Source organism: Durio zibethinus, chromosome 24 (genome assembly GCF_047325235.1).
Source record: "Durio zibethinus cultivar Kanyao isolate XHJ-2024 chromosome 24, ASM4732523v1, whole genome shotgun sequence".
Classification (NCBI taxonomy): Eukaryota; Viridiplantae; Streptophyta; class Magnoliopsida; order Malvales; family Malvaceae; genus Durio; species Durio zibethinus.
This window is the reverse complement of record NC_143185.1, coordinates 18512269-18573216: the sequence shown is the minus strand read 5'-3', so window position 1 is coordinate 18573216 and position 60948 is coordinate 18512269. Positions and strand designations below refer to the sequence as shown.

Here is a 60948-nt window from a genome sequence, read left to right as displayed (position 1 = left end):
CTTCTCTGGCCTTACCTGAATGGAGCCATATATATAAGTACAAAGACAAATGGCCTATGTCTATAAGCTAACAAGCTCCAATTCTACCGGCCAATTTTCTTTGAAGAAGCGTATCCTTAAAGCATATTCTGCATCTAAATTTAAACTATGAACAAGAAAAAACCTTGGTGAATTTAATATTCTGCCTCACCGATCTTTTATAAGATGAAAGAACCTAGTATTATCAAACAACAATAGGAAAACAAAAGATGCAGGAGCCAAAGGTTGTTCTAGTCACCGGTTGTGCCAAAGGTGGCATTGGATATGAATATTGCAGGGCATTTGCTAAGCAGAATTGCCGCGTCGTTGCTTCTGATATCCCTCAACGCATGGATGACATGCTAGATTTCGGTTCCGATAAAATTGAAACGATGGAGCTCGATGTTTCATCAGACGAGAGCGTGTCATCAGCTGTGAACACTGTTATATCCAAGTATGGTCACATTGATGTGGTACTAAATAATGCTGGTATAGGAAGCACCGGCCCTTTGGCTGAGCTTTCACTGGATGCAATCAAGAAAGCTTGGGAAATCAACACATTGGGGCAGCTAAGAATGGTGCAACAAGTTGTGCCTCACATGGCTTCAAGGCGCAAGGGAATTATAGTCAATGTAGGGAGTGTTGTTGGAAGAGTGCCAACCCCATGGGCAGGGTCATATTGTTCTAGCAAGGCTGCTGTCCATGCCATGACCAACGCTTTGCGTGTTGAATTAAGGCCCTTTGGCATCAATGTGGTGCTTGTGGTGCCTGGTGCTGTGAGATCAAATTTCGGAAGCTCTAACCTCGAAAGGCTGGGAAATCATGATTGGAAACTTTATAATGAATTCAAGGATGCCATTGCTGAGCGAGCCAGGGCTTCCCAAGGTTCCAAGGCAACAGATGCCACGACGTTCGCACGACATGTCGTAAAGAAGGTTTTGAGTCCCAAACCACCAAAGCAGATAGTATTTGGTCACATGACTGGTTTGTTTGCTGTACTTTCATGTTCTCCACTTTGGGTTAGAGATCTGTTTTTCAGTACTCGTTTCAACCTAAACAAGAGAGTCTAAGGAATTACAAATGGTCGAATTATCAGCTACTCAAGTTAACAACTACTGAGCTGATTAGCAGATCATACCAAGAAGGAATTGATATGTTCGTGAGTTAACAGGTATTTATTGAATAATAGAGAAGTACCTGTAACTTTCTTTTTTGCATGTTGAAGTTATCAGAATTTGAACCCGATCACTGAAACTTAAAATCCAGAATAGGTCGGGTCACTGTTAGCGAAGTACCTGTAACTTGTTTCCTTTAAAAGGAAAGCAAAATCGGCTTATGCAGCAGCGAAGTTTCTTTGTTAGTCGATGCACTATTTCTAGAAAAACTTATTGGTCTCCAGTGCTTTTTTTTTGGGCGGATTTTCTCATCATTGCTAAAATAAAAAAAGATGGGAGGGAGTGTACCCCTCAAGCTCTTCTGTTACATCTTTCCCACTCAAAAACTCTTCCCCAATCCCCACTCTCTTTTCAAACAAAATCGTTCTCTAGAAATTCTCTCCAATGAATTTGGCTATAGTCATGCAAATTTTGCATGCAAAAATGTATACTTTATACCATGAAATTTATTCAGGCCAACATATATATGGTACTGACTGAAACCCTCTCTCAAAAAATTCCAATTTAATTCTTGAATTTTACCCTTTAAATCTTTACTAGGTTTTTTTAGCTTGAATTTCAATATGAAACATAGTCCTGATCGATGCCGCCTAACACTCTGTTTGGCTGCCTCGAATAATATTGTGATTTTCAAATTTTTAAAAATTGTTACTTTTTAATCTTTAGGGATAGGATCTTATAATAAATTATATAAAAAATTATTTAATATATTGTCAGCAAAATTTTTAATTTCAAATTAATAAAATGACATATGTCTCATTTTTTTAAATTAATTTTTTATTTATTTAAATATGCACTAAGAATATATATAACCTTCTAAACCCGATTTGTAAAATTAAAAATTTATACTACCAATATATTTGATAATTTCTCAAATTATAAATGCTCTTGAGAAATTATTTTTACCTACAAATGATTATTATAATTATTTAAAAAATTACATATATCATCTATATGTATTTAAGGAAAAATTTATTAATTTAAAAATTTTATAGAGATATTTAATTTAATTTTTTTTAATACTTATGCATTTTATTCTTTTATATATAAATAGATAGAAAAAAGATGATATACATATATAATATAACAAATTAACAATTAAATGTTTACATTTATTGTAAAAACTAATTGACAAATTGAAATGCTTAATAAAATTGATATAAAGTTGGACTAAGTCCAACAATCTCAAATTAAAAAGCACAAATTCTTAACATATGCTTGAATACGTAAGGCAAAATTTTCATTCGTGCCCAAAGGAGATCTTTATAACAAAGTCTCTTCTTGTCGAAGAAACCAAGACCATGTAATTAAAAAATAGAAAATAATTTGGAATGGGCCAGGCTTATCACACCCAACCCCCCTCTTATTTGATTGTACTAAATGATTCCCAAGCATTTGGACCCACCAGGGTCCCTACAATTAGGTAAGTTATTTCACTCAAACCAAACTTTTTTTTGCCTAGGGTTATCATTAGTAATTTATATATTTATATTACATAAAATATTAATAATTTATATATTTATATCATATTTTATATAAAAATTATATGTTATAATTTATGTCAATACAAAAACATAAAATATATATTTTTATTTTGTTAAATTTATTTAAGATTTTTGTTAAAACTTGTATTGTATTGTGTTTGAAATTATCAAGTTTATTTGATATTTTTTTTTCTTTCGTTTTTAAGGTCCACAAACAAAATACCAACCCTTTTATATGGCTGTTCGGATACATCTAACTTCTCCAATTATAAGAATCGAGCAAACTTTCTTTTACACTCCACATTGCAACACCCATTGTTTTTTGTATTTTAAAGCTTTCAAGGTGGCATAAATTGAAGTCTTAAATGGAACTACTGTTGGTGTTAGGCCTTTTTGCACATTTATTCTTTCATCTCTATTGAGAGAAAAAAGGGCTTTTGGTTTTTGTGTCTCAAATTGGTTAGCAAATCACTATCTAAAACAAACCAAAAGAAATGTTTTGTCCACAATAATCCCACCAAAGTCCAACTCAAAGAGGGTGTTGATTTTGAAAGCTTGCAATCAACCTGAACATGAGTTGTCCCACCAATGCTATGTTAAAAAGTTGGGATCCTGTTGTCGAGGGGCCCATTGTATCACACGGTTGGGCTTTCCGAGGGGATGAATGAAGTTGACACCAACAGCACAAACCATTATGGGGTGAAGATTTTTTTTTATGACATCATAGGGTATGCTAAGGTTTCGACGAAATTTAGTTTTTTTTTTTTCAAATGATTTTAAGGAAAAAAAAAAATTTTTTTTACATTAGTTTGAAATATTTAACATTTTTATTTAATATATTTTGAGAATTTGAACTCCAATTTTTTAATAAAAGAAAACATGCATAAACCGTTGACTCAAGACGCTTGAATGCGATGCCTTAAGAGGTGTAACTGCATGAACAGAAATTTATTCCACAATTGGGACGTTTTGGATAGCTTTGCACTCCAAAAGATGGCACATTTTAAGTGTGCTGTCATATGACCAACTATCATTGTTTGTGACCTCGAACATTCTCAAGAAAGATTTTAAATCATACCAATAACTTGTTGTCAGTTGTTTAAGATTTATTTTTTTTTTATAAAAAAAAATTTTAATTTGAATGTTATTGATAATTATTTATTAAGATTATTTTGAATATATAATTTATAATTATTTATCTTAAACTGTCATATATATATATATATAATATAATTTATTTTAATTTGAATAACTGAATAAATTTTTTTTTGAAATTTTTGTATCAAAGAAAAAAAAAGACAATTTTAAATCATTATAACATCCCTTTCCCACTGTACGTATTATACGCCATTTTTCATACTATTGTTTCTTTGGCAACTGCTATAAATAGAGGATTATAGGCATTGACAATTCATTTGGGATTTTTTTCTAGAAAACTGATAAACTTACAGCTCTCTAAACTCTTTTGGAACTTTCTCTACACTTTTTTGTTGATTCATTTCCTCCACCGGCTCTTCCACCTTTCTCCACCACCATCCACCACGTCACTTACTTTTAAGTCAGTGCTTCTCTCACACCATCTCTCATATATCTTGTTTTATTTTTCCGCGACGCTTCCTCGCTTATCCCAACTATAACCCTTTCTTCAGTAGCTTTCACGATTTATTTAGTTATTTTTTAAATTCTTAATTTATCTATGAATTATTTATTCTAATAGTTATTTAGCTGAAAAGAACATTATATGTATAAACTCTTTGGAACAAACAACTTACAATGGCGGAAATGCAAATGTTACAGTAGGATATCCATACCTGGCTGGAATCTGCTCACACCATTTTTTTTTAACCCATTGTGCTTATCTACCAACTAATGCATTGTCCTAGGCACAAAAAAGATAATGTCCATATATCATATTTTAAAACTATGTGCCCATTTTTCTGCTGATGAAGATCAATGAAAATGTTATGTCACATCCAAGTGTGCGGCTCTTCCTCTTTATTTCTGTCTCAAATATGTTTATTTGTCCTTGTAAATACCCACAAAGCTTGGATTGAAGGTGACAAGAGTCTGTTTTGCCTTGAACTTGAAGGGAGAAGATTTTTTCTTGTTGGGCTGTAGTTAAAAAGAGTTGAGGTGAGGAAGCCATGAGAAGAGAGGGCCTCAGAATTAAGGCTTTGAGGTCCCCATTTACACCACACAAAAGAAAAATTAATTGGCCATTGGGGATCTTTCATTTTCACTTGTTTAGGAAAAACCCCTTTTCAAAAGAATGCACAAATACAACCCCCAACCCTGTGTTGGTTTGTAGGTAGTCACTTGGGTCCCTTGCGGCTTGAACCATGGCTGCCAAACAAACCCCCCGGTTCAAGTCTTGGTTAGAGGACCATATCTGTTGGGGAAATTAGACCCAACTATAATGTAGGCCTTAAATCCATGAAACATGCATTCCTTCTAACTCAAAACTAGAAGTGAACTTGCCCTATGTTGCGAATCTATTTTTCAAAATTGAAATTTATAAAAAATTTTATATTTATTTTAAAATTTTGTATTATATTATGAAATTAGATACACGTTAATTTTAATATAAATAAATTTGTCAGTGGTGAGAATTCATTTAAAAAATAAAATAATTATTATAAATAGATGTTATCATGACAGCTATTTTAGTTATAAGACAAAAACTTCAATTATCCAAACAAGTGTAGATATAATTAAATCATAAAATCAACCACATAGGAATATTAATTTAATGTGTTTTAATCAAATCGTCTTACATCCACAAATAAGAAAAAATATCTATTAATTATAGATAATTCAAACTTATAATAATATCAATCAATACTTCTAATCAATATTCATAGATCCTTTCATTATCCTTTACTCCTATAAAGTATTTCTAACACAAACAAATACATAAATATGGACACTCATATCTATATGGTCCTTTTCATTCACCTCTATTCTACTTAAACATACACACCCATAAGAACTCTCTAAATCTTTTTCAATAATAAGAAGTATTTACCCAATAAAATTTTATAGTTCTTTTACATTTTTTTCTCATACTTAACCTTATAGAAACTTTCATAATTTATAAACATACAAGCTTACTATTAAGAATTCTTTTACACTTAAAATTTTTTTCCTTATAAGTCTTCTTATCTATCAAATAATATTTAGCCATTTATAAGTTTTCTTTTCTATTAAGCAATATTTAGCTATTCTCGTCTTGAATAAAATTTTGTCCTAATCTCTTATGAATCTGAGTAAGTATTCCCAACAATCTCTATTTTGACTTAAATTTCATTAATTCATCAGTGTTTATGCTAGATATGCTTAGCTCCACTCGCAATGAAAAAATTTAAATCTTTTTCTTTTGTGTTTTTACATTTAATACAAATTAATCTTTCAATACACGAACTTGAAACTCTTCTTGGCTTGCCTTTTCTTATGTCTCAAAGTCTCACTATAATACCAATTGTTTAGAAGCTCTTATGGGCTTGTCTTTTCTTATGTTTTGAAATTTCGCTCTAATAACAATTGTTAGGTTTACGATACCTTTAATTTTAGTTATTAAGCAAAAGCCTCAATCATCTAAGTAAACGAAAGTATAATCAAATCATAAAATCAAATATGAAAGAGATAATAATTTGATATGACTCGGCCTAATTAGCCTACTTTTATGGATGAAAAAAAATTATTAATTATAAAGAATTATAAATATACAATTATATCAATTAACATTTACAATCAATACCCATGGATCCTTTTATTCTTTTATAATTTTATGAATTATTCTCAATCAAAATAAACACATAATCATATGCACCTATACCTATGTAAACCTTCTCATTTTTCTTTAGTCCATTCAAATATATACATTCATAAAAATTATCTTAATCTCTTCTAGTCCATTCAAATATATATACTTATAAAAACTCTTTCAATCTTCTTTAGTCTTAATAAGATGTCTATTCAATAAAATATTACAAAATTCGTATATTTTTTTCTCATACTTAATTTTATAAATACTTATATTATTTATAAGTATACAAATTTACTTATTAAAAATCACTTTTCACTTAAAAACTTTCTCTTATAAATTTTATTATCCATCAATTAATATCTAGTTAATTTTATTTTAAATAAATCTCTATACAAATATTTTATAAAATTTGAGTCATTATTCTCAATAATAAGACATTAAAATCATTTCTAAAGATATCAATACATAATTTTCATGCTAAAATAGATTTCACTTGTGAAAAAAAAATGGATAGAGACAAGAGATTAATGATAAATAAGTGAAAGAGATTGAAGGAGGTAAGCGACGAAAAACAGAAGAGAAGCAGGGAAAACTAGTGTTTTGATTAACAAAAAATCAAGCACTTTGAGGCTATGATTTCACTTCTCAAGCAAGCGTTGATTTGGTTTGGTATCACCGATTAGGCATTACGCCCAAGCAATGCTTGAGTGTTTGCCAAAAAAAGCTTGGGGTTTGACAACGGAACTTGGCTTTCTTTTGTTGCAGGATCGATGATAAATAATTTAATGACAATCAATGTAGAGAAAAAAAAAAAGTGTAATGATGAAGAAAGAATGAACAATGAGTCACAGCTCAAATGGGTTTTCAGAGCACTGACAGAGCCGTACACCGTTTTCTCACTGATTCAATAGTGAATCAATCATGGGCACAAATTTTTTGGGCCCACGTTTAAGGGTTTTCGGAAGCTTAGTAAGAAAAGAATGTGTCACATTAGTCACCACACGAGCTAATTAGGTGATGTCAATTCATGTCGTATTCTAATTTTTTTTTCGAAGAAGATTGATTTACTTCAAATTTGGAGCTAGGAGAATTAAATGATTTTTAAAAAATTTTTATTTAATGTTTATTTTGAAAATTAATTATATAGTATTCTCTTATCCTATATATATATTGGATATATCAAAATATATAATTGTTTTATATTTTAAAATTATTTTTATGATTTTTTTACTTTTGATATTAAAAATAATGAAAAATTAATTTTATAAAAAAATTTAAAATTTAATATTAAATATATTAAAATCAATTTTTTTTAAATTTATAAAAATTAATATATGATAAATATTTTGAAACGAAAGGAGCAATTAACATGTAATATATCAATATGATTATTTTTTTAAAATTTTTTTTGAAAGCCTCTATAAAAGTGATAAATTGAAGTAAAATTGACTAAAATACTAAAATTATATTATTGTATTTGAATAAAAAATTCAAATGTTTTAAAAGAATGTAAAAACACATCTATAAACTTTTGAATCAAATATTCGAATATATGAACAAAAACTCTTTTGAGTTTAAATGATTTAATGCATTTTTTTTGTTTGAAATTTTTTTATGTTCGATAGTTACTTTAGGTCTTGATTAAATTAGAGTCGAGTCGGATCATATCCTATAAAATTCGAAATTAAAATTTTATTTAAAAAATTAAATTTTTTGTCACTCGAATCAACAAACATTAATATTTAACATACTTTAAACTTTGAAATATAACAACCATATTAATTTACTTACAATTTTTGTTATTGTAAATAGTTTGATTGATTTCAACAACAAAAATAATAATTTATTAAAAAATTATAATTTAAAAATAAAAAAATTATAAATATTAAAATTAAAATTTTATATCTACTAAATAAATCAGCTCATCTAAGTTAAAGATTAACGACCCATAAAATTAATTGGTGCTGATGAGCCAAGAATTGACCAAAAGGATCCCATCCATTTAATAAACGACATCACACCTAGAAACTTAGGAGTCAACAAACTTCAAATTGCCAAAGCAAGCATATATATTTTCATTTCTAATAGATGATAATTCAGCAATGCATCCGTATTTTCAATGAGGTATAATTAAACTTTAGTTTTTATTAGTTGAATTTAAATATTAATTTTAATAAAATTTATTTAATATAAATTTTTTATTAATTATAATAATAATAATTATTATTATTTTTAATGTTATTGAAACTAATCTCATCAATAATCGACTCTCTCCGTATAATTACTAAGCTGAAAAATGATTAAAAGATATGCAGATTTGGTAGCAGTTTGCCATGTGTCTGACAACGCATTAATGGTGGAATGTAAATCACTAAATTTTGCACCATTGATGAGTCACGGAAATGCTGGAGATATCTTTGGCAAGCGGCCTCATTCAGAATGAGTCATTCTCCTTTTCCTTCCCCACCGTTTTCTTGAACGTATCAATCAATCCCACAACGACAGCACTACAGCAATTGCCCACTGCCTGCTGCTGGTTCCCTAGAACTCAAAGCCCCCTCTGGCTCTAATCTCTTTCTCTCCCCGCAAATGTTAAATGACCAAATCAACCCTTCCCTCCCCATTCCCTTCAGCTCTTCCCCTCTCTATTCGTCTTGTCACCATCCTTAGGCCTCCGTTGTGCAGCTCTCAGCCCCATCCCTATCCCCTCTCTCTATCTCTCAGTTGGGCTTCAATTTTATCAAACACTTTCACTTTCACCATACCCCTCTTCAAGTCCACCCATTGCCCTCTCTCTGTCTCTCACTCGCTAACGTGCGCCTATAAAAGAACAGAAGATCAGGAATTCTATACAACAGAGCTTCTCTCTCTTTCCCCATCTCGTGTTGTTTTGTTTGTTGCTATCTTGTACCGTTACAATAGTGAAAAAACAAGGAGAAAAAAAAAAGATAACCTTGAAAGACCTGTCTTTTAACCCTTTAGTCTTTGCATTTCGTTGCCATCTGCTTACGTTTTCATCTACATAAACAGAAGTGAAACAGAAGAGAAGGCCAAAAAAGAAACCTCCTTTTTTCTTCTTTCTCCCACATAACCAAAACGTCCAACGATCAAAGAAAAAAAAGCTTCAGGCTCGAGCCAAGTTTTTCATTACACCAAAGACCTCTTTTTTTGCCTTCATGGGTCTGCTGATTCTCTTCCTGCTAACGTGCGCGGCACTTCCATTGGCTTCATCAGATCCATACGACGAGGCTTGTTTAACTCAATTAAGCCAATCCTTGAAAGACCCATTAAAGAACCTGCAAAACTGGACCCAATCCACCTTTGCAAACCCTTGTAGCGGTTTCACTTCTTATCTCCCTGGTGCCACTTGTAACAATGGTCGAATCTACAAACTTTCCCTTACAAATCTCAGTCTCAAAGGCTCTATCTCACCATTTCTCTCAAACTGTACCAATCTTCAGTCACTTGACTTATCTTCAAATTCCATCTCAGGTCCAATCCCACAAGATTTACAATATTTAGTCAACCTGGCAGTGTTGAATCTTTCATCAAATCGTCTTGAAGGAGAGATCCCTCCACAGCTTACGTTATGTGCTTATTTAAACGTCATTGATCTTCATGACAATTTATTTACGGGTCAGATTCCTCCAGAATTAGGCCTTCTAGCAAGGTTGTCAGCTTTTGATGTTTCATACAACAAGCTTTCAGGGCCAATACCAGCCTCTTTAGGGAACAGAAGTGGGAATTTGCCAAAGTTCAATGCTACTTCTTTTGAAGGAAATGAGGATCTTTATGGATACCCTCTACCACCTATGAAAAGCAAAGGGTTGTCAGTTTTGGCCATTGTTGGGATCGGATTGGGAAGTGGACTTGCTAGTTTAGTGCTTAGTTTTACTGGAGTTTGTATTTGGTTGAAGATTACAGAGCAAAAGATGGCTGCTGAAGAAGGGAAGATAAGTCAGCTTATGCCTGATTATTAAAAGCTTGAATCTTGATTTAACATGTTATCGAGGATTACTGAGCTAAATTGGAAAGATTGAAAATTCCAGGTATGTTTCAAATTTTTTTCTTTCTAAATTTTAGTGAGGTTTGGGCTAATCGTATTTAGAGAAGTTGTCTTTTACTGATTTTTTGGATAGAGTTTTTCTGGGTTTTTTTTTTGCTCAACTTTTTTGGGGTTGGGATTCTCTATCATATTTATGTTCAACAATCATCAACAATGTATAAAGCAATTCAAACATGAGCCTTTTCAGTGAAATAGTGCAGCTTCTTACTAATAATCTTCTCTTTCTTTCTTTTTTAATCGTTATCTTTTCATTCATGAATGTAAATGAATGATTTGCTGTTATTATTATTCGATCTTCTATGGCATAGAGTGCGGAGTCTAGGGGGATGAATGAAAGAACTGCGCAGTGGAATTTTGTCTGCTGGTGGCAATGGATATTTATTATATGGATGAAGAAAATAGTGGTGGGGACTCAGGGGACTGGGGTCTCTGTAAAATCCTGAAACTTGAAACTTGGTTGAATTTGTTAAAAATGCGCTTCACCTACTTTGGTTTCTTGTGCTTCGCTAATGTGAACTCATGGGAGACCAGCACCCTTGTTCACATGCCTATGCATATTGTCTTCTTCTTAAAAAAAAAAAAAAAAAGCTTTAATAAACTCTGTACTTTGGCTTTTAGGCTTTGGTCATGCCAACATTCCGGACGGTTCCCATCTTGTTTCTACTTAATTTTTGCTTATGGTTCAAGTCTCCTTTGATATGAGTAAAAAGAATGACTTGACTTTAATGAGGTGGCTTGCATTATTATAGTATGTGGGTTTTTGCTTGGTTTTATGAGTTCAAGGCACTTGGATTTCCATTCCAACTTCCTTTATTCATTTCTTTTTCATTTTTGGGTTGACAGTATAGAGTTCTAGCCTTCTAGTATTTGTTTAAGTTCTCAAAGTTAACTTTATTTTCTTTATTGGCAATAAACAAGTTTGTTATACCAAGTCGGTCACTGCTTGAAACTTTCATTATTTATTTATTTTTTTTAATATTTGAAGCTATGCATGATTTAGTATTCCAAAAAATAAGGGAAAAAACATTCACAAAGCATTCTTAACCAAATCGAATTAGACAAATATACAGTGACTATAATCAAAATTTTTTGTCTTTTTAAGGTTCAGTCAATAAAGCCAATTAGGCCCACAAATTGTCTTCAAGTTCTAAACTTGTTTTTTTTTTTGGGCTTTGAAAGGAATGGATGGCTGTGATTGCATAAATTTCAAAGTGACACCGAAAGCAGTTGATGGTCAAATTTGCTTTCATTCCTCCCATCAACGGGTCTTCCGGGAATGGCATGCATGTCATCATGGGCTGGACCCCATATTTTTTTTTGTTTATGTTGTTGGTTGAAAAGAGAAAAATAAAAAAGGTTGAAATTGTTTCTGATTGATGATTCACCTGATTCTGATCTGATCCATTGCTTCTTTATTTTGATTTTTAGTCGCAGGGGTTTGGGGTTTGGTTTAAATGCCATTCACGCATTTAATAGTTTTATATGCTTTTTTTAAATTGATCCACGCCAAAATCTTTTAATTTCCTCGTAAATGAGAGAAGCAAATTTGTTTAAAGGTCAAACTATTCATTGAAACTTAAAAATTTATTTAAGTTTTGAGATAATTTAAATAAAAAATTAAAATTTATTAAACGGATTTAAACATAATTTTTAAATTTATTAAAATTTGAGTAAGTTTTAGACAAAAAAATTTAAAATTGAATCAAATTTGATCTGATCTAAATTTAAATATAATATAAAAATTAAAAATAAAAAAAAATATATTTTATTAATTTTAATTTTAATTTTATATAATTTTAATTTTAATTTATATATGAATTGAATATAATTTTATTAAATTTATTTAATCATATTTTTAATTTTTTATTATATAAGATAAGTTAATGAATGAATTTAAAATTTATTTTTTTATTTGAATCAAATTTTAAAAAATTTTAAATTTCAAAATTTTAAATCAAATCATGATCAAATATATAAATTATTAATATTAAAAATTAATCCGGTCCAATCCATTAATACCTCGATAGAGAAGGTTACAAATACAATGAAGGCAAACAAAAAGTTTGGGACCATGTCATCAAGTTTTGACAATTTAGATTGGGTATTTGGGTTGTGTCCATTAATTTTTATCTGTTATTAGTGGATCTTACCCTATTGGGCTGAGATTTAGGAATTTAATTTTTAGCCAATTTCCTCTAAATGTTGCATTCTAAATTTCTTCTAGGCAACCCAAAACGAAAACAGGTTCCGACTGACGCAGGTGGATCCTAGTTCCTGAATCCAATCCATCTCTCCCTATGTTTTGATGTAAAATATTATTTTTTAAGATTCCTCAAATGTACCGTTGTCGAAGGATCTTTTGGAAATGGTTAGGAGTTAGGACTTTCGAATTGAAGTCTTTTAATTTTTTGTTAATCCATCATCTACTAATTAAGTTTATAAATTTTTTTATGGCTGTGTGAAATGTTTAAACAAACATATATATTTTCATCTTACGACTAGTTTAAAATATTATTTTAAATTTAATATAATTGATTTATTCAATCACTTAAAAAAAAAATATTCAACAATATGATGAATCCACTTTTTAAACTAAAAGGCATTCATGGACACTGCAAAAATTAACAAAAATTAAAAAGTATAAAATTTTATGAAATTTTTTTTTTTTGAATATCTTCATAAATTTTTTTGAATATTTTTTTCGTTGATAAAACTAATAAATTTACATCAATATCTATATATTAATTATAAATAAAATTTGAATTTTTTATTATTTAATAAATTTGAAATTTAAATTTTAGTATATGTAATTCATTAAATTGTTCCTAAACTAAGTATAATTTATGGAATTGAAGAGAATTCACCTAAAAAAAGAATCAACTTATTGAAAAAAAAAAATAGAAAAGGCAAATGACATCCATGTCTTCTTAGGCTAACAGCCAAAATCATGGTCGAGTCGTGGTCATCCTCCCATAAGATAAAATTACGTAGTCTAATCTTATTTCCTATTTCAGGTAATTACAAATACAAGAACTAAAACCAGCAATAGAAGCTAGCATGATGCCATACCAAACAAACCTGCCTGAGTCAGACTACCTTTTTCATGTCCTCCAGCTTAGCTCTTCGGCTTTTAGCTTGTCTTTTCTTTCTCATATATAATTCTTGAATTTTGAGTCTTGACATCAATACCACAACTTTTGTCTTCGTGAAAAAACAAGAACAGAGTGATCGGGTTTAACTGTTTAACGAACAGGAAGTAGAAACTGTAAAATTTAAGATTCAAAATGAGACCTATTCTTTAAACCTTATTTCGTCTGCTTCAATGCCATTACTTAGCTTAACTTGAATAACCATCAGCCTTCCATATAAAGAGGCTCTGGTCCTGGTCCACATCTTCTACATCATCTCTCAAATCCATCACATATTAGAGTTTTTCATCAAAAACTAGGCTAAAAAGACCCATCCAAACTACCATCATTTGCCGCTTTTGCAAAAACCAAGAAGATTTTATTCTCTTCTAGTTCATTCCAGTTCCGGTTTCACCGTTTAAAGAAAATGGTGATGGTTTTTGATAATTATATTGTTGGGATCACATCTTTGGTTTCTCTTTTTGGCTTTGTTTTTCTTTTCATTTTGTGGCGTAATAGCAATAGCAAGAAGAAAATCGAGAAAGGTTCTAGGGAATTTAAGATCGAAACAGACGCTGTTAACAGCACCGACGTAGGAGAATGCTCGCCGGAAAATGGTTCCGAATATGACATCATCATTGTCGGTGCCGGTGTTGCTGGTGCTGCTCTTGCTCATGCTCTTGGCAAGGTAAATTCCTGTTTTCTTTTAATTATTTTTCTTATGTACTACTATAAGTTACTGTGTTCTTTTTAATTTGTGACGTAATTAAACAAATCAGTTTGGAGTTTGACGTTGATTACGTAATTGCCATGAAAATGATATCTTGTTAAGTACAAGATACGGACTTGAACTTTATTGCCATTGTGCTTTCGACGTGTTTGCAGATTACTTGATTTCTGAAGCATTAGAATCATAGAAGGGCTTAGACTGGTGTTCGTTTGCAATGATCCTTTCCGAGTTATTTACTGTTAATTCAACTACAATGTTATTATTTCTATTTTCAGGATGGAAGGCGTGTTCATGTGATAGAAAGAGACTTGACAGAACCAGACAGAATTGTTGGGGAACTGCTGCAGCCAGGAGGATACCTTAAATTAGTTGAATTGGGCCTTCAGGGTATGCACGAAAATTAGTGTGCATCTTATTAAAAATGTGAACAAACTTTTGGTTGTTATTAATAGCCAGTTGGTTTTGAGTTGGATCTGATCTCCTGAATCTTTTTACCTGTAAAATGCAATTAAACCCTTTTGATTACAGATTGCGTGGAGGAAATTGATGCCCAGCGAGTGCTTGGGTATGCTCTCTTCAAGGATGGGAGAAATACTAGATTGTCATATCCCTTGGAGAAATTTCAGGCAGATGTTGCTGGAAGGAGCTTCCATAACGGACGTTTTATCCAGAGGATGAGAGAAAAAGCTGCTACTCTTCCCAAGTAATCTTTTTTGCTTCCTGGATTCATGATGCATACTTATTAGTTACAAACTTCCTGCTGCATTGTTAATTTTGCAATTTTTCATGCACAAATTTTCATTTTATATTCGGTAAATGGTTACAAACTTGCAAACAATTAATCTCCTTCCACACTTGCAAACAATTTTCAGTGTACGGCTAGAGCAAGGAACAGTAACATCTCTGCTAGAAGAAAATGGGACAATTAGAGGGGTGCAAAACAAAACTAAGGATGGTCAAGAACTAAAAGCGTATGCTCCTCTTACTATTGTATGTGATGGTTGCTTTTCAAACCTACGCCGCTCTCTTTGCAACCCGAAGGTGAAGTTACCATCTTATAATTGTTATATTAATACTCTCTTCTTATCTGACAATCAGTATAAACAATAATGGTCAACCAAACACATATCTTTTGTGCTAAATGCAATCCTTTAATTTTGCATGTGCTTCTGTTTCTTATGATGTTCTTCCAGGAAAGTAAATGTAGCGTTTTAATTTTTCAACAGGTGGATGTGCCCTCTTGTTTTGTGGGTTTGGTCTTAGAGAATTGCAAACTCGCATTTTCAAATCATGGGCATGTTATCCTAGCAGATCCTTCACCCATCTTGTTTTATCCAATCAGTAGCACAGAGGTTCGCTGCTTGGTCGATGTACCAGGGCAGAAAGTACCTTCCATTGCTAATGGGGAAATGGCAAATTATTTGAAGACCGTGGTGGCACCACAGGTATCTGTTAATGTTGGTGCATGATTGTTGATTGTCAACTTATGATGAAAAAATCTGTTTCTTTGTAGCTGCACAATAAAATTTAACTTTCATCCTTGTTCATATTCAAGCATCACTCAGTCACTTGCCTTGCCTGCTGCACACAATACCTTGGTTTAATCATGGAGTGTCTGTTTCAGGTTCCAACTGTGCTTCATGATGCCTTCATAGCTGCTGTTGACAAAGGTAATATTAGAACCATGCCAAATAGAAGTATGCCAGCTGATCCTCATCCGACTCCTGGAGCACTTCTCATGGGTGATGCTTTCAACATGCGCCATCCTTTAACTGGTGGAGGAATGACTGTGGCATTGTCTGGTATTGTCGTACTTCGGGATCTTCTTAGGCCTTTGCATGACCTTCATGATGCAGCTTCCCTGACCAAGTATCTTGAATCCTTTTACACATTACGCAAGGTCAGTTGGCTTCTTATGCTATGATCCTGACCAAGTATCTAACACGGTAGTGTTTCTTGTGTGGTTTCTATGTAACCAAGTAAAATATGAGTCTAAGATAGTTGCATTGCATCTTTGGTTTAATTACAACTATCACCATAGAGAATTTTTCAACTGCTTGAACATCCTAGTGGCTAGAATTTTATTATCGTCTTCAAAAAATCTGAAATGATTATCTGGTGATGTTCATGTTATAAAGGACGAAAATTCTAGATTTTAGGTTCCACCAAGGACATTAAACCCCTTTACTTTCCAACCTGAAAGGGCTTCGAAGTTAAATATACAACGAATCAGGGATGTTATTTTCGAAGATTTTCTGTTTGCTCATGATATGATGTTTATTGCAGCCTGTGGCATCTCTACAATAAATACTCTGGCTGGTGCCGTTTATAAGGTGTTTTCTGCTTCCCATGATCAAGCAAGGAAGGAAATGCGCCAGGCCTGTTTTGACTATTTAAGCCTTGGGGGTATTTTTTCAACTGGACCAGTGGCTTTACTTTCTGGTCTAAACCCTCGCCCATTAAGTTTAGTTCTTCATTTCTTTTCCGTGGCAATATATGGAGTTGGTCACCTGCTCCTACCATTTCCTTCACTTCAACGCATGTGGATTGGAGCTAGGTTAATAAAGGTATGCATTTTACACCCTTTATGCTGTTGATGGCACTTCTCTTTTTTTTTTTTTTTTGCTTTCTAAGTTTTACTCCCTTTTGTTACATATTTTCCTTCCTTGTGTTCTCTATTTATATGAACCGAATAATCTCAATGTAGAATTTTTTAGACATGCTACACAAACTTTGAGCCCATTATTTTTGTTCCTGCAACTGATTTGCATATATCATTATTGCTGGTAACACTTGTCAGTTGGCAAGACAGCATCATACCTTACAAAGAAGCTAGAATATCACAAAAATTCCAGCTTTTAACAACTAAAATTGGTTAATACATTTGTTTCTTTGTAATAACTTTGTGCTTCTGTTCCAAAAGAGAACACGAAAAGAAAAAACAGAAATGTCCATCTTTAACACAAGACATGTAATGTTTTTCAAATCCTAATTGAATTCGAGCTCCATTAGTATACTGTAGAAAAACATGAAATCTGTATACAGTATACTGGATTTTGCCACTTTGTGCTGAACACTTTTCCCCCTTTCTGCAGGGTGCATCAGGTATTATTTTCCCCATAATCAAGGCAGAGGGAGTGAGGCAAATGTTCTTCCCTGCAACAGTTCCTGCACTGTATAGAGCACCTCCCGTTTATTAATATGTCCCATCATGATAGCTTCAGCTTTGTAGCACCCAAGGTGAAAAGCTTGCATTACCTCCTCTTTGCTTATAGAGTGATGACTAATGAGTGCATGTTATGTTACATGTACATTGAGGACATTTTACAACTGTGGTAGATTAGAGACAACTAGGAACTGTTCTTTCATTGTATGAACAAAGTTTTCCCAAATCGACATACTCTAATGGAAAAAATTCTTTATTGGTGTAACATTGTGAAAAAAAAGATTCAGCAAGTTGACTAAACAGATTTCAACAATCAGAAGATTGAGGGAAGAAATATTACTTCGTTGAACAAAACACAATGGAAGCTGGAAGAAGGCCTTCATTGATAAACCTGCATGCAATAAAATGGTTGTCTAGATTATTTTCCAGCAAAACTAACAACAAAACTTGACTATTTAAACTTACTGGATTGAAATGAAAATGACTTACATGTTTAACTGACTTTACCAATGAGTATGATAGCCATGAGTTTGATCTAGCGCTTTAATTGAAGGGAAATCAACGAATCTAGTGAATTTGCATTTTTCACGGCCAACTCTATATTGTGGGTTTTTGGAAACTTCTCAAATCCAATAGCAAATCGTAATTGTCATTTATGGCCTTTCAATGATAGTGGCCAAATAACTAATCTTCAGCATGGCATCTTCAAATCTTGCCTTCGAATCCTTTGTCAATTTGAAAATGATCTCCGTGATTCTGGCCCCCAGATCCATTCATCATGACCAGCTTGTCCAAAACTAGTACAACAGATGAGTTAGTAATGAGATGTACATTTTTAGTTTACACTTCCTAACCAACCGTAACGCTTCTTTTCCCTATCCACCCTATGTTGTGATTCATACCCAGGAGGAATCTATACACTGATCCAACTTGAGCCAGGTTGCTTCATCACCCCAACATTTTTCATGGATTCCCTAACTTTAGCTGCTTCTTCCCATTGACCAGCAGCAACATAAGTACTTGAAAAAAGCACATAAAGTGAAGGATTATTTGGCTATGTTTCTAGGAGAAGCCTAGCAATAATTATTGCAAGCCTTAGATTACTATGAGCTGCACAAGCACTGAACAAGGTCCACAAGATATTAGAATGGGCTTCAATATGCCGACTGTCTATTACTCTTTCAGCTTCATCGAGATACCCTGCCCGACCAAGAAGGTCAACCATGCAAGAAATGTGGTCTTCTCCAGGCGCCAAACCTTACTCATTTACCATGGAATTGAATATCCAAATGGCAACATCAACTAAACCAGCATGGCTGCAAGCAGAAAAAAGAGCAGTGAATGTTGCCCGATCAAGTTTGACTCTACCTGCATCTTTGAAGGATTTAGAGCAGAGGAAGAACAAAAAAATAGAAGAAACTAATCTGTCACTTGAAATAAATTGGCTCTGCAGATCATGAGCTTCATTTCATTAATATATAGGCTTTAACATACAAAAGTTTGTTTAACTACTACAAGAGTTGTTTGCCTAACAGTATGGATCACCATGCACAGATCCATCATGTTACCTAAACTGATCAGATGGCAGAACCTATTACAAAAGTGCCAGTAGAAATGCCATACCTAGTTGCTTCGACCACTAACACACTAACACTCCTCCTTGGCATTTCTGCTGGAAACACCAAGACTTTTCCTCAATGTTTCAAACCTTGCCTTTGGTAAGGCTTTGGTCAGAATATCTGCAATTTGATCTTCTGACTTGCAATGCACCAGTTTCACTTCATTCTCAGCTTCAACTTCTCTAATAAAGTGATACTTGATCTTAATATGCTTAGTTCTTCCATGAAACACAGGGTTCTTAACCATTGCAACTGCTGACTGATTATCACAAAAAATTTCTGTTGTATCATCTTGCTTTTGACTCAAATCTATCAGAATTTTTTTTAGCCAAATTGCTTGATTAACAGCAGCTGCAGCAGCTATATACTCTGCTTCTGCTGTTGATTGAGCCACAGTTCCTTGTTTCTTTGAATTCCAGCTAAACACATTTAATCCAATGAAAAACACATAGCCTGAAGTGCTTTTCATGTCTTCATGAGAGCCAACCCAGTCACTGTCTATGAATCCAACCAATCTTGAACTTTCATTCTTCTTGAACCAAATTCCAAGTTCACTAGTTCCTTTGACATATCTCAACACTCTTTTTGCAGCCTTAAAATGTAACTCACTAGGATTTTGTATGAACCTAGAGAGTAAATTTGCAGCATACATGATGTCTGGCCTTGTTGCTGTCAAATACAATAAACAACCAACCAAGCTTCTATAAATAGAACCATCAATTTTGTTAGCTCCATCTTCCTTAATAAGTTTCTCATTTTGAGCCAAAGGAGTGTTGGCTGGTTTGCAATTTTCCATCCCAAACTTATTCAAGATTTCATTTGCATATTTTCTTTGACAAATGAAGATTCCTTACTGGTCTTGATGAATCTTCATTCCAAGAAAGTAAGACATTTCTCCCATATCTGTCATCTTAAAAATTTCCTGCATTTGGAGCTTAAAATTTTTCACAAGAGTAGATTTGCTACCTGTCACCAAAAGATCATCAACATACAAAGAAACAATCAACAGATCATTATTGTTAAAAACTTTAATGTACAATGTTACTTCACTGAGGCTTTTTTTGAATCCTAACTTCAGTAAATGATCATCAATTTTGGAATTCCACACTCTTGGAGCTTGTTTTAATCCATACAAAGCCTTCTTGAGTAGATAGACTTTGCCTTCATGTCTCTTGGCAACAAAACCATCAGGTTGTTCAATGTAAATCTCCTCCTCAAGATAACCATTCAAGAAGGCAGATTTGACATCAAGTTGGTATAATTTTCCAACTTTACTGAGTTGCTAAGGCTAATAGCAGCCTTATGGTGTCCAACCTTGCAACTGGAGCAAATGTCTCTGAAAAATCAACACCAAGCTACTGGGAATAGCCTTTAGCTACCAATCTAGCTTTAAGTTTGTTGATGGAACCATCAGCATTCAACTTTGTTCTGAAAATCCATTTAACACCAATGATGTTTTTGTTGTCTGTCAACCAGCATCCATGTTTGATTTTTTTCAATCATTTGAATCTCCTCCTTCATGGCATTCCTTAAGTTTGAAAATTTGACAACTTCTTCAAAGCTTGCAGGTTCAAGAATGGCAACATTTTATCTTTGATAAATATCTGTGAGTGGTCTGATTCCTTTCACTGGTTCATGATCAATGATTTCATTTTCAAACATATAATCTTCTTGATCTTGAAAGCTTATCATGTCTGCAGCAGTTTGCTTAACTGATTCTCCCTTTAACTTTTCTCAATTCCAGGCAGCTTGCTCATTAAATCTCACATTTCTACTTACAATCATCTTGTCTGTAAGTGGATTGTAAGTCCTATAGCCTTTGGTGATGTTGCTATAGCCCAGAAAAATACATATTTTTACTTTTTGATCAAGCTTGTCCCTTTTGATATCAGGAACAAACACATAACGGATGCTACCAAAAACTCTGAGATGGTGCACTGATGGTTTGCTTCCATACCAGGCTTCGAAATGAGTGTTTCCCTTCAAAGCTTTTGTGGGTAGCCTGTTGAACAAGTAGACAGAGGTATTGACTGCCTCTGCCCAAAATTTTTTTGAAAGATTCTTCTCAAACAGCATGCATCTTGCCATCTCCATGATTGTTCTATTCTTCCTTTCACTGACTTCATTTTGTTGTGGAGTGTAAGTTGCTGTCAGTTGGTGTTCAATTCCTGTAATTTCACAAAACTCATTAAATCTGTCAGATGTGTATTCAGTACCATTATCTGACCTTATGATCTTGATTTTGCAGCCACTTTGATTCTCAATCCAAGCTTTGAACTTTCAAAATACATTTGCAACTTCAGACTTTTGTTTCATGAAATAAATCCAACACATTCTAGTAAAATCATCTATAAAAGCAATGAAATATCTACTGCCATTCAAGGACAAGGTTCTCATAGGACCACAAACATTAGTATGAACAAGTTGTAGTTTTTTAGTTGCCCTCCATGATTTGTTAATTGCAAATGGCAACTTACTTTATTTTCCTAGCTGATAGATTTCACATATTCCAGCACTGACTTCAACAGTAGGCATGTTTAATACAAGATCATTTTTATGCATGAAATTCAATGCATTGTAGTTTAAATGTCTCATCTTTTTATGCCATAAAGAAGATTTATCATGTGAAGTAGCATATGCAGATGAGTTTGCTTCATGCCAATTCAAGGAAAAACATTTTCCTTTCATATTAACAGTAAAGAGTTCATGGCCAGTGGGATTATGAATTATGCATGCCTTGTCTTTGAAAACTAAAGAGTAGTTATTTTCTAGCAACTGTCCTACACTTAACATATTTTGATCTATTTTAGGCACAAATAACACATCTGAAATGAGTTTAGTACCTGTTGGTGTCTCAACTGTCACTACTCATTTTTCTTTGACTTCTATGAAATCACCATTACCTATTCTGACTTTAGAGGTGCAGGTCTTGTCTAGTTCTTTGAACATGTTGATATCAGATGCCATATGATGTGTGCAGCCACTGTTAATAAGCCATGCACTTGAGGAGGTTCTGGTTCCATAGCAAGTTGCAACAAAAACTTGCTCTTTTAGCTATTGTTGATTGTCAGCAACTCTGGCTTGTTGATCTGGCTGCTGCTATTTTTTATTTTTACATACCTTCTCTATGTGACCAAGCTACTTACAGTACCTACATTGTATATCAGGTTTGTACCAACAATATTTCTTCAAGTGAGTGGTCTTTTTGCAGTGAGAGCAAGGCGGGAACTTTCCTTTCTTTTCATTGTTTTTAGAACCTTTGTTTCTTTGATCTCCTTATTTTCTACCTTTACTTTTTGTTTGCATCTTGCCTTTTTTCTTGGCTGTAAAAGCACCTTCTATTGAATCTTCTTGTCTGATAGCCCTTCTTTGCTCTTGAGCTTGTAAAGCATTGAACAATTCTGCTGGAGTTATCTTGGTCAGGTCTTTGGAGTCTTCAAGGGATGAGATTTTTTACTCAAACCTCTCTGGTAAGCTGACAAGAACCTTCTCTACAATTCTTTTGTCTGACAGCTCCTCACCAAGTAATCTAATCTTGTTTACTATCTTCATGAGTCTGTCACTGTACTGCTTTAAATTTTCAAACTCCTTCATCTTTAAGACTTCAAACTCTCTTCTAAAATTCAACATTTGCATTTGTCTTGTCTTGTCACTGCCTTGAAACTCTTCCATAAGCACATCCCAAGCTTGTTTTGTAGTTTCACAAGTCATGATTCTAATGAATATGTCATCAAAAACTAAAGACTCTATATAGCTTTTAGCCTTGTACCTCTTTGCTTTTTCTTCACTATAATTTTTCATTTGAGTTACTGTTGGATTTACAAGAAGTTGTGGTGGTTTCTTCTCATTTTTCACCACTTCCCACAAATCAAAAGCACTCAAATAAGTCTTCATTTTGACAGCCTATATCTGGTAGTTCTCACCAGAAAAAATAAGAGGTGGAGGTATGGAGCAATTGCTTGAGGCTATTTAAGGTTGACAAAAGCTGGCTGGTAAGTGTTTGATGACTTTTAACTCAATTTTTTGGAACTCACAGGTCCTCTAAGACCTTAAAGAAGGCTCTGATACCAATTGAAGGATTTAGAGTAGAGAAAGAAAAAAAAACAGAAGAAACTAATCTGTCACTTGAAGTAAATTGGCTCTGCAGATCATGAGCTTCATTTCATTAATATATAGGCTTTAACATACAAAAGTTTGTTTAACTACTACAATAGTTGTTTGCCTAACAGTATGGATCACCATGCATAGATCCATCATGTTACCTAAACTAATTAGATGGCAGAACCTATTACAAAAGTGCCAATAGAAATGTCATACCTAGTTGCTTCAACCACTAACACACTAACAATCTTTCATTGCCTCAAAACAATAGACAGCTTCTTCACGTTCTCTATGCTGTGCAAAAGCAGAAATGAGGGCATTCCAAGAGATTGTCCTTTTCAATCATCTCATTAAACACTCTCAAAGACCAATTTAAAATACCACATTTTGCATACATTGTAATTAGTGCATTAACTAAAGATGTTTATAAAGAAAGATCATGCCTGAGGATGTAACCATAAAGTTGTTTCCCATGACTCAAGGATGAGATGCTGACACAAACACTCATAGCAACTCAGAGTGTATATGCATTTGGCCTGAGGCCTGACATCAACAGCTTGGATAATTGCTCTAATCCCTGAGCTGGAACCGATTTAGAAAGAATCCTGATATAATAGTATTCCAGGAGATCAAGTTCTTGAGGGACATTTGAAATAGTTGGTAGGCTAGATTCATCTTCCCATGCTTAGAGTATGAAGAAACCAATGCGTTGGAAACCTGGATTCTAGAAATAAGTCCATTTTTAAACACAAGGGCATGAATCATCTCAACCATTTCTATGAATTCTGAACATGACAATAAACTACCAAAAGTGAACTCATCCGGTTCAATCCCGGACTTTTGCCTTTTTATGTAGATAAAAAACACTGATCTACCAGAGCTTCTTTGAGCGTAACTTGATACCATAGTATTCCATGACACAAGATCCTTCTCCTCCAATCTCTAAAAAACATTTTGAGCACAATTTAAATCCCGACAACTAGAGTACATAGTTATCGCTGCATTACCCACAGAGGTACACCGTTCAAACCCCATCTTAACAGCTTGTGCATATACTTGATCTCCAACTCTTCAACATGAACACAAACTCTACTCACAAAAGTCAGTTCAGGTGGGCCCAAACAAGTCTCTAACATCTCCCTAAACATTACTAACGCCTTTTCAACTCTTCCTACATTCATTAAACCATCTGTCATCACATTTAAAGTAATCCGATCTCGCACAAAACCCTCTACTTCTTCAAAAACCTGGCACGCATTTACAACATCTTCACAATTAAAATACGTAGTAATTATTGCATTAACCACAGAACCCAACTTTTCACTATAACACGCTAGCAAAGCTATAATTATCATGCTTAAAGCCCAAATAATGCATTTCCTTAAACAAACCAAATCCAAAGTCCTCATAACCATTATCCACGCACCCAATAATCATCGCATTCCAACGGCCACTTCTTTCTTAGGCATCATATCGAACACCTTGCAAGCATAAGAAATTTCCCCCAGCTTGATACATGAAAATAACAACGTAGTCCAAGAATAAACATCTGGGTCTCTAATTTCATTAAAAACCTTTTTAACGGAAACTAAATTATGGGTCTTTGAATAGAGAAAAAGTAGCGTGTTGCAGAGATGAGAATAGGCTTTGAAGCCGGATTTGATGGCCTAGGTGTGGAGTTTAGTGCCAAACTTGAGGCTAGGGAGATTGCCACGGGCTTTGAGAGTGGTGGAGAGAGTGTAGTGGTCGGGTTTAATGTTGCAGTAGAGACAGTGAATTTCGTCGAATTGATTGAGGGCACCTTGGTAGTGAGTTGAGCGAATGAGATTTGCTATGTGAGAGTTGAGCTTGATCAGCTGTTGTTGGTTAAAGCAAGTTTCAGTTATGGTAGTTAACCTTTGCTATTCTTAATTTGTATTACCCTCCCAAGTAGTTGCCTCATTTAAGCAATACATGAAGAACACACTGCACCTGCATAAATTGTTTGACTTGTGTGTTTTCCTTGTCATATTTTGGTCCTGCCTTCAGATATCTTTCTTATATGAAGATTATTGTGGTGTTTTATGAACAATCTCTGTAGAAAAATAATACCTTTCTGATCAGTAACTTTTTCCATCCAGGAACTTGTTACTCCCCATGTTGATGATGCAACTCTTTGACCAGTTTGCTGAGGTCCAACGTGAATATGTATATGTTCCTGAAACAGCCCAACAAGGTGGCTGAGGCTTTGCAAACCCTCTTTCATCAGCGTCATCATTCAAGATGGAAAAAAACTGGTATTCTGCTATTTTCAAGTACATATATTGTTCTTAAATTCACTAATTTTACATGCCAAACTTTAGTAGTCATCATAATTTGCAAACAATGAATAATAGAATTCAAAATTCTTCCTTTCAATATTCAAATCTGCCCATCATGTTATGCATAATGAAATCCTTCTTCCTTTATGTAGGTTTGTGCTTTACTGTTGTTTGATTCGTGTATGAAGATATCATTAACTTTCATGACGATGATCTGTCTCATCGAAGATCTCCTCCTGCATGGGCAAAATAGTGGGTCATCAATATTATTTTTTTTCTCCTTTGAGATTCGATGGAGGAAAGTTCACTAGAAACAAGTTTATTCAACTTACTTGCAAAAGCTCTTCAATGACATCTTCCAGCGTTATTATGCCAGTAGCTTCCCCCTCCCCAGTGGTCACAAGGAGTGAATCATCATTGATTTGCAGTATTACTGAGTGGAAGTCCCTTGTCCATTTCTTGCTTTGGAAGGATGCTTTCTGCGAATTTCCATCTAAACTCTTCCACTTCTTGAGTGTTCTTTTGCTTGGTAAACACGTCCCTGGTTGGTGCTTTTCACCATCGATGTCCACCTTCACATCTCTGTCCGGGTGTTCATTGGCTGACTGCTCCGTTTTATTGTTCTGCTTTACAACAACAGCCATATGGCTGTGACCTTTCTGAAACTCATTTAGTATGTCATATAAAGGCATTGTCTCAGGAACCCTAGCACACACAACACAAAATATTAAAGGAAATCTTAACGTGACCTTCACCTTGTGCTTGGTTTAGCAGATACCAGTCTTATTACTTCCATTATATTTTGGATATTTAATCAATGAAAGCCATAGATGTCCAAGACTGGTGCATGCAGACCAGTTGGATGATAATTTCTTCATAATTCAGGTTAGTGCATATAATGGACTTTTAGCAGGTAACTCAGGAACATTTGGACATCACAATTTTAGGTTCTGGTTATGGAAAAACATTCCTTCAGTAGTTAGGTTTCTATCACTCATACTTCCACAAACATTATCCTATTAAACATATCTTACTCCTTGTATATGCGTAACTCAGAATAAGTAAATTACCTTGGAATCCTGCGGATGGTGATGTTTTTTACTGGCACCTCATCTGCTGGATGGATGTTTAATAAGTTCTTCACCTAGTATTAAAACTACATCATTAGTGACTTTTGACAATTTCACACTGGAAATCATTTTAATTGGACTGATGAGCAGAAAAGATGACAGCAAGAGGCTTGATCATTTTTCAAGCCCACTGAATAAGTGAAAACATCGAAATAATAAAATGCTGAATAAATCAATGAAAATTACCAAAATAAGTCCAATTATGTTCTCTAAACGCTCATGGTAAACAGGTACCCTGCTATGCCCTTTCTCCAGAATTAACCTCATCAAATCCCTGCAGGTCAAATAGTAGTTAATGTATCAAGTAAATGCAACTTGATTTTCTTTATCAATACTCTTCTTACCTGTTCAATTTAGCATTGATATTGATTGCAAAAGTTTCTGATATAGGAGTCATTGCGTCCATTGCTGTTTTCTCACTTAGTTCAAGTGCTCCTGCTATGATCGTTGTCTCATCACGTGTCAATTCTCCACCTTTGCCAGCCTACAAAAATGTCAGAATGTGTAGCTTTGCTACTATTAATTGATGCGGTTTATAATTAAGGAATTCATCATACCTCATTACCATGCAAATCAACAAGCGTTTTCAACTCAGCACGGCGGAAAAGAGCCTCATGCCCTTGCCCCAGGAGAAGGTCTAGCAGCTAATAAAAACAGAAGCAGCAGTCAGACATAGCTTGTCGAGAGCAGAACTTAAGGTGAGAAGGCTATTCAAACGAATTTTCACCTTGCTTATTGGATATGCAACTGGAAAACAAATCCAAACAAGAATTTGAACAAACGGAGCAACTTTTGCACCAATTGCCAAACCATATCGGGTACAAACTGCTTGGGGAACAATCTGAATTTTAAAGAGAATAAAGCGATAGGTAATTGTACAAAACTGAAAAGAGAACATTTTTTAACTGAAGAAAAGCTCAGACATGCCTAAACATGAGACTGAGAACCTGAAAGTGAAACTAACCTCACCAAACATAAGTACCAGGGTCACTGAAATAAGAATAGCACCCCAAGCTGATATCAAGCCGTCCAGAAAGACTGGAAGGGCCTGTAAAACCAATAAAATTCCCACTGTGAGTGACAAAACTAGATAGAACATGAAACTCCTCCAAGTGTTCTTAACTTCTTACCTCCATCGCTGCAGCATTGCAGATTAATAGAGTGCACAGAAGTAAATGTTGTCTTCTAACGACTGGAAGTATCTTTGCTGTCATAAACCAATAAAAATCACGACAAATGGAACTCATTTAAAGAAGAAGAAGCAATTTATTTACAAAACAAAAAAGAGGGTATAGAAGATCTTTACTGGCATGTTTACTATCGCTTGGAGTTCCAGACTTAGCAAGAACTTCAAGATCAACAAGGCTCAAAGACATGAGCCCCATCGTAAGTCCAGACATCAACCCAGCAAACAACACGAGACCCGCAACTATAACGATCCGTATAAAGAACCCTGTTTCGCAGCAATGATACTCCGCTGCCATTTGCTGCCTTTCTTTGCTCTCTGTGTTTACCTATTTGTTATCTGATAAGAATTTCTTATGAGCTAACAACATTAGCATACAATGTACATAGCCAACAAAGTTTACATTAATGAACTTATTCGACAGATAATGACAGAATAAAATTAAGATTCTACTTTCTTCTGTATACCATGTCAAGTGTCAATGTATGGCACTTCAACTTTTTTCTTCTTTTTGCTTCCTTCGAGAGGAAGGAGAGATCGAAGTGTGATCAATACAACAATGTGAAACAGGTGTTTTGTCTGTTTGGCCACTGGAACACCAAACTCTTTCAAGTTCTGTTACACCCTGCCAAGTTCTGCCAACTATTCTGTCACATATGATTGATCACATGTAAAATATAACCCTGATACGCACAATTTTTTCTCTCCTCTCCCCCCCCCCCCCCCTCCTTTCTTGTTCTATAAATCTAGGGTCGTTGCAAGCCTTTAAGGTTTATTTTATTTTATTTTTTGTTAGGAGAAAATAAAAATTCAACCCTTATCCTCACTTCCTTACTACTTCAAGGTATTTATTCATACATGAAAAAGTTGTAAATGCAAAGATCATTCTTTAGGAATAAGTATAACTTGCAAAGGCTACTTAGCCTATGGAGATGCTTAAAGGGTTTTTTTTTTTTTTTTTCATCCCACTGTTTTTTTTCTTCTTTTCTTTTATTCCTTTGCATAACGCCACAATAAAGGAGCTTTGATTATTTGCTAAAAGGGTAGTGCCGCTATATTAAGTCTAGGTTAACTAGAAAATCCATACCATGACTCATTAGAACTTGTTTTCTTATTAACCAGAAAAAAAAAAGGAAAAGAAAATTAATAGAAACCCTTTGAGAAGCTTGTTTAGTTTCAAGGGAAGGGTCTTGAATTTGATAATACTAAGATTTGATGTTGGGTTCTTGACTTATATAAAATGCAAAGAATGGGATTTTCACAACATTTAATTTAGTTTCTAGATTCATATCTTGTCTTGCGTAAATTATAAGCTCTTTCTGGTGCAAGACATCAAAGGATCCACTCGGATTGTAGCCTGTCATGCCAGCTAGGAAATGCAATAAAAAAAGGTAAGGGTGGCTGGGAATATGACCCGCAATTTGATTAAAATTGGCCAACATTTGTTCTGGCATCTCGTTTTCACCAGTGAAAAACATGACTTATGGATTTGATGACAGTATTCTAAGACACAACTTGTTGGAAGTGAATTTTCTGTGCCATCGCATTTCATATTGCTTCAAGAGAAATTTTCATCTCTCCAAATATCTATGATGGTATAGTATTAAAAATTTTAATTGTAGTAATTAGAATTCAAAATTTGACAATTTTAAATATAAAAAAAATTATAAATTTAATTAATAATTTAATAATATTAATCAACAATAACAGGATATAAAATGTTAGATTTTAAATTTTACGTATGTAAAACAAAAAAAAATGGTGGAGCATTATATTTAAATAATTATATGAAGTAATGGGCTCAAACCATAATCCGAGCCCAATAGTATTAAGGGGCTTTCAAGTCTAAATGGGGCTAGACTTTCTGAAATACAAGGTTTAAGAAGCAACTTATTGGGCCTCCGAAGTTCAATGAGGCCCGTGATATGCAATGGTGTTTTGCTTTCAAATATATTAGTAATTAAACTTATTTAAAGATTGGTTTATTCATCTAAATTTAAAAATTTGTTTATGTTTTAAGAGGCTTTAGATAAACAATTAAAGTTTATTAAACGGATTTAAATATAATTTTTAAGTTCATTTAAATTTCAGATTGGATTTTGAATAAAAGAATTAAAAATTGAATTGATTTAGATCTGATTTAAATATATTATATATAATTAATATTCATTTAAATTTAAAGACTTTTTTAAATTTAAAAGGATTTAAATAAAAAATTAAAATTTATTAAACAGATTTAAGTTTATTTAAATTTTAGATTGAATTTTGAATAAAGAAATTAAAGTCTAAGTTGATTCAGATCCAAATATATTATATATAATTAAAATATTATAATTATATAAGTATACATATATATATATATATGAAAATTTTTATTTTTTAAAAAATTATTTAATTTTTTATTATATAAATAAAATTTAATCGACGAGTTTAAATTTATTTTTTAATTCAAAAAAAAAAATTGCTGTGGACACCTCTACTGTAGTATTTAAAAAAAAAAAAAAACACCAAAGTTTTAAATCCCAACCGAATTGAGGGGTTTAGAAGGAAAAAAAAAAAAAAAAAAGCGAAAACAAAGGCCAAAAACCACTCGATGGCGACGTTCATAGATCTATGATCCAAAATCCAAACGCCCATTTCCCATTTCTTCATCTAAGGTGAACTTTCCCTTCTCTCTCTTCTCCTTCCTTTAGATCTCTTTTTCTTTCATCATTACCTCCATTTCGTCTTATATTCATAGCTTCTTCATGCTTTGGATCTGTTTTTCATTTCTCATTTTGATTATTTGGCAATGAATTTTAATGTTTATTCTCTCCATGAAGAAGCTAAAATTTTTGTTAATCTGTTGTTTGTCTGGTACAGTTCAAATAATAACAACAAAGTTTTAAAACGGAGTAGCAACCAACCATGTCAAGGAGGCAAGTAACTTCCACGCGCCGATATGTCGACAGCGGAAACTTTCCGTTTGCTGGTGCCTTGCATTCCAAATCCCGATCTTCTCCCATTTTATCTATCGGTCTTGTCGTTGTGGTACATCTATCTTTCTTTTTTTTTTCAATTTTTTTGTTACTTCTATATAAGGAAATTAAGTGAGGTAGTAAATTCTTGTTCTGGAAATAACTTTCAGGGAGCTTTCCTTCTTATTGGCTATGCCTATAGTGGCTCAGGTAATTTTAATTTTGTTCGGATTTTCTTATTTAGGTTTGGTTGCTTTGTTGTTCAATATTCTGTATCTTATTAGTTCAATTAATTGCCACTGTTGTTTTTGGGGGAATACAGGTAAACTACGAGGTGAAGCAGTTAGTCGGATTGAAGGTAAATCTTATTTTATTTTGTTTATGAAGTTACTGTTTTTTATTTGATTCTTTCGAATTCTGAGTATGTTATTGTAATGTCTCTTTAGAACTACTTAAATGCTTAGCAGATTCAGTAATGCTATGTTTGGGATAGTGGATTTGGGTTTGGTTTATCGTATAAATTGTGAGGATGAATGCACACATTATGTAAAAGTTAGTTAAGATTTAATACACCAATGTTTCTATGAGGGTATAAAGAAGATAAATTTTAGATTCTCTATTTCCCGATGCATCCGTAAGTAATCCATGCATTTGAAAATAATTATAAAACTTGGGTTTTCATTTGTTTTATTACACAATTGATACTAAATTTGAAATCCATATCCACTCTCCCAAATTTAAGTTCCCAAATGCAACCTTAACAGGTTGGAGAACAAATTAAGTTGTTTTAGCTTGTGTATAAGATCCAAATTCAATGGAGACAATATTTTGGAAACAGATTTGATCTTAGAGGCCTTGATTATGCATTTCATTGTAGTCTGGCTTACGTTCCTTTGATACTTATACCATACAATCAGGGGCGAAGCCATGGGGTGCAACCCCCCCCCCAAAAAAAAAAAAAAAAGTTTTCACCTCTCTTACGTAACAGTGCCCAGGCTCACCAAAATATTACTTTGCCCCCCAACTTCCCCTTTGAAATTACTATTTGGCACCCCCTTTACCCAATTCCTGTTGCGATGATCTTTTCCTTAAGTGCTTCTTAGAGGAAGAAAAGTTGAAACATAAGGCAGGACCCAAAAACTTAGTTCCTCCATTGTTTCATTTAATTGTGGCCTGAGGAATAAAATTGTATATCAGTGGTGGTTACATTAGATAGATAGGTTTTGCATGTCCTGTAATAAGTGGAACACTTAAAGTGTGTAGTTATAATGCAATTGCCATGCTTTGGAAAGTATATTCCAAAAATCAATTAATTTCTTGTTATTTTGTAGGTGACTATTCATGCACTCTAGACGTTCAGAGGGCAATACCATTTTTAAAGAAGGCATATGGTGACAGCATGCATAAAGTTTTGCATGTAGGCCCTGATACCTGTTCAGTGGTCTCTAAACTTTTGAAAGAGGAGGAAACTGAAGCCTGGGGTGTGGAACCATATGACATAGAGGATGCTGAAGCAAATTGCAAGAGTCTTGTGCGCAAAGGCATTGTACGTGTGGCAGATATCAAGTTCCCTCTTCCCTATAGGCCAAAGTCATTTTCTCTTGTTATTGTGTCAGATGCCCTTGATTACTTGTCTCCAAAGTACCTCAACAAGACTCTTCCTGAGTTGGCAAGGGTGGCGTCTGATGGTCTCGTTATTTTCGCTGGTAATCCTTTACTGTTTTAAGTTGCATATAAATTATAAAATAGGAGTTACTTAAGTAGAGAAAGTGCTTATATACAGATAAATTTGCTTATGAAGACAGTTTTTTCATAGATGAAAATTTGTTTCTAATGTAATTACAGAATTACATCTCTGTCTGTCTAACAATGCATCAGCAACCTCCATGGCCTTCCAAATAAAGTTAATATGTTAAAATCCTTTTATTTTTCTCGGGTTTCTTTTTCTGCCATGCCTGTTAGCACACCATTCAGACACCTTTCCTGATAGCTCTAAATGTATATGAATTATTTGTATAATAAGGTAGATGCAAGACAATTCTACACTATACTAGCAATTAATTTTCAGTCTGGAGCAGTATTACCATTTAGAACACTTTCCTAAAGGCTATAGTTGCAGCTGTCAGTTATTTTTAGATAGATGTCGTACAGACTCTCTTGGTTTTCTTTGTCAATCTGTGAGATCACAGCATTTCTCCTCTCTAGATATTTTGATCCCTTATTTTGGTTTATTTGAATTTTAACTGCTTTCATTTTGTTTTTTTAGGTTATCCTGGTCATCAGAGGGCTAAAGTTGCAGAATTATCCAAATTTGGGAGGCCGGTTAGTCTCTATCTACTAATTATAACAATGAGATTTGGTATTGAAATAGGCCATAGTACATCTTTTAACTTTCATTTGATTAAAATTGCGGCACTGCATTTTTAGTTCAGTGAATCTTTGTTTCTGAATTATCACTTAGCACAAACATTAATGTCCTGAGTTGACCTTATCGTTGACATATATGTTTCACTTGTGAAGGCTAAAATGCGGAGTTCATCTTGGTGGATTCGCTTTTTTGTCCAGACTAGTTTAGAAGAAAATGAAGCTGCCATTAAGAAGTTTGAGCAAGCTGCATCAAAGAGGTCATACCAGCCTGCTTGTCAAGTGTTCCACCTCAGTCCATACCACTGAAACAAGAGAATTCATCAAGACCAGATTTTCATTAGTTCTGTTTGTCATGCATTGAAGGCGAAGTACAAAAATCTTCAGCTCTTATATGAAATATAGCCCCATCGGGTAACTAAATTTGGTAAAAGAGATGTTCGTATCACTAGTGTTGTGCCCTTAACGTTACAAAGGTGATATTTATTGATTTAATTGATGCGGAATTTACAGTTATGTGTTTTCACACACATTTTTTTTTTTTTATTTTGTAGTGAAATTTTGATTTATCGAATATTTGCTTTGGTCTTATTGTTGTCAAGGTGCACGCAGCACACACCAAGACCTAAGTGGCAGATGCTAAGGTGTTTGTGAACGGGCAAATGCCTTCTATAAGTGGCAATTGGGCGGGATGAATAGAGTTGGATGACTTCAGATTGAAAGAAATTTGGACTAAAACGGGTCATTCAGTTGAAAGAAAAATTTATGTAGTTTTGAGTTTGCGTCAAGTTCTTAAGTTCAGAACATTTCTGAAATCAAATTGAATCAAATTGTTGAAAGTGAAAGGCTCATGAATCGATTGGTAATTAAATCCATCAGTAAAGCAAAAGTTTTCATATTAATAGGAACCTGAAGATGCATTTTTCAAGGATACCGAAAATCCATAATCTGCTACCCATTCCTTCAATAAAATAATTTGGACTCCTATAAAGCATCATTCATAATTTCCATGGTACGCAAAAATTACTGAATAGGTTCAAAATTTATCAGCCTGACTATTCGGGTAAACAATTAATTTATAGTTATAGGTTAGTATATTTTATTTGAGGTCACTGGCACGACTTTAAAAGCATTACCAGTAATCTCCGCAAGAGCATCGCCCATCCTTGAAGCAATGAAACCTATGGGTATCCCTTATAGTGATTTCCCTCCCGGCAATAGCAGAGATAAATTTGATTGCATTATGGCAGTCCCCACATATTCTCAGGTTTTTAATTACAAGTATAGGCTCCCCATCTTTTGTTGAAAGCAGCCCAAATGCAACTGCTAGCTTCTCGCTGTGATGACCTAATCTTATCTCCTTCTCCCCAGGCTCTATCTCGTCATCCTTAACCAAAGTCCATCTCAGATCTGGAACATAGCCAGCTAGCCTAATCTTCTTCCCCATCTCCTCCAAGTACTTGTAAATTTCTTTGATCATCGGGTGTGAAATATCTTCAGCCACAAATACATGAATTCTTTTATTGACCTCAATCCAACTACAGCCTGGTTTCTTCCTTACGCCTCTGTCTTGCATAAGCTTTCGAACCGTAGCTGCCTCTTCCCATTTGCCGATACTGGCATACATATTTGCAAGCATGACATAAGGTACAGCATTTGAAGGTTGCAGCTGAAGAAGCTTGTATGCTGCCTTTGATGCTAGTTCTATGTTCCCATGCAATTTAGAAGCACCAAGCAGTGCAGCCCAACATATTGAGCCAGGGCTAAATGGCATAGTCTCTATGAGCCTCTCAGCTTCATGTAGCTTGCCTGCTCGACCCAAAAGATCAATCATGCATGAATAGTGTTCCACTTCTGGTTCAATTGCAAATTTCTCTTTCATAATGTTGAAATACTTCTGACCCTCCTCAAGTTTTCCTGCATGAGAACATGCCGAAAGAACAGAGATGAAGGTTATACTTGTAGGGGAAATATTTCGCTCCAGCATCTGCTCAAAAAGAAGTAATGACTCCATTCCAATCCCATGTTGTGCATAACCGGCAATCATTGAATTCAAAGAGACAGTATTACGCTCTGGCATCCTGTCAAATAACCGTCTTGCATCCTGAAGATTTCCACATTTTGAGTACATAGCAATCAGGGTATTATTGACTTGAATTTGGTTAGGGATTTCAGATTTGATTATCAGTGCATGAATCTGTCTTCCCTGAGACGGTGATGACAAATTGAAGCATGCACTAATTACATTTACAAAGCTACAATCATCAGGGCGATAACCAACACGTTGCATCTCTCGGAAACACTCGAGAGCCTCCTCAGACAGTTCTTCATTCAATGAATACCCCGAAATCATAGTGTTCCAAAGAACCAAATCCGGCCCAGAAACCTCTTCAAAAACTTTCCCACAATCTGACATTCCACCTCCACATTTTGAATACAAATCAATCAAACCACTTCCAACATGAGCATTCTGATGAAAGCCAGTCTTAATCAGCATAGCGTGAAACTGAAGCCCTCCTAACAAATCCTCTACACTCGTAAATGCTGTCAAAACACTAGCCAAAGTAAACAAATCAACAACCAATCCTCTCCTAAGCATTTCCTGAAACAAAGCCAATGCTTTTGCTCCATCTTTATGCTGCCCATATGCCACGATCATGGAATTCCAGGACACTTCATTTTTACCCTCTCCCATCCCATAAAACACCCTCTTCGCCTCCTCTAAAAAACCATCTTTGCTATAACACGAAAGCAACGCATTGTTAACCGAAGCAAACGAATCAAACCCACCAAAAACCACAAAGCAGTGCAACTGCCTAATCAAAAACAAATCATTTAAACAAGCCGTAATCACCCCGGATAAAGTAAAGCCATCCATTTCAAAACCCAACTCTCTCATATTCTTAAACAATCCCAATGCAGGTTCAGTCCGACCACAATCTGCATAAGCACAAATGAGAGTGTTATAAGAAACAAGGTCTGGGTGAGGAATCTGATCGAACAGTTGGTGGGCAATGGAAGGGAGGGATTCCTTTGCATAGGCAGCGATGATGGCGTTGAAAGAGAAAGTGTTGGGGTCTTGGGTTTGGTAAAAGGCATTGTGGGCAGTGGTTAAACAGCTACATTTGGAGTAGAGGAGGATGAAGTGGTTGGAAAGGTAAGTTGAAGAAGGAACGAGAGATTTGATGTAAACAGTGTGGAGAGATTTGCCTGTTAAAAGGTTTCTGTCGGTTATACATGTTTTCAAAAGGTTACGGAAGACTTGGATGGTCCACGAGATTTGGGTCATTTAAGGAACTGTTCTAATGCAAAAGGTAAAAGGCTAAGTATACATTATTCTTTGGAAACCAAGCAAAACCAACGCTCCGTCATGCCATGGCAAGCAATTGGCAACAGAGGGGTCATGCTCAAGCGTCCCCACGCTTCCCAAATCGAAAGGGAAATAGAAATGCAAAACAAAATGAATGTAGGTGAAAGCCCAAAACTAGCCATTAGGATGTGAAAATGGTCGATTTCGGTTTGCAACTGGGCTTGGGTCCTTTAATATCCAGATTGTCAATGGGCCTTGTTTAACGCTGTTTTCCTTCGCTGGTCTCCTTCTGTCCTCCGTGCTATTATTATCAAATATCAATGCTCTGCCTTTTAGTTTTAAGTTGAGAGTCAAGATACTGAAATCACAATAAAAAAAGAGAACGGTTAAGAGCAAAGATAAAAAGTGTACCCTACGTTTGCACTCAAATTCTTAAGTCAGAAGTCAAAATATGGGATGTTTAAAGGAGAAGTAAATATGAAGGTAAAAAAAAAATCATATTAGATTAATAGTATTTGGATAACTCTATTTATAGGTAAAACATAAAATATCTGTAAATTAATAATAACGTAACTGTATTGATATAATATTAAATCAGTTCAAAAATAAAATATCTTTAATTATCTATTGATAGTTTCTAATGAGGAAAAAGACCAAATTAATACTTTCAATGAGATATAAAATCCAAATTTTTTACTAAAGTCTCATAAGATTTATCTATCCATTGTAGTAAGGATTAATACTTTCATACATCTTTTATGTCATTGAAATTTTTTAGTACCATGATTTGCTCCTCTTAGAATGAAACCACTCAAATGTCCCACATATAAGAATCTTTTTCCAAAAATGAAATGGTAAGCCTGATGTGACATTGCTTAATTTACTCCATTAGTATTCCTATTTCTCAGTTCTCACCATCCTAAATCTTCATCTCAAGTCACAAATTACCAGTCTGCTCCACGTGTTTTGTTTCCATGCATATATACCAAAGGCACATGAACCATATATATAGTATCTAAAGTTGGTCAGGGCCAACATATCTTAAACTTGAGAGGAATTTAGCCTTCCCTTAAGTTTGATTTCAAAATGGCTATTACGTAGACTCATTGATTTTATATCTTCTACCTATTTTCAAATATATATATTATTAAATTCAAGTCTCGTACCAACCATTATCATGCATTAGTGTTCCCTTGGTCTATTACCACCCAAGCAAAGCAGGTCAAGAAAATAAAACCACCTTCGGATATCGCCTTGTAAAGTGATTACCTACAGTTATAAAGTCACATGAAAATTTTGCATAAAGCAATGGATGATGACAAGTGACTCCCGATTTTAAAATGATGGAAAGGAGAAAGCTAGACTTGGGTTGTTCAATGCATAGAGAAGAGGCCATCAAAACCTGGGAGTTTGGGAAATGTCTCAGGTTGTCGTTAAATGGTAATGAAGAAATTATTACTGAGAAGCTAATGGAATTGGAATGAAGGGATTTAGATGATAATGTTAGCAGATAGTATCTGATAATTAGCACATGGTGGTTTTGTTTTTTATGATGGTGTAGTTGATTTTCCATCGACTGGTAATCCTTTTCTTGCTTTCGATGATTAGTTGTCTATATTTTTTTTAAAATTCAAGTGTGGTAGGCTCTTTCATAATTAGTTATATTTTAGATTCTTGTTTTTATATCTTAATTGCTCTTGGATTTTTTGAAAAGATTGTAGGATATTTGACACTCATATAGGTTTGTAATATTAGTGAAGATTATGTTTGCTAGTCTTGACTGGCTTTGTAACCTTTTTTGGTTACTTTAATAAATTTTGTTTTTAATAAAAAAACAGCAAACTCTGGTCTCAAGTGGTATACATTTTAGGCCCAGCATGCATGGCATATTCAAGCGTAGGCCATAACAATGGGGCAACCAAATTAATAATCACTTTCAAGACATGCTGGGGAGAAGTCCCTATCGACCTCGCAATCGGGACAAACCGCATGGCCTGGTTGGGATTTTTTCAATATCAATCACTGCAGCCAAATAGTTGGAAACTGGCTTATAGGTGAGAGACCCTTTGATGTACGAGGCCAAGGTACACTCCATTCTCATACTTTTAACATTTCGACCCACTTGGCTTTTAATGGGTCCATGATCTATAAATTGTAAAATCAGAAAATGGTCTACAAACCATAGCTTGAAATTGAAGAGTCCAAATAATTGACTTGAATTTATGGTATATATAGATATATTGGAATGATATGATAGCTAGATTTGTTTTTCCACATATCAAATATGAGTTATACAATTTGAATGAAAGAGAAATGTTGCTTCTAGTCAGTATTGGATATCTTTGTCGCGAGGTCAGTTTGGTTTGATGGCAATTAATTGAATGGGTGGTCAGATTTCAATGAGAGTGAGAGGAGAATTTATTTATAATTATTTTTTAGGATGCTTCTCGGATAGCTAGTTAGTGATCAGAGTTTGACATAGAAATTTAGAGGTCAACCTTTCATCTAAAGAATTAATATAGTTGTAATAAGTCTTTGTTCCCTTTGATTTGTTTCAGCAATTTCTCTTTTTTTTCTTCTGTGTTTAGGATAAAATAAAATACTAGTTTCTTGAATTTTGATTATTTTTTTGGGTGTAATACAGTGGATACTTCTTAATTGCAGGGAGGTAATGGTTAGCAGTTAGAACCTTGATATAGGTAGTATGGGACATGGGGTCAGGATTTTGTTATTGGGACGAAAAAACCTTAAATGAAGTGTTTTAATTAGGTAAATTTCGTGAAGTTTTTTATTAGAGTCAATTAATAATTTTTGTATATATTATTAATAGAATTTTTATCTTTGAATAAATATGAATTATAAATTATATTTTTAATAATTTTTTAAACATATTATTGATCTTTTCATTAAATTTTAGATTAAATTTTTTATTAAATTATTTTTAATAAAAAAGCTTCACAAAATTTTTATAAAAAATTTCATCTAATTAAATCTTGCCCTCCTCTTGAAAGTCTTTAGGGAGCTATAAAGTTATGAAATAAGGATAGCTCATGTTGAATTTCTAAGTTAAGATAGATTTTTTTTAAAATAAAAAAAAAAAAAAAGAAATCTATGAATTTGAGGTTCACTTAATTAAGATATTTAAATTAGTGCTAAATGTCTCAGATTTTTTTTTTTTAAATTTTCATTAGATGACATGATTGTTGTGAAGTGATTTTTGCATGTCACATTTAAAATACCTAACTAGTTTATAAATACGACACGCTAAGTGTATCGGATTAGAAAGTTGATACGAATCGAATTATGATGTTGATACGATATATATCATTTTGTAAAAAAGATTTATCAATTTCTTTCTTTGTGTGACAATATCTTTGTAAAATAATTCAAAAAGGTATAGAAAGACGTTTGCAAAAGCATTTCTTTTAATTTTGGTAAAATCAAGAGGGAGTTATCTAATATATTTGGTGAATCTTATCGGATCCATTTGGATAAGAACTGTTCACAGGCGTTTTTAAGCTTTAAGAAAACGAAGTTGAATTTATCTAATATGTAAGTTCTCCTCCATATATACATTACCATGAAATTTTGAACTAGAATTCCTCCACGCACATTCCTATTCAGATTCAATCCTAAAAGCCATCCCCTTCAAGTACGCACGAAAACCTCACATCCAACTTTGAAATTTATAAAGTTCAATATTTCCACAACTTCTATTCTTTGTTTTCTTTTAGATAAATGTTTTCTCATCATGTCACCACTTTCCTCAAAGTGGGTTTTTGAAAAAGAAAACCAAAAACATCTGATTTGTGTATTAGTGAAAAAGAAAATAAAAGACTTAGTTTTCTATCATCTCTTTATCATCTTGTTGGAATTTTCGTGTTTTGTTTATTCTATTGTAACTAGATACGGAAAAGATTTACACGAAATTTTATAAGTAAAGTTTGTAAAGAATTTTGATAAAAAATAGGTAAATAAAAAATAAAATAAAATTTTAAAATCTATATATTAAAAAATTTCATCACATAAATCAAGCATACAAAATTTGAATAAATTTTGATATATTTATTAAGTAGATATTTTTAATAAAAATATTGATAAAATTTTTATTATTGAATAAGTATCAATCAAATTTAAATTATAAATAATATTTTTAAAAGTTTTTTATATATTATTAATCTTTACATCAAATTATATTGATCTATTAAATTTTTTATTAAAATTTTTATTTACTTATTTTTAATAAAAAATTTTATAAATTTCACCTATGATATTTCATATAAGTTTTATCAACTAGATATTACTAGTATTAGTCCTAGGTATAGCTTAAGTAGGTATCTATAGTTTTCGTTGACCTTAGCCCCTTGTATTGAGTTGGATATTACCTAGGCCAAGTGCCAATGTCACAAAGGAGAGACAAAGGGATCATTCATGAATGGTTGGAGAGGGGCCCACGTTATTGAATAAACGGGTAGCAAATGGAGGATTGATCCATGGTTGTGTCTCCTCCGGAGAGTGTGAGGAGTGGACTAACGAGCAGAGTCATGTTACTTGCCACCAATGGAAGGCTATTGGGGTCGCCCCAAATGGTCCCCTGATCGAACCCTACATTCTTCATGCGGAACCAGCGGGCCTGGCTTCCGTCCTGGCCCCTGGCTCTTGGGGGCATGTAAACAAGGGTTTCACATGCCCTAATAACCCTTCTCCTACAACGAACCTCGTGACCTTTTTCAATTATTCCCCCCCCCCCACCCCCAAGATAATTCTAAACCAAAACCCCATTTAAAGTAATAACGTGGAAAAGGAAAACCCAAGCGTAAATCAAATGAAGGTATATTTGAAAGAAATGATACGCAAGACAGAAGAAGATGAGCCAAAATTGAATTTGCATTGTGCCCTTGTCAAGGGGTAAAGGTCGGGTTCATCTACAGCAAACCAATAATTTCTTTCCATCCAGAGATCATTAGTTAAAGACATAATCGGCCCTTTGGAATCAACTAAGTTGAGTACCGTCAATATATATATATATATATATATATATATATGCACATAACCACATTGCATTATTAATTTTGGGATTTCCCATCATGTCTTTGTTTGTCGTTCCATGGCAATGGCTGCTCATATCCCTCGAGCGAAATACTCATGAAATCGCATCAATCAGCTCAGTGTAGCCATTTCTAGGTCCCTTTTGTTGCGCTGGAAGAAGCATTGAGGGACCTTATTCAGTGAGTGGTATCCATGATTTACAAAATAATAATTTGGATAATTATTGTTGTTAATCTGGGGTTAGGGGAATTTTGTTTTTCATTTTCATTTATCATCCGCACCAGGATTGAAATTATGGATTTCTGACTACAATTTTTTTGTGAAGAACTATCCTTAGTCAATTCTCTGTCATAACTCGTCGGTTTGCTCAAATTTTGACATTTCAGTTCACATTCTCAGTGAAGGGAATTAAATGTCTTAAATTATAGGTTAATCGTTTACTTTGATACGACATTAACGGCTCAATCCCTCATCCAAAACTTCCATTTCTATCTCACTTTGTTTGAATCCGAAATTGACTTTCAGCAACCACTCTCCACTTAGTCCAACACTATAACAATTAAGATTTTTAGTAACAATTTTATTGTAACCGTGGGTTATTTTATCATAAATATTAGATTTTTTGAGATGAAATTTTTTTACGATACTATTGTAATAAATAATTATGATGTATCATTATTTGGTCACTAATATAATAGTAATTGTGATAGTTTAAACATTTTTATAATTAAATCGTCACAATAAGGATGTACTTATGATACAAAATTTTTTGTTATTATAGAATCGTCACTGATAGAATGAATAAATTGGCGACAAATGATTTTTTGCTAGAAATAATGTACTAGTGATGACATATAAAGTGGCACTACTATTAGATACTATTATGATGAAAAATAATTTGTCATATAATACTTACTTTTTGTTTCGAAAATTTTTGTCACTATTAAACATAACATATTACTATAAATTATATGTCATCACAATTATAAATTTATCAATGACAAATGAAATCATAACTATTGAAAATATTTTAATGACTAGAAATTTATTTGCCGTTATTTATATTGACAAATTTAAGATATTAATTTTTTATTACAATAACAATTTATATATTATTAAATTTTTTATTGAAATAACAATTGTAAATAGGTTTTCCAATATAAATATATTCAAACTATTAATATTGAAAATTCATCGCTAATATTAGCATATTAATATATATTTACAAAACATAACATAAATTTAACACAATATTAAAAAAAATCTAAAAAATAAAGATTTATAATCAATAAAAAATTTAAAATAGATATTGTGATATGCAGATATATAATTTATATTTTGAGAATGATTTACATTTTCATATAATATTGACATTATTCATTTTGTGACTTACAACTTTAGGTTTGAAAGAGCTGGAAAACAATACAACTGTTTTTGAAAAGATTATGAATTAAATTAAGCACGTATCTTCAAATTAATTTAATAGTTGATGGATTAATTGAATTAGTTTGATTTAATTGATTTATTTGGTTGCTATGATCATTGCGGTCAAGTTAAAGTCAAGGATCTTCAAATCGCCCCATGTGATCATAGTAAAATATTTGTTTATAGTCTACTAATTTCTTTTCATGTTGAAATTATACTATTATATTTTAATAGAAGTCTAATAAAAAATAATTTAATTTATTGATGTTAGTGTTCATAATTAATAATAATAATAATAATAATATTTAAATAATAATTAAATATCATCGTGTCAATATATAAAATTAAAAAAAAATCAAAGTTAAACGAGAATTATAAGGATTTTTAATATTATCAAATATCATTATTTAATATGTAATGCATTTAATTTTAAGTATAAGAATAAAATATAAAATATGAAAATAATATTTAATTGATAACTATATCAAGATTTATTGTATTTAATATTATATTTAATTTTTTATGTAATAAAAATTTTAAAAACGGTTTGAAATTACACTTAATCGACTTATATATTATCTTTAATGTATAAGTCAATAAGTTTTATAATAAATTATTGAAATAAACTATTGCAATATTGTATGTAAAAAACTAGTTGTTTGTAATAAATTATTGAATTGTTTTTAATTTTTTATGTAATATTTTGTATTATAATAAATTAATGGGTTATCATATTCACCATTTAATGATGAAAGAAGGTGTCAGATTACACCATTTAACAATGACAAAAAAAAAAAAAAAAGCTTTCAATTCACGCCTACTGTATTGTAAGTTTTCAGTGAATGGTCACTAAAATGCCGCCTAAAAATTTCCTCCAATTAATTTGTTAGATTAGTAAAAAGTTACAATACAAAATTATGAAAGTGTCATGTCATCGATTGAGATTTAAGTTTTAAATTTGTGTGATTTTAAGATTTAGATATTAATTCATTCGATGTTTCAGATTAATTTATTTATTTCGATTCATATTTTCATGAGGTATTATCCGTTCTGACCTTCTGATCTTATAATTTTATCTTATAAAAGGTACCTCATAATGTTGAAGTGGTGTGAATCCTTTTATACCTAATAATTCTCTTATTATGTTCGATGTGAGATTCAAGACTCTTCTTTAAGTTCATGACATTTTTTTCCACCCAACTTCGTGATACCTTTATCATGGAAGCTAGCCACTCTGTTTACTTCCCTCGAGGCACTTGGTGTAGATCGAACGATTTAACATTGGTTCTGATATCACTTGGTCACGGGTTGAGAATTAAACTCCGAACCCGTGCGGCTTCAGGACTCGAGCATCTACTCATTCGACGTTTCAGATCAACTTACTTGTCTCGGTTCACACCTTTGTGAGGTATTGTTCGCTATGATCTTTTGATCTCACGATTTTATCTTACAAAAGATCTCTCACAAAATTAAAGTGATGTGAATCTTTTTATACTCCAATGACCTTCTTATTATATTCGACATGAAATTTAAGACTTTTCTTTTAATCCATGACATTAGAACCTAGCTCTAGCCATTTAATTTGCCGCATAAAAATCGGGGGAGGAACAATTTTTAAGTAGATTAAGCGGCAATATTTTTTCATTAACGTAATAAATAAAAGGTAAATATTATAAACTGAAATAGATCTAACTGTCAAGTCTATCAAGTCTGTTCTCAAAATTTTGAAATCTGTTTTCAAGTTTTTTTATATATTTATATGCTTTTTATTTTGAAGTAATTTTTTATTTTAAATTTTGTCTCTAATATGATTAAAGTATTTATATTTTAGTTTTATTTTGATTTAGGTAATTGATTTTTTTATTTAAAATTTTTTGTTATAATTGATTTTTTTTTTAATTTTAAGAATTATGATTATGATTATGTATTCTAATTAAAATATTAGTTAGATTTTAGGAACAATATGATTAATATTTTACGATATTAGCCTTTGAGCAAATTTAAGTAATGCATGATATAATACTTTTCATACTGTATATGAGTTTTAAGTTATCCATATGCCTAATCAACTACCAATACTCATACTTGGAAATTCAAATACCAAGATAAGTTTAGAAAAACAATTTGTTGCTTCTACAAGTAATGTGATTTCAAATATATATATAACAATTATATAAGATAATTTTTTACTATTTAATGATTTATTTTTTTCTTATTTTTGTTTGTTTTGTATAAAAATAATGAAGAATAAATTTTACTATGATCAACTATGAACTTCTAGCTTGGATTTCCACATGACCATTATCATATTTGTGGACGAAAATTTTTTTTTAGTATTTATTTAGTTTTTTGGTAGAAAAATACTAATATGATTTTATTCATAATTGTATTTTGGATAATATTTTTTGAGATTGGATTTAGAAAATTAAAAACATGATATATATTTTGGTATTTTATTTATCATTATTGTTATCATTTATTGTGACAGTAATTAATTTATTAGTAACAATAATTATCGTAAGAAATAAATTTAATATTTTTGATATAATTCATTTGACACTATTTCAACAAACACTAGCGAAAAAATTTTTATCACTAACAAAAGTAACATGAGTAACTATAGTTTTGTAACTATTGCTATACCTTTAGAGTCAATATTATTGTCACAAGAATACAAGTTAATTTTGACAACTTTTTTCGTCACTATTTTAATTTTTTTAATGTCAAAAAAATTGTCACAATAAAATAAGTTATTGTGATAACTTATTTAATTACATATTCTAATACTTTTAGTATCGAAATTTATGTCACAAAAGAGAAGCGTTATTGTGGTAATTTAATAAATATCATTATTAATACAATAATGACAAAGTTATTTGTGACAACAAGTGACAACTTTAAAATTAATTACTATAAATTTTAATGATTAAATTTTATATTTTTAGTAACAATTTTTTCTTTACTAAAAATATTATTTCTTGTAGTGCAAGTCCATTCTATGGAGCTATCTGATAAACGGTGACTTCATTGGCCAAAGCACCTTCCTTCGGCTTGCATATTTTTTAATAAAATGAATTTCTATTTTGCTTTTTATACAAAAATTTACTTGTTTATGTCAAAATAGAAAAGAGAGAGAGAAAGAGAAACAAGGGTTTCTCACGTAATGAATGGTCCCCCATTGTAGTCCGAGGGTTACTTCCAAGTGGTTTCTTCAAGTAAGCGACCCCCCCTTCCCTAAATATAATTAAACTCCTTAAAGACTCCGTGATTATGAGCTGTCCCTCACTTTTTTGATCGAATCGAATGTGTTTTGATCAAACAAAAGAAAAATACATACAAATAAAAAGAGAAGAAAAAAAAAAGCCTTTTTAATCCGCACCCATCTCACCAGCCTTACTGGCCAGTTCCTTTCACCAATCCCTTCTTATCCCACTTTTTTTAACCTAAGCAAGACAATTTTTAATCACTTCAAGTGAAGTTTTATTCGTAGTTTTTACTTGTTTACTTCACCTTCCCCATGTGATCCTGACATACGAAACACCCTTCGAAATCTGGTAGCTAAAAAACAAAGAGCGGAACAATTGGTTAGAAGTTGTTAAGCAGTAATTGCTTGGGTTGATATATGTGTCTCGAGCCTAGTAGCTACCCACCGATCAGTTCTTAGCCTATCCCTATCACCGAGGAACAAAGATTTTTAGTAATTGGATCCATAGCCACCAATCTTCACTGCCCTTGTGGTGGTTAATATCTTCAATTTATGACTCTCTCTCTCTCTATATATATACCAATCATGACAGTCCATTTAATAGGCACTATACTTTGGACAAAACAATCCGAAAGGCAAAATCCACGACAGGAAGGAAATTTGTTTCCATTTTTTCTTGTTTATTTCTTTGTAATTTATGTATATGAAGTTTTAACTGAACCACATTATTATCATCAAATTATATATTAAAGGATATGAGTAACCAACACTTTTTTCACTTAATTAAAGCTGACTTTTGCTAATATATACTTAATCTTTTTCCCGTTTGTTCCCACTAGATTAGAATCAGGTGCTTATATGGCTTTTGAATTTAGACTTCAAATCGAAATTCTGTTTTGATTTTTGAAGAATCTTGGGGGAAAAAAGAAGAAACTAATGGAAATTAAGCTGGTTAAAGGAGAAAGGGTGGGATTAAACTGAGTGGCCGACATGGGTTTCGATGATTGAACATATGGGCCAGAGCTTTACACTATAAAGTCCAAGTTACATGGACTTTGGGGGTCAGTTGTGTTAATTATTTTGCCTTATTTTAAAATTTCCTTGCCTTATATATATGCCCATTTTACAATAGACCTCGCCATTACCAACAACAATCAAAGCTCTCTCTTCAACATTTCCTTCATCAACAACAACAAACTATCATTTTATTTACTCGCATCAATTGCTTGTCTCTGTCTCTCTTTTTCCTCCCAAAGATTATTATCTTTGCAGGCTGTTTTTGCTCTAAGTATTGCTTTTACACTTTTGGCTAAAGGCTAGCTATAGCTTACATTAGAGCTTCTTTCTTTTGGATAGCTTAAAAGAAATTGATATCAGAGGCACAAAGAAATGCCGCTGTTGTCAAGAAAAGCCACGTGCAGCTTTCATGGGCAAGACTCTTCTTACTTCCTAGGATGGCAGGAATACGAGAAAAACCCCTACGATGAAGTCAAGAATCCTAAAGGAATTATTCAGATGGGTCTTGCAGAGAATCAGGTAAGAAAAAAGAAAAAAAAACCCAAAAAATACAGAGTAGATTCTATTCTACTCTTAATATTATTGTACTATGGTGGAAAATGGAATAACTCATTGTACCATGCACTCTCGTACATTTTTTGCAGCTCTCCTTCGATCTTCTTGAGTCTTGGATGGCCAAAAACCCAGGTGCTGCTGGATTCGAGAGAGATGGGCAATCCATATTCAGAGAGCTTGCTCTTTTTCAAGATTATCATGGCCTCCCTGCATTCAAAAAGGTAAGCTAAAAACTCCATATCTTTATTTTATGACATAAAGATAGCTTTCGATCCACTGTGTTTGTCAGTATCTAATTAATAATCTTTGGTTTTGATAATTTTATTCAACAGGCATTGGTTGATTTCATGGCAGAAATCAGAGGAAACAAAGTAACTTTTGATCCAAATCACATAGTCCTCACCGCTGGTGCAACTTCTGCTAATGAAACTCTCATGTTTTGTCTCGCTGAACAAGGCGACGCTTTTCTTCTTCCTACGCCATATTATCCAGGGTATGTTCATCTTTGCTTTCTAACTTAATTTACTGTTACTAAAACGTTAAGAAACAAATCCTTGATATTATACATGAAAATATACGTTACTAAATTACATATATATTTTTTCTTACAGATTTGATAGGGATCTCAAGTGGCGAACTGGGGTTGAAATTGTACCAATCCATTGTACCAGCTCTAATCGCTTCCAAATCACTGCATCGGCCCTTGAAGTAGCCTATCAACAAGCACAAAAAGTGAAGCTGAGGGTGAAAGGGGTCTTAGTCACCAACCCCTCTAATCCATTGGGCACAACAATGACAAGAGACGAATTGGACCTACTCATTAACTTCATTGCAGACAAAGAAATTCATTTAATAAGCGATGAAATTTACTCTGGAACTGTTTTTAGCTCTCCCGCCTTCGTAAGTATCATGGAAGTTTTAAAAGATAGAAACCCCAAGAACACAGAAGTCTGGGACAGAGTTCATGTTGTTTATAGTCTTTCAAAGGATCTGGGTCTCCCTGGTTTTCGAGTTGGTGTAATTTACTCCAACGACTCCATTATTGTGGCTGCCGCCACAAAAATGTCCAGCTTTGGCCTAGTTTCATCCCAAACTCAGTATCTTCTCTCCGCCATGCTATCTGATAAGAAATTCACAAAAGAATACATTTCCAAAAACCACAAGAGGCTTCAAAAGCGACAGAGCAAGCTGGTTTCAGGCCTGGAAAAAGCCAGCATAGGCTGCTTAAAAAGCAATGCTGGGTTGTTCTGTTGGGTTGACATGAGGCACCTTTTGAGCTCCAACACATTCGAAGCAGAAATGGAGCTTTGGAAGAGAATAGTTTACGATGTTAAACTAAACATTTCTCCTGGCTCTTCATGTCATTGCACTGAACCGGGGTGGTTCCGGGTTTGCTTCGCTGACATGTCCGAAGACACCCTAAAACTCGCCATGCAACGGTTGAAGTCCTTCGTTAGTTCCACCACCATTAACAACCGGAGCCACCAAGACTTGAAAAACTCAAGGAGAAAGCTCCGCACCGAATGGGTTTTCGGGCTGTCGTTCCTGTCCTTAAATGACCGGGAACCAGACTAACGATAAGTCTGGTCAAATTTTACCAGTGGAAACACATTGTTCATTTTGAAAATACCCTCTTTCAGAGATTTTTTTTTTTTTTTTGTAAATTTGTTTGAAGTAATTATTTCTTTAACTGTAGACAGAGATAGGGACTGCACTCAGTCCATGTGGAATTTGAAGTTTGTTTGGTTTCTCTCGTAAAATTCACGTTACCACTTGGCATGAAAATCTTCTTGGATTTCAAAATCATTATAGTAAATAATTTTCTAGTACAAGTTCCATATCAATTTATGTACAAACTATTGTCTCCTTCAATTGTTTTACATATGTATAATTTGTTTATTAATTCTTTCTATTATTAGTAATAAGTGTACTGACATGTAGCTGACTACGCCTATACCATTTTTCCCGGTCCGGCCGGTTGGACACGGTGCCTTTGGTGATCATCAGCTGCCGATGTTTGCCAGTCTTCCATTAATTGTGGCTCAACCGACCTTATCATCACCATTGTAACTCTTTAACGTTGTTTAAGCCGTACGAGAAGGGAATTCCAAATTCCAACCTTATAATTTTTTTTTTTTTGAGTTTTTGTCTTATATAGATTCAAAACCTAAAAGAAGTAAAACGCATGTGCGTTGGTATTAGGGTTTCCCAAAATACATTCCTTGGTTTTTTTAAAGGTTGAAACAAAGCCCAGGATATTAATCCTACGCATACTAATTCTCAATCTTCTCTTCTAAAATAGAAATATAAAATATAGATTTATATTTGGCGAGCGGTTAGTATATAACTATATAATTTTTAAAATTAATTTCGGTGAAATATTATTATGTGATTTTATGACCGTATTTACCATCTATATATTAAAGTGAAATATTAAAGTGAAATTTGCCTTTCAACTTTCTAGGGTTTAATTATTGCTTAAAAAGATTGAGAGTTTACACGGTTTTGCAGTAAAGAAAACAACTGCTTTCATGTTATTTTAGGCATCAGGATTTCAAGAAAGCAGACAACAGCATGCCAATGAATAGTTTGGAGCTTATTCTGTCGAGGACTTGAGGAAAATAAGAACAAAAAAGGTGTCGAAAAAGGACTTGAAAACTTTTTTCTCTCTTCCTACTAAAAGCTTTCATGGTTTTAACTTAAATTAGTAATTAAAGATGACTGAATTAGACATTATGATTTTGGATGACTTAAACTCAACTAACATTACTTACTATACTTATACTTTTTCCAAAAGATGTTTTCTTCCATAAAAAAATCCAAAGAGAAATATCATGCATTTGCTCAATTATTGTCAAACAGATTCAATTCTAGTTCTATGATCAAATTATTCAAAAAAAAGGAAGAGATGATTAACAATTTCAAAAAAATAAAAAAAGAAGAGATGCTTAATTTGCATGCATTAATTATTTATAACCATTGTTTAGAATTATATAATCATTTCAACCAATATCTTTAATTTACTTAACTTCTTGTGCATAATTAGATCACAATCACCTAATCGAGTCATGCGAAAATCTTTTTATACAATGATGCAATAAATCTTCAAACATTTTAATACCTATAACAACTATATCATTTTTTGGGCTAATAACAATTTTGTCATTGAATAATATTTATTTCTCATTATTTAAGCTTTGAAAAATTCTACAACTTGCAGTTGCTAACGAACACTTTACCTTAATTTTAGCTAACGGTCTTTTAAACAATGATATAAATAAAAAAATAAAATATCGCTTAATTTCAACAACCATTATCGTATCAAAAATTAATGCTAACTAGATTGGCCCATATTTTGATTAATGAATTGCAAAACTGACATTGTAAGAAAATGACAGCACTCTAAAAAAAAATTATTGTTATTTAACTATTAAGAATATTTATGAATGTAGTTATATGGTACATCCCTAAAAAAAAAATGCTTGTTATAATTATTTTGCATATTAAGGAAATCAATTTAAAATTTGGAAGCATTATGCTTATGACTTTATATTAATCATTTAGCTACTAACTACTAATTAGGGTTTGTTTATTTAGATATTTAGTTTATTTAGTCAAACAATTATTTATTTAAATATATATTGTAATGTTTAGAGTCATGCGTTCACACTTTGTTTGATTAGCATGCCTAAGGTTTTTTTTTTTTTTTTTGTCTCACATAGAATGAATTTATTGATTAATTTAAAATGTTTATAGTATAAATTTAAATTATGAATAATTTAAGTGACCGTCCACTAGTTTTTAGCTCTGAAGTTTTAAATGTTTCCTACAAACCAAGCAGACAATACTCAAATTAATGTACATATACAATCCACAAGTTGAAGATGTACTTCTATCCATAAATTATCTTTGTTCATATTGATTAAAGAACATAAATTGCACTTTTCCCATGTATAGTTAAGTGACGGACTTTAAATAAATTTCAAGTGGTTTGTTTATTTATTGGACTTATAAATCTCAGTTTATGCAAAGGGAGAAAATCATTTGAATGAGGGACATCTCTAAAATAGTAATCCAAAAGAGTATAACTTTAACAAACTTATTTGTGTGTGTATATATATGTTGAAGAGTTGGGGTTTATCTAAAATGAAGACTGTTTTCTTTTGAGTAAACCAAAATTTGATGAGTACTTTATGTATACGTGTATTATTGTTATCTTAAACTTTAAATTATATATATATATATATATATAGATAATTATTGAGGTGTGGCGAGAGTGGACCTGCTGGAAATTTAACTGATGAACTTATCGAACCTGCTAGGGATAAGAAGAAAGATAGAGGGTGTTAGAGTTAAAATTTCAAGATGGACTCCGATATTCAGGTAAATGGAATATCTCAGATGAGAGAACCAATATGCATTCCTGGTAAGAACCATTCTTTTTATACTTCATGGATAGTAATGTGATTATTAAATGACGTGTATGTTTTAGGATCATATGTGAGATTACATTAAATCATGTGTAAGTGTTGATAACGTGGTTGTCAAAATATAACAATAAAGAACACAAAGAAAAATATTATAAAGTATTTTGCATTTCATGAAGGCAAATAAACTAATAAAAATATATTTAATTATAATCAAGTTTAGCATAAACACGAAACTAAGCTTTGCTCTCTCTCTCTCTATCTCATGCGTATCGAATCCAATATATTGTCTTTTGCATGTGCCATGTGGGGAGAAATCTTCCATTTTTTTTGACATCTCTACACTAAACAAAAAACCAAAACCAAAACCATTGTTTGCATTACACAATCTTCTTCAGTTACATAATATCTATATATATTGCATATATTTATATATTTATTTTTTATTTTGAGAACAATTATTTATAACTTTTTTTTTAAAAAAAATTCTGGTCGCCCATATTATGCTGCAATACCGGTCGCAACCGTCCATGATCCTTACATGTGATGAAGGAGTTTGGTAGCTCTTAATTCTCATAAATTAATGGTTTTAGATTGGAAAAAAAAAAGAATGAAAAAGAATTTAAAGAAGAAAGTGGGAATTTCGATTGATTTCTTGTCCTTGTTTAATATTGAATGCATGTGCTATTGATACAATTATCTGGTTTTTGCTGCACAAATTCTTATGAAACTCTGAGCCCAAGGACTTAAAATTTACATTCGTACCCAAAAAAAAAAAAAGTACTTCATTTAGTTACTATTTTATATTATGCATTTATGATTGATTATTAATACTATAATTTTTTTTGTTGAATGTCAACACGGTTTTAGTTAATTTAGTTTATTCAACCCTCTATGGTTCTCTGACAAGAAAAAAACCTCCACTTATAAAAAAATTTTCTAATTAGATAAGAAAGTAAATAAATAATCCCAATGAAACTAAATTGATACTTTATTAATACGATAAAAATATTTTTAAATTTAATGAAAATTTAATATATTTTTAAATAATCTTAAAGAAAATACTTTTTACATCAACTTAATACATTTAAAATTTTATTTTTGAATGTTCATCACAAAAATTAAATTTGAATTGAAAAAAAAAAAACTCTTATTAAACTATTTTGGACAAAGCAATATGTTTAGGTGTCCTTTTGGCCGGGGAAAATAGGGGCAAGAAAGGTGAAAAAGCAGCTTTTTAAGGGCCAGAAACAGCTAACTAATTGGCTTTTCATGCAGACATTGAAACGAAAAAAAAAAACGAAGAGACATGAAAAACATTGATTAAGAAAGCATTGTCTCCACAACTTCTTAAACACCAACATCAAAATTAGACCTTAATCAACCACCCCTGGTTATAATGTCTAAACGTAACAAAGATTAGATAGACATTGACAAGAAAGAAAAAGTAATTAATTAAGCAGGAATTAACATTAAAAAGGAAAAAAAAACCATCAGATTTTAAGTTTTTTCTTTTCAAATTTCACTGCAAATTGGCTAGCTAGAAGACAAATTGAATGAGGTGACATGGCAAAGTTTCATTAGGTGGCTATGGAAGTCGTGGGTTTCACATGAGCAAAGGCAGAGCAGCACATGTAAAACTCAATGGGAACATAGAAATCACCTGCACTGCACAGTCCACAATATATATTTATTTAGAATTAATGCAAACAATGCAAAATAAGAGAGAGAGAGAGAGAGAGAGAGAGAGAGAGAGAGAGAGAGAGAGAGAGAGAGAGAGAGAGAGAGAGAGAGTGAGAAGTGCTTTTAATCTTTCAATTTGGCACAGTGAAGGAAGAGAACAACCTGGTATGCACTCCTTTGGGTGGTGCTCAGGCTCATAGATACATAGGGGGCCCAGCTGAACATGGCTCACTGCCTTCCCTTTTGGTGCTCATGCAGCCCCCTCCCTAGCCCACTTCCCATACCCAAAAAGAAATTGAAAGAACCGAATCCTGAATTTGGGTCCCATCAAGAGGGCCTCCAGACGTTGATTGGTGTTATTTGTTTTGGGGAATTTATTTTTGATTTGAATGATTGAGCAATAAAAGATTTTCTTATTGTTTTTGTCTTTATTTAGGTCCGTAATGAAAAAAAATAAGAAAGATTTTGTTTATGAAAACGCGTGACTCAGACATATAACCTAACTATATTATAGATACATGCAAAATCTTAATTAATCAGTTGATTATAATCAGTTTCAGATTTTTTTTTAAAAAAAATAGTTAGGTTAATTTTTTCAAGTATTGTTTGAATTTAATTTTTTTATGATTTTAAAAATACATTTTTCGTATCAATTTGGAATATTCAAAATTTTACTCCATAAATGTTTCTCACATATCACAATAATTGATTTTTATTGACAAAAAAAAACTCTTTCTTCATTATATACATATGTGAAAAAAGGAGTATTCATAAAAACTAAAAAATTTGTAGCTTATTACTTGTAAATTTCCTTTCAAAAAGAAAAGTTGTATTCAAAATATATTTTTTTAACTCATTAATATATTTATATGTGTGATTTATGTGTTGCTGGGTTGGTTAGTTTTAATTGTTGAACTGATTAAGGAAGGTCCCATATTACTAAACTCCATCACTACTTTTCAATGTCTTGGGATTCTTGATATATAAGGCCGGATCAAAATGCACAATCAAATTGAGAATCCTATAAAACAATAATAATTAGGGGAATAATATATTTTATATATATGTAAAAAATAATTATTTGCAAAAAGGTAAATATATTAGGGTGGAAAGAATGAAGAATATCTCATCATGACTCGCACTGTGATCATGGTTACTGAATCATAGGCTTGTAGCTCGAGCAGCACTCTTAGGAATCGCACCAACAAAGTATATACCCAGAATACCAAAAAGGGAATTAAGGAGAAAGATAGCTGAGGATGATTTAGTTTTATTCTTTTTCTAGACAGGAGCTTAGCTTCTTTCTCAATCTTTTATGGAAGATTTTTTTTTAAATTTTTTTGGGATATTTTTAATGTGTGAGGTTGGAGCATAAGGCTGTAAATAAATTAAAGATAACAATTAGAATTTAAAATTTAAAAATATTAAATATTTTAATAATAAATCTATGTATTAAATAAACTAAAATTAAAGAAAAAATATGCTAATAAGTAAAAAATTTAAGATTTTTTTAAACTTACATAGTCTCTTTGAAAGGAAAAAAAAAAAGAGAGAGAATGGTTTATTAGATAGAAGAAAAAATGAAGCTATATATCAGTATTCAATGTTTTAATTTGATCTCAACAAAAAAAATTTTTGATTAACAAACACACACATTCGTGATGCTTAAATAGCTACCAAGTAGCAACTATTCTATCGATCGATGCTTAATTTTAAACTAGGAAGAAGGGTGGCAGCTGTTCTTATGATTTTAATTAGATCACTACCCTAATTAAAACAATCCTATAGTAATTTAATATAGTAATCATAGCTTGTATTCAGTTTAGAAATTTAAAAAAAAAAAAAATCTTATGCACATTGACACTTAATCATAGCTTGTATTCTGATAAGTGTAGTTTTTTTTTTTATCATTTTAATTATTTTATATTTTAATATATCTTAAATAGCTATATGCTACCTTTCTAATTTGGTTAACAAAATTTAAAAACTTTATTATCAATGTATGAGATAATTTTTGATAGTATACAATCTAATACTTACATTTACTATTACTATTTATCCAATGAAATTATGCTACAATACATTATCTTCTAGTTAAAATAATGAAAAGCTCTCAAATTTTGTTTACTAAAAGATTTGCTTCAAGATTTTAGAAGAGATATAAAGCAACCCATGACTAGCATTAATAAAGAACACCTTTACTAATAAAGAAATAGATTATAAACCTGATGGACTACCCAGCATTGTTGCAATGCATGTTAATATGTTATTCATCCCTATGGAGCTTTAAGTATTAGGTTTCCTTCCATCTTATTCGGTATGCTATATTCGGTGGCAAAAGGCAAAAGATTTAATCATTTTCTTTTGAAGTCCACAAATTAAAATTTTCTTTTTCAACCCATACGTTTGCAGGATGGAGAAAAAGAGATGGTGTCTTTTTACACACGGGCGCTTTGTCTGGGAAAAGTATGTTTTCATGTTTGGTTATGAACGAACAGCCAAGAACTTTTTCAAAAGTTGGCTCTTATTGCTTAAGATCCTGCCTTGATTTTAACCAACATCAGCACTTGTAATAATTCAACCAGACATCCATATGCCACTAAGAGTTGGCAACAATAATATTACTAATATTATTCTTCACAGCTTAACATTCCTGTTTCGGACTGTGTTCAGATTTCAGAAACAAAGTCAAGGCAGCTGAAGAAAAAAATATTTTTACGTTCAAGGGGAAGAGAATATTTACATGAGGCCAGGCAAATTAATATCTGTTGAGGTAATCCTGAGATCAACAGCGAATTAAACTGCATTGATGCAATTGGTTAATTGTAATTAATTTGCACGGGATACGTTCCAGGAAACTTCAGCTCAGCACAGCCAGAATGGTGTCCAATTGCTTTCTACACATTTTTTAGGGGATCTGCTTTTTGAGTGACATCCCCTTTTGGCTTTTGAAACTTGCATTCCTTTCTCCCAACATTTAGCTCTCTTTTTTGCATCTAAAAGTGGAGAGATATCCCTAATATCCCGCTTAGTCATCATGGTTTGTGACCTAAACTTTTGTTCGTACTTGCTTGCTCTATGAAAATTTGCAGCCGAACCTGGTAAGTAAAAGGAACTTCTTTGCATGTGGAGACGACTTTGGCAAATCAGAGGAGTCCTTACCCCACATTTTAATCAATAACACTAATAGAAAAAAAAAAAGAAAAAAAAAAACCCTACCTACCAACTCTACATATGACAATTTACCATTAATCATCTTCACGAGCTTTTTCATATGATTGAAAAAAATGTGTTGTAAAAGTTTAATCACATTTTGAACGTATTGATGCTACTCGCTTGTAGTTTGTATTCGAAGTAAACTTACATATCTAGATGTAGAGGGAAGCTGCCGAATTCTCCCTTCAGAATGATCTCCCCATCTGACTGTCTTATGACTTGTACAAGAGCTGAAAAGGATTTAACTTTTCTCACCAAAAGAAAGGATTAACTAATTTATGATGGCTTCTAACTAAGTTTTTCAAAAAAAATAAAAAACTCCTTAGTTATTACAAGGCTCATATCCTGCATTAATCTTATTCGTCTAAATTACTAGTACAGTCTAATACTTGTTAATAATCAGGTTCCAATTTTCCTGTCCCTTTTGAATCATCGTTGTGTGTGTGTGTGTGTGTGTGTTTTTTTTTTTTTTTTTTTCATGATTAGTTAGCAATCGGTCCTGAAACGTGTTGCTGTACTTTTGTATCCAATGAGGATCATCTTTGTCTAGTACAATTCAATACTGATATGTTTCCTGGGGCTTGAGTGACGGGTGGCATGAGAATTTGGGGCCAAAAACTAGTTAAGACAGCCTGATTTGTTTTTTGGCGAGCATATAGCGTGATTCATTCAAGCTATAACTGTAAGCATTCACCCTAAAATATCAGCTGAATTTTGACACACTGATCTTGCTTCGCCAAGGGCCAAGGCTATGGGTATCATTAGCCAGTCCATCACGCCAAATCCTGGAAGCCCAACTCAATTCTTAATAGTTCCGGGCTATAATTTTCTTCCTATGGCTAAATCCCTGATGGAACGCCCAAATAAATGATTAATAACTTTAAGATTCAAATGTGGGACTCAGAAACAACCATACCAATGGGCCACAAGGAATCGCTTGGTCCCAAATGATAGGAAATGCAGTTTACAAAATGGCCATTACTTTGGGCTGTTGTCTACAAACATGCACGGGATTTGGGGCAGAGACAATACGTTGGACCTATTATCAAAATCTCAATAAGGCTTTTAAACAAAGTTTTAATCTTGCTTTCAATAAGTTAGTCCGTCCCTCCATAGGATGCTGTAGCATAGCTAGCTCAAGCTGCAGCAAAAAAATAATCCGTTGAACCCCCGAGAAGATTAGATTCCGGGATTTGAAGCATTTGTTTTTGTTCTTTCAGGTCCCTTTTGTAATCATGTTCTTGGAATATTTCCTTTCCTTTTATCTTTGGGGACAAACAAAGAGGCCCTAAAACGACATTTGGAAGCTTAAATTCTAGACACAAACACCAACACCCATGCCATGCTCACTCACCTCTCATTTTCCAGCTGAATTTTGGCTTTTGCTGGCTCTTTTATGACATTATTATCTCTTTCCCCTTAGCCAATTAACAACAAATATCTAAACGTGACCCTTATCCCAAGCCTATATTCAATACAAATAAATTAAAATTTGATAAAAATATATATAAAAGAGCAAAGTTAGCCATCAAAACAACATATATTTGCCCTGGCTAGAATATTCATTCAGATGTTGCCAATTTAAACAAAAATGCTAAGTATTTTAATTATTCCATCAACTGTCACTATCTTTCTACACTGCCGTATAGATTACAATAATTAGCCAACCTGTTCTTCTTGGAAACAGAATAAACAGAGACATCCATTTTCACAAGCAAACAATCAAAATTTTCTTTGGCATATGATTTGTCATTACTTCTCGTAATTATTGATAAATTTCTTTAATCTAATAAAAACAAGTATGCTAACTTTGAAGATCAGAAGTACAGAACAATTGGGAATTTAAAAAATTTATATATACTTTATTATTCTCGTGTTAGTGAGTGCCCATATCACTAAATATACTATAAAATAGGTAAGTGGGATTGATTAATTTATAAATTTTAATCCAAATTAAAAAAACAAAAACAAAAACAAAAAGCATTAAAGAATGTAGTCGGGAGGCTTTTGTCGCGGCTTGGGTGACCTTAAGCCTTCAATCAAGGTTTCATTCAGAGTTTGATTAAATTTTTTTTAATTAAAAAAAATAGTCATGGGATTGACAGAATGTGCCCTTAAAAATTATACTTAAAATTTTGAAAATTTTGGTTTTTCTTTGGAGATTGTTTCTGTTTTGCTTCTTCTTCTGAAGGATTATTCCTTTCACTTTACAAAATTTATTTTGTTAGTTGTAAGCTTTGGCACTTACCCGTTTTCTCCATGCGTATAGAAGCGTAAACAAATAGAATTTATAATAAATTATTTGTGAATATGTTTGATTTTTACTTATTTATATTCATTTATTAAGTTTAGTAAATGATTTTAATTAATAGTTTTACATTTGTCTATTAAACAAATTAACTACAAAAAGAGATCTATTTAGTTTATTTATATTCGCGAATAAACTCGTTTAAGATTTTTTTTAAAACTCATTTATTTATTATTCATTTATAATAATAATAATTATATTGTTATCTTTTATCCTAATCTTAATTTAATATTCGTTTAGCTTTATTTTTATTCGTTTGCTTAAATTTGTTTAATTATGATTTATTTATTATTTATAAATATGTTTATTTATATATATTCGTAAATAAATTCGTTTAATGTTTATGAATAAATTTGCTTAACTTAATTGAACTGAAAATGAACATCTTACTATTTAAACAAATCAAACTCAAAAGAACAAAACAATTTTCTTACCGAATACAAACTGAATCTGAATACTTCTAAAAAATAAATGAACAAATCATAGGCATATATTCATTCATTTATATTCGGTTCATTTACATCCCTACAAACACTAATTTGTAGTAAACTATATAATATTTTCATCCTAGATGAGATTCTCACCTTATATCATTTTAGTGGATTATTTTTGCATTATCATTTTCAAAAAAAAATTATAAATATACATAGACCCTCGCTTTCTTCTCCCAATACCTTAAAATTAATTTTCCCAACTTGTTTTTTTTATTATTATTATGAAAAATGAATTAAAATAATATAGGTTGGAAAAGTTTGGATTGTTGAAGGCTAGTGAATAAAATTTTAGAAGTTGAATATTAATTAATTAAATTTGAATCCATTTGACAATGTTACGCTAAGAGAGGGCTAGTGCCTTCTATACATTCCATTATTTTGTTCAGTATATGAGTAGGATCCATTGATATTAATATTAATTTTATATATTTTTAAATTTTTAGATCAAAATTAATTTTATGATTAATTTAAATTTAAATAATATTTTTAATTTTAGTCATTTTGCTTCAAGAGTCAAAAAAATATATAAAACTTATATTAATATAAATGAATCCTTTCTCTATGTATACAAAAATCCACAAACGTGTTTACCCACTTGTTCTCATTCGTTAATATCAATGGTTACATTTATAATATGATTTTGTTAACACAAACTTTTATGAATTAGATAGAGATAATTAAGTTACCTCAGTCAAAAGGGCCAAAGGATATCGAGGGAGCTTCCTAGAAATTACATGCGTAAAGAATACTTCTTTCTCTGGTTTTGGAGTTCCTGTTTGTTATACTACGTTCTAGTCATGCAAACAAGTAAACCCATGATTATAGTAATTAAGAATCTATGTTTGGATAGGAATTCTGGCTGTCCATTTCAATAATTGTTTCCCATATATTAGTAAAAAAGTGCAAACGATGTACTAGAAATTAATTATGTAATATCTACTCATGGATTAACATAATCTACTCTCTTTTAGTTTTACAATTTACATTTGCTCGATTAGAAAAGATAAAATGCAATCATTGAAAACAGAATTTCAATCTTGCATGAATTCATCTTATTAGGAGTATTTGA

At 32.4% G+C, this 60948-nt stretch overlaps 6 protein-coding genes and 2 pseudogenes across 9 annotated transcripts; 5 read left to right on the top strand and 3 right to left on the bottom strand.

Moving 5' to 3' along the window:
• Positions 1-237: 237 nt before the first annotated feature.
• LOC111316171 (short-chain dehydrogenase virD-like) lies at positions 238-1324 on the top strand. Its single transcript, XM_022918185.2, has one exon. The coding sequence runs from the start codon at positions 249-251 to the stop codon at positions 1086-1088; it is 840 nt and encodes a 279-aa protein (XP_022773920.1). The 5' UTR covers positions 238-248; the 3' UTR covers positions 1089-1324.
• A 7594-nt stretch (positions 1325-8918) lies between these two features.
• On the top strand, positions 8919-11899 carry LOC111316170 (receptor-like protein 44 pseudogene; annotated as a pseudogene). 2 transcript variants are annotated; one of them, XR_016333402.1, is made up of 2 exons: positions 8919-10492; positions 11689-11899. The product of XR_016333402.1 is annotated as a receptor-like protein 44 pseudogene, transcript variant X1 (transcript). The 2 variants fall into 2 exon arrangements; XR_016333403.1 differs by lacking the exon at positions 11689-11899 and adding an exon at positions 10818-11371.
• Positions 11900-13583: 1684 nt separating this feature from the next.
• LOC111317038 (squalene epoxidase 3-like) lies at positions 13584-17712 on the top strand. Its single transcript, XM_089753308.1, has 8 exons — positions 13584-14325; positions 14643-14754; positions 14896-15070; positions 15240-15408; positions 15594-15812; positions 15992-16271; positions 16654-16934; positions 17463-17712. Exons 1-8 carry the CDS (start codon positions 14065-14067, stop codon positions 17565-17567), a joined length of 1602 nt encoding a protein of 533 aa, XP_089609434.1. The 5' UTR covers positions 13584-14064; the 3' UTR covers positions 17568-17712.
• A 665-nt stretch (positions 17713-18377) lies between these two features.
• Positions 18378-25507, bottom strand: LOC111316429 (pentatricopeptide repeat-containing protein At3g49740 pseudogene; annotated as a pseudogene).
• A 9-nt stretch (positions 25508-25516) lies between these two features.
• On the bottom strand, positions 25517-28688 carry LOC111317036 (DUF21 domain-containing protein At2g14520-like). Of its 2 annotated transcripts, none has more exons than XR_016333036.1 (11): positions 28337-28579; positions 27990-28208; positions 27814-27890; positions 27648-27731; positions 27411-27524; positions 27241-27327; positions 27028-27167; positions 26870-26957; positions 26624-26697; positions 25886-26212; positions 25517-25789 (listed from the first exon to the last, which is right to left on the bottom strand). XR_016333036.1 is itself a non-coding variant. In XM_022919343.2 (11 exons), exons 2-11 carry the CDS (start codon positions 28165-28167, stop codon positions 25748-25750), a joined length of 1257 nt encoding a protein of 418 aa, XP_022775078.1. In that variant the 5' UTR covers positions 28168-28208; positions 28337-28688; the 3' UTR covers positions 25517-25747. The 2 variants fall into 2 exon arrangements, 1 of the variants encoding a protein (XP_022775078.1); XM_022919343.2 differs by having other exon boundaries at positions 25886-26258; positions 28337-28688.
• Positions 28689-30386: 1698 nt separating this feature from the next.
• On the top strand, positions 30387-33781 carry LOC111317035 (putative pectin methylesterase CGR2). Its single transcript, XM_022919342.2, has 7 exons — positions 30387-30526; positions 30732-30899; positions 30997-31036; positions 31149-31184; positions 32158-32532; positions 33093-33148; positions 33347-33781. Exons 2-7 carry the CDS (start codon positions 30777-30779, stop codon positions 33497-33499), a joined length of 783 nt encoding a protein of 260 aa, XP_022775077.1. The 5' UTR covers positions 30387-30526; positions 30732-30776; the 3' UTR covers positions 33500-33781.
• Positions 33782-34069: 288 nt separating this feature from the next.
• LOC111317034 (Pentatricopeptide repeat (PPR) superfamily protein) lies at positions 34070-36656 on the bottom strand. The gene has a single exon (XM_022919341.2). The coding sequence runs from the start codon at positions 36477-36479 to the stop codon at positions 34323-34325; it is 2157 nt and encodes a 718-aa protein (XP_022775076.1). The 5' UTR covers positions 36480-36656; the 3' UTR covers positions 34070-34322.
• A 10691-nt stretch (positions 36657-47347) lies between these two features.
• LOC111316169 (1-aminocyclopropane-1-carboxylate synthase 3-like) lies at positions 47348-49326 on the top strand. The gene is made up of 4 exons (XM_022918183.1): positions 47348-47715; positions 47841-47972; positions 48084-48244; positions 48363-49326. Exons 1-4 carry the CDS (start codon positions 47569-47571, stop codon positions 49324-49326), a joined length of 1404 nt encoding a protein of 467 aa, XP_022773918.1. The 5' UTR covers positions 47348-47568.
• Positions 49327-60948: the final 11622 nt, after the last annotated feature.

What these genes read in the sequence shown, in the direction of transcription:
- LOC111316171 (XM_022918185.2), top strand. Translation starts at nt 249, where the DNA reads ATGCAGGAGCCAAAGGTTGTTCTAGTCACCGGTTGTGCCAAAGGTGGC.
- LOC111317038 (XM_089753308.1), top strand. Translation starts at nt 14,065, where the DNA reads ATGGTGATGGTTTTTGATAATTATATTGTTGGGATCACATCTTTGGTT. An exon ending in TTGCTCATGCTCTTGGCAAG is followed by an intron (nt 14,326 to 14,642) that starts GTAAATTCCTGT and finishes TTCTATTTTCAG; the next exon opens with GATGGAAGGCGTGTTCATGT. An exon ending in AAAGCTGCTACTCTTCCCAA is followed by an intron (nt 15,071 to 15,239) that starts GTAATCTTTTTT and finishes AACAATTTTCAG; the next exon opens with TGTACGGCTAGAGCAAGGAA.
- LOC111317036 (XM_022919343.2), bottom strand. Translation starts at nt 28,167, where the DNA reads ATGGCAGCGGAGTATCATTGCTGCGAAACAGGGTTCTTTATACGGATC. An exon ending in TTGATTTGCATGGTAATGAG is followed by an intron (nt 27,168 to 27,240) that starts GTATGATGAATT and finishes ACATTTTTGTAG; the next exon opens with GCTGGCAAAGGTGGAGAATT. An exon ending in TCATTGAAGAGCTTTTGCAA is followed by an intron (nt 25,790 to 25,885) that starts GTAAGTTGAATA and finishes TTGCCCATGCAG; the next exon opens with GAGGAGATCTTCGATGAGAC.
- LOC111317035 (XM_022919342.2), top strand. Translation starts at nt 30,777, where the DNA reads ATGTCAAGGAGGCAAGTAACTTCCACGCGCCGATATGTCGACAGCGGA. An exon ending in AGCAGTTAGTCGGATTGAAG is followed by an intron (nt 31,185 to 32,157) that starts GTAAATCTTATT and finishes GTTATTTTGTAG; the next exon opens with GTGACTATTCATGCACTCTA. An exon ending in TGGTCTCGTTATTTTCGCTG is followed by an intron (nt 32,533 to 33,092) that starts GTAATCCTTTAC and finishes TTGTTTTTTTAG; the next exon opens with GTTATCCTGGTCATCAGAGG.
- LOC111317034 (XM_022919341.2), bottom strand. Translation starts at nt 36,479, where the DNA reads ATGACCCAAATCTCGTGGACCATCCAAGTCTTCCGTAACCTTTTGAAA.
- LOC111316169 (XM_022918183.1), top strand. Translation starts at nt 47,569, where the DNA reads ATGCCGCTGTTGTCAAGAAAAGCCACGTGCAGCTTTCATGGGCAAGAC. An exon ending in TGGGTCTTGCAGAGAATCAG is followed by an intron (nt 47,716 to 47,840) that starts GTAAGAAAAAAG and finishes CATTTTTTGCAG; the next exon opens with CTCTCCTTCGATCTTCTTGA. An exon ending in CCTACGCCATATTATCCAGG is followed by an intron (nt 48,245 to 48,362) that starts GTATGTTCATCT and finishes TTTTTCTTACAG; the next exon opens with ATTTGATAGGGATCTCAAGT.